Source organism: Pinus tabuliformis, chromosome 6 (assembly GCF_031772625.1).
Source record: "Pinus tabuliformis cultivar Carrire ecotype Pingquan chromosome 6, CPIR1, whole genome shotgun sequence".
NCBI lineage: Eukaryota > Viridiplantae > Streptophyta > Pinopsida > Pinales > Pinaceae > Pinus > Pinus tabuliformis.
Genome location: NC_142292.1, coordinates 105,215,263 through 105,287,351, shown reverse-complemented (window position 1 = coordinate 105,287,351; position 72,089 = coordinate 105,215,263). Strand labels below are relative to the sequence as shown.

The window sequence follows — 72,089 nt, the reverse complement described above, 5'->3', positions numbered from 1 at the left end:
TGGAAGTAATGCTTCCATGTCATGTGTAGTTGTCATTGTGAGTCCCTAGGCGTCATTCTAGAAGTTGTTGATTCTTATGTAATGAGTTGGAGTCATTATCTAGAGGTGTCGAAGCCAGTGTATAGTTTCATATATATGTAATTGTTGAAATGAATAATATACAGTGTGAGATTTGTGTTGTGCAAAATAACTCTCTGCTCTCTCTTCTAGTTTTCTATCGTGGTATTAGAGCAGGTTCTGGCCTAACTCCCCCACGGCAGAGCCAAGAAAATGAAAGAACTGCAAATTATCAATGATGTTGTAGATTAGGATAGGATAAGTGTAGGAGAGGGATTTGTTACTATGTGACATTTTTTTTAGTATGTGCGATTTTAGTGTACTTTGTATTTTTGAAATCGATAGAGGAGTATGTGTGGAGCTTTGGTGATCCTGGATACTTAGTAAATTTTCCTGCAATCCCCAAAATATTTCACTTGCTATAGATCTCACCATGTTGTGTCCCTACAAGAAGATCGATGAATCTATAAAGATTTTACAAGAACAATGTTGTGCATGTGGAGTAGTGATCTATGATTTTCTGCTGCGAAGCATTTGATCCATTCGTCTGAGTCAGGGGTATTATTGCGCAGTGGGAGATTTTTTATATGTGAAAAAATTTCTGACGGTGATTCACTAGAATCTCAGTATGCGATTCCATCATCTTGAAAAGTGAAAGTCACAGGTTAGACATTCAGATTTGATAGAATCCAAATTTTTGTGCTCAGGCAATTTCTTGAAGTTTGTGATTTCGCTGGGCATTGAGGTTGTTGTGTGATATCTATCTATTGAGGCATGCTCTGCTCGTAGACAAAAACCTACAGCAAACCAGGCCATCCACAATGCCAACATGGAACAGGACATCACCGTTCCACTTGGAACAATAGTCAAACAAGATCTGCTGCAGTTTAGAAATTTTGTATACCATTTAAGGAAGTTCATGGAGCCGTTTGTGGTTCGTATTGTGGTGACTCTGATTTGCAGTTGGAGATTGTTACAATGGAAACAATGCCAGAGATGGATGGAGATCTCTCAAAAGTACTTTGATCTACTAATAAAAAAAAATTGTTGAACCTTTTGATCGCTGAGATCGATTATGGAGGTGAGAGCAAGATCTGTTAGGAATGATAATATGATGTTGTTGATGTACTTTATATAGCTAGTGTTGTTGCTTTGTTAGAGATCTGCATATATCAAAAGCATTAGTTTTTCCTCAGTTCGTTTTTTGTTTTGTCTCACTATGTTATGGCGTGTTTTGGCGTTTGGTTGTTATTTATAAAACTATTTTTTGTATTAAATAAAAAAAATAGGAGGAGAGAAATTGTATTGGTTAGAGTGGTTGATGTTTGTGTTTTTATTGGCTATAAAAAGGGTTGGTGGTTCTTAAATTGGAAGCTTCGATGCTCGAAAAATCAATTCTTGTGTGTTTTTATTAGTTATAAAAAGGTTTGGTGGTTCTTAAACTAGAAGCCCCGGTCTTCAAAACATCAATTATTATGTGTTAGTAAAGTCAAGTTGTTTGATCAAATTTTAAACACATTCATTCTCAAGACCTCCATCCTAGCAACTGACGGAGCTGAAAGCGAAATATTCGACATATGGTGGTTGGTCCATAGGATGGTTCATTATTTGATATCTCTTATTGCAGAAGCCTCGACGAACCAAGGTGACAATATTGCTGATCTTGCAAAGTTCTTTAACAATGGTCAGAGGCGGTTACATTTTAAATGGAGGTCAAGTGACAACTCAAAGATGTGGTTGTCAAAGAGCGGTGTTTGCAAGATTCCAGAGTGGATGTGAGTGTTGATGAAGACCAGTCAGACAAATATTTATTTGTTGTTGTAATATGTGTTTTTCATGTAAACATTAAGGGAGGGTGTTGGAAGTAATGCTTCCATGTCATGTGTAGTTGTCATTTGTAGTCCCTAGACATCATTCTAGAAGCTGTTGATTCTTATGTAATGAGTTACAATCATTATCTAGAGGTGTTGAAGCTAGTATATAATTTCCTATATATGTAATTATTGAAATGAATAATATACAATGTGACATTTATGTTATACAAAATCACTCTTTGCTCTCTCTTTTAGTTTTTTTATCAATTTTCTTTTTACAAATTCAACTTTTTAATTATATATTTTGAATTTAGATTACTTACAGATTTTTCACTGAGAAATTTGCCAGATTTTTTGACCTTTTTTTACTATAAAATTTACCATGGCCTTTTCGCTGGTGGCGTGGAGCTTTTTTGGAAGGTTTAATATTCCTATCCCAAATTTTCTTTGAATATTGATTATTTTGGTCCTAAGTTGGTTGAATATCTGATACCTAGACATTGGTTTCTGTTTTCAGTTTTTTTTTCTAGAAATGAATTAATTCTAAATTCATCTCCATAGTTTGCATTTATATTAATATGAAGAAATAAAATTGTCTAGTTATTCAACTTTAAAAAACAATTATTATTATTATTATTAAATATTTTTTTAATTACCAAAACAAATTCAACACTTTAAAACACTCAAATAATACACACTCTAACATTCATGTCCACATGCACTAGATATTTGATGACACGGATATGGCCTTCATTTTTTCTTATTCTAGTAACTTGAATGGTTCCCAGAGGGCGCGATATTTCAAAATTTATGGCTATTAATACAACACTCTAAAGTATTTACTCATTATCTCTAACAAATGGCCTTTCAACGGTAGTTTGACTGTGTTCGATTTTCAATTGCAGCGTATGGACTCTTTGCGTCAAGAAAAGAGTAACAAATTTTTATTTTTTTAAATGATCGAGTTACTAGCACGCAAAGGCATTGTTGCCAAATTCCAGTTTAGTTTTAAGAACATAGTGCAATTAGTAAAGCCAAATAATAATTTAAGTGAAAGAAATATTCTATTAACCTAATCAGTGATTTTAATATAAAATCATAAATAAATTAATATATTAATTCTAAAGGAAACTCACACATCCATATTAAACACATATGCAAATTAACACACAATAATATCAAACCAACAACACACAAAAGACAAACTGGTGGAAAAGGCAGAGAGCCATCATGTGGTCTCTCATGCTCATGTAATTCTCTCTTATTCAAATAATTTAATAATACATTTAAATACATGAGCAAGTGGTCTTAAGATAGTGTGTCTATCTTAGACTCACTTGGTTGAGACAATTTCTCAACTTACACACTAATTTAGGAGAGCTAGTTGGAGAGAATCTCTCATCCAAAACTAGACTCCTTAGTTTGAGGAGTTCTCATGATTTTATTAATTTAATTTAATATTTGGATTTATTAATTGATTATTAAGAGAGTGAGGCTAACATTCCCCCCCTCAATGATAAATCCAAAAAGAACAAGGAACCATCTTCCAAGTTCTCAAGTTGCTCCTCAAAAATCATTTTCCTGAAAAAACCGCCAAATCTGGACGCTGAAGAAACTGCAATATGAAGAGACTATGAGTCAGTTGCATCATTGATTCATCTATGAACGAAGCTTGACAACTCCATCACATGCCAAGATGCAAAAGGATCCAACTGTCCTTTGATTGAAAACAACATCCAGTGTCCACTGACACAATTTGATGAACGCCAATTGGCGTATTTGTTGATGATGATTGCCCACTGGCTAAAGATGTCAAAAAACAACTCAATGTTGCTTTTGCTATGATGAAAGTTGCTCATTGATGCTTTTGTTGTCTGTCACCCACTGGCGAATTTGCTGATGAAAAATGCCCACTGGCTGATGAAGATGCCCATTGGCTACTTCACTGATGTTGTCGAGACTTTCAGTCTGGCAGCCACTTGTAGATTTCATTGACATTTTCCCCCCTTTGTCAGCTGAAAGGAGAGACAATCTTCTCCAAATTATATCTGAACTCCCCCCCGTAGGTGTAGGAGTATTTCACAGGTGTACTCCCCCGTTCAACTGCACGAGAGTACCATCATTATGTTGGCTACAATATGTGTGAGTGAATGCGATTGTAAAACTTATACAATCTTCTGGCTGTGGATGACCATTCCCAGGGATCAATCCATGAATAATTTATCTTCAATCTGGCAGGTTGGTCGTGTTTGCAACATTTCTCTAATGAATGATTCGACTTGCCGCAATGGCTACAAGGATGGAGATCAAAACACTGATCTTCCAGATGACCGGTTCTTTGACAATGAGAACATTTCGGTTTGTCTGCAACTTGAGTTGGTGTGCATTTCTGTTTGTCTGCAACTTCATGTTGTGTGCATTGATGTCTGTTTGCAACTTGTTGAGGTGATTTGTTCAAGTAATCTGGCATTGACGAACTGAATGGGCTTTGAATAATCAGGGATATGTAAGTTGTCGTTATCTTTGAGATATCCTAAGCCGCGTCGATTTTGATTACTTTGAATTTCTTCCCATGGCTTGATGATGGGTTTGGAAGAAAGTTGCACTGGAACAACTTCAACACTTGAAGCTGGTTGGATGAATGAGTTTGAATGAACAATTGTATTTGGATTGGTCAAAGACTTAAAAGCAACATGCTTCTCTTGCAACTCTGTTCTCTGTAGTTGCGACTCTAGTTGAAGGAACTCAATCGTTTCATGTGCATGTTGAAGATGCACTAGAATGTCAGCAAGAATGGTTTCGCTGATGTGCACCATGTCGCCAGCTGATGATAACATCAAATTGTGAAGAATTTGAGACAACTGAATGTGTGTCGCCATGTTGCCTTGCTTACTTTGAAGTCAGGCTCGCTTATTGAAGAATTCGGGCTTGAAAAATTGTTGAATTGATCACTGAAATGACAGGCTCGCTTGTACTGTGGCTGATACTTTGCTTGAACTGTTGATTTCAGCTCGCTTGATGATGATCTCTTTGAATGAAACGTTATGAGTGCTTTAATGAACTTTATACAAGATCGCTTGGTGTGCGTTGAACTGTCGCACTTGATTTGATTACTTGACACGCTCGCTTGATCTTAGTGTGCTTGTTGTAGACACATGCTTGTTTTGATGCTCACTTGAAGAATAGAATACTAGATTTCACATTCATTTGATGATGATTGCTTGCTAGATGGCTTGCTTGAACTTGCTTGATTGATTACTAACACTTTGTGCTTTCTTGAATGTACTCACTGAATGTGTTGATTTTAAAAAAGGAAGGGTGTCGAACACTATCGAAAATGCACCCAAGAGACAAATGACAAGTTCAATCTTGATGACTCAGTTGAAGACTTACTTGACTTAATGTATTCACCTTAAAAATTCAAATTAGGGTGTCGGTTACAATCGAAAATGCACCTAGACAATTCAACTCAATTTTTCTTTGATTACAATCCAACTTACAAATGATGATTTGCAAGTTACAGTTTTGTATTGAGCTTATTAAAAAAATGGTGCAAGTGCAATTGCCAAAAAATTGTTGTTGATGTAGATGACAACTTGATTGGATGTTGATGTAGAATCGTCTTTGACAACTTGATTATGTAGCGTCCTTAACTTGATTGCTTTGATTACATGATGTGAAATGTTGTTGCAGAATATTACTTTTATCAAGTCGATGATGTGATGCTTTGTGCTTATGAACTTAATTGATTATGGGAGCTTTGATTTTAGGAGCTTCATCGATGACTTGTATATGTAAACTTTCTTATGTGCGTGTAGTTGGTTTGTTTAAGAATAATAAAAAGAGCGTTCTACAAACTCGACACAAGTCATGCAAACACATCCACAACACAGTGTGTACCTATGATCCCCTTATTCAATTTCGGGCGGATCTAGGACACGATCACCACAAAAAGATATGTTTTTATTAACCTTCAAGATACATCATCATGACAATGCCTTCAGTGAGGCGTCTTAAGCACAGACTGAGAACTCCTTGGCGTCAAATTGGCTTCAAAAAATGGCTCTAAAACAATGATAATGCCAAGATCGCAACCCTTTGAAGCAATTTGTCTTCAAAATATGGATGTTCATGGACTAAATCTCTCAAAATAAAACATTGCTTTGAATTACAATAATGACTTTCACTTATCGCTCCAAATACTGAATATGCATATTATAACTTCACAAAATCACTTATGACTCCAAAAAATTAGAAATACTCCTTATCCCTCCAAAATGTACAAAAAGAATTTCATTACGCCATTTGTTTTCTAGGCCTTGAAAAAAATCCTATCAAGGGCAAAGAATAATGACCAATGAACTAAGTTCGTACCCCCTCTGGTGAACTTGATTTTATAGCTGCAGCGACGAAGTGTTCTTTATCACAAAATCACTGCTACGAAAATGTTGGCAAAACACCGAGATAGCATGAGGACTTGGAGAAGCCAAGTGGAAGAGTCATCTATACAGTAGTGCTTGAAGGCTTGTGCAGATTCAGCGTGCAAGAAATGAATACAAAGGGCTCTTATAACACTGCACGGGTTTCACGTCTTTGCAATTTTTAGAGCAGAGGCACATTTAATTACGACACCCTTGTTTACCATTATCAACTCACCAACCATGAAGAATTTTACAGTGCTGGAGAGCGTTTGAAATCGAATTCCAATCACTTCTCTCAGATTAAAGGAATCCAGAACAAACAATGGGATCTGGCACAAATAAAACTACCGATGCACTAAAACCAATAAAAACCCATAACAAAACTTCTGCCTCTGCAATAATTTTCTATAATATCATCGAACGGAATTCTGTATCCTTGCATTACTGAGTAGAATAACAAGTTCCCACACCATAGTTCATTCAAATACGAACAACTAGCTTATCAATTTTCTTGTAACAATGGCTGCTAAATTATAGTGCGGTGTTAGCAACCGCAATGGCATCGGCAACTGTATTTGTGAATCATGCATATGGTGACAATATGTTTCAGTTCCCGTCAGCAGACTCGAAGACACTAGCGTGGGTAGCAACGTTCAGGAATTAGGAATGTTCTCTAGGAAGCAACGTTTTCATCGCTTTCACCTCTACTCAGTTGCGTTCTGTTGTAGTTGCCCAGTTTCAAAAGCAGGAGCAGGTTTGGATATTTCTTCGATTAAGGCAGACTGCGATAACGCCTTTTTGGCATTCAAGAGAGGAAGCCATGATAAATATCTGAGGGCTCATGAAGGAAGCATGTGTACGGAATGATAACTGCGCTCTGTTGCACCGTGTGCAAGGTACGATTAGTACGAAAAGAACAGCTCTTAGCAAGGATCCAAGTGTGAAACAACGTCACATGAAAACTGCAATTGGATCTGCGATCCAATATGGTTTCGGTTAATTCCAATGAGGAGACTTTCAGAGAATCAGGTGGAGCTGCGCTGCAACAAAGGAATGATGTCCCAGCATCAAATTCTGATGATAAATCAAATCATCGCTCTGATACCAATTGAAGATCCCTTTGATACCACATGAAGAAACTTAACACACACATGAAGGAAACTTAATAAAATAAACACTCAGAAACATAGAAACTAGACATGGCGGAAAAAGCAGAGAGCCATCATGTGGTCTCTCATGCTCATATAATTCTCTCTTATTCAAATAATTTAATAATACATTTAAATACATGAGCAAGTGGCCTTAAGATAGTGCATCTATCTTAAACTCACTTGGTTGAGACAATTTCTCAACTTACACACTAATTTAGGAGAGCTAGTTGGAGAGAATCTCTCAACCAAAACTAGACTCCTTAGTTTGAGGAGTTCTCATGATTTTATTAATTTAATTTAATATTTGAACTTATTAATTGATTATTAAGAGAATGAGGCTAACAAATTCCATTATTATTGTTGTCATTGAATGGCCCTGAAAAACGCAGTTAAAACCTTAAAAGTAGGATATATTTAAGATAAAGATTTGGAGTTGGTAAATGATTTAGACGTTATATATTATTTTTATAATAGTCAATTACCATCATATGCCGTTTTTGTAATTATTATAATTACTATAATGGTATATAGTAGTCATCTAAATTATTGTATATATATTTTGTTAAATGGTTAAGGGATACAAAATAATAAATGCTAAATAAATTGTTATGTTATTAATTTTTTTTAAGAGGATATTTGTTTAGAAGGTAATTTTCAATATTATTTATTTTTATTTGGTCGAGAGGAAATTTGAAATTATTTTTAAATTTTTATATTCATTTTATATTTATAGGTAGTTTTAATTAGCCAAGCTTGCCAAATTTAAACAAATATCCCCCTATAAACAATATGGCTATATACATCAAGAAAAAAGATAGTGAGGTTATGATGTGGTCATGTGTTGAAGTGTGTTAAAATAGAGTGTGTGAAAATAGCTAGGATGTATTGTAAGAGATTTTTTATGCTTGAGAGTGTAGGGTTAAAGACTTCACATAGGTTTTGAAAAGGGTTCATTAGATATAAAATAATATATATAATCACATAATATGCAAAACCTATTAAGGTAATTTGAGAAGAATTATGCACCAATGGATAAAAGAAGTGCACCAACTAACCAGAGGTGAATTCGACTAATCTGCACTTATTATTTCATGAGTGAGTTGATAATATATTGAGAGACTTCATATAGAATAACTTATCAAGTTTGTGCCATTAGTATTAAAAGAAATTATTGCTAAACACATTTGGCATACAAAACCTTTTTGTGGATGATGATAGTGGTTTTAAGCACTTAAAATTCTAAATTGAAAATAATATTTGACAACTCAAAAGTTAAGGAGAAGAATCCCTATTCCAACTTGAAGAAAGGTGCATCTAAGATAAAAGAGATCAAGCGATATTCCAAACTTGAAGAAAGGTGCATCTAAGATAAAAGAGATGAAGTGATATTGAGTTGGGAACACGATGAGACAAGCCAATATTTTTGAAAGTAAGCAATGATTTTTGATATATATATATATGAAGAAGATGGCCAACCCTACCCTGGAGGACGTCATCAATGCCCAGTGGTTTTGTTTTAGCGGAAGAAATTCCACTCGTACATGGCTTCTAAGCCAAAGGAAGCCATTATGCCCTGCAACCCCCTCTGGATAGGTTTCTTGAATCTGCCATTAAAAGAAAAAAGCAGAAGCAAACAGAACTGAATTATTTCGAATGAATGGAAGGAAAGAGTGCTACCTTGGAGACACGTTTCAGATTGAGAGCTTGAAGAAAAATAAAATACGAAGCCCTATGGTGACGAGAACATCACTACCCTTGAGAGGAAGATAGTTTCCTAGTTCACCAATTTTGGATTTGAGTACTTCATTATCATGTTTCTTGAAACTTTGAAAAAACAGAAAATCACAGTGAACAAGCAGAAGTTAACTACTACAAATAAATGTAAGGAAAAGATTACCACCTGGAGACATCTTCCAGAGTGATTGCCAAAGGAAAAATGGAAATCCTAGGTCCAATGGTCACAAAAACATGCTTACCCTGGAGTGGAAGAGATCTCACTGGTTCACCGAATTTAGGTTTCAATATTTCATTAACAAGAAGGTGAAGGTTAAGGAAAAATATCCTACTGGTGTATCCATTCCGAAAAAGAGAGAACTTACTGCCAGGGTAATCTCCGCTCTCCCTAATCCAACCCAAAGCTGACAAAATATTTTCAATTACAAATGGGGACAATTAGAGAATAATTGTTGAGAGTGGGATTTGAACCCACGCCCTTTCGGACCAGAACCTTAATCTGGCGCCTTAGACCAACTCGGCCATCTCAACAATTGTGACGACGGTTTATGTACCCGATGAGGAATACTTACTTTCACCTACACTGGCGCCTTGGACCAACTCGGCCATCTGAACAATTGGGACGGCAGGTTTAGTTACCCGACGAGGAATACTTATATTTTTCACCTACACTGGTAAACACTTCCAACCTAAATTTTTGCTGTTCTTGCAGCAAAATTGTTATGAATGTATAATTAATGTAGGGACATTCCGAAAATCGAACTCGGGACCTCTCGCACCCAGAGTGAGAATCATACCACTAGACCAAACACCCTTAAACATTTAATTATAATCATAATTTTGATGTAATATCGTTGGTGATCTCAACTGCCATGATGAAAAACAAAGATCTGTATTTAAAAGTAATAATGTGGTACTACAGTCGACTGCATCGCTGTCCGGATCTTCATGGGAGTGAATAATAAATAAGCAAATCCCGTCTATTGAATTTTAATTGGAAAGGGATTTCACTCATTAAACCCTGGTAAATGCCTACGCGTCATTTTTATCGGCCAACACCTATTCGTCATCATTAATAATCAGCCGGAATTTCATTTCTGGTGGCATTGATAGACACCGCTTTTCAATGAGTCTGAGGATATATGGTATAATTTTAAGCCATATATATTATTCTATATTTCTTTTTAATGAAGACAAATGATATTGTTGGATGTGACTAAAGGTAACACAAATATTATGTTTGGAGATTTATTTAGGCATCTATTTATAATATTTATATTAATTAAATATAATTTTTTTTATATAAAATTAGTAATTTTTTTTTTTTTTTTTATTATATATAGAAGCGGTTAAGTTTTTATTCATAAGAAGAGGTTGGCCGTGGCCAAACAACCTCGATTACAGTCAAATGTGAGATTTCTGACTTTATAGAGTCCTCATATTCTGGCATTAGTGTCAGAGAAGAGCTGCTGCTTTTGACGCTTTTATCATGGCTTAGAGTTCCTTGGTTTGTTGATGGCATCTGAGTGTCCTATCTTGCATTCCGCTTTTCTTCGTTGCTTTGAAACTTTCCTGACTTAAGTTAATTCCGCATATACTTTAAGTTAAAACCCGCATATATTAAACTGTTTTAATATATACCCTGTCCCCACCTCCGAAATCGAGCTTCTCATCCGAACCCAACCCCACAACAAGGTTAAGACCCCACCTTAATCGATGCGCGATAATCGTCAGATCTTCCTCCGCCCAGATTCGACGCTTTTCACGTCCTTCACTGACCGACCATTAATTCCTCAAGGGCGCGCGATATGGGCGGTTTTGACCTGCCACGCGTTAGCCCCTAAGTGGAATCGCGTTCGTTTCATTCAAAACAACCCAACAGCTAGGAGCGGTGCGATGAAAACCACTTACCACTCCCAGCATAATTAACTCCCCTCCACTTGCAGTGCACGATGGTCGTCAGATCAACCCCCGCCCAGATCTTACGCATATCGCGTCCCTCCCTGTCCGGCCCTTAACCTGACCCCACCTCCGATATTCCAAGCCTCCTCCATGCCCGACCCCACATCAAGGTTAAGACCCCTCAATAACCACCGCGCGATAACCGTCAGATCAAGCCCCGCCTAGATCCAACGCTTATCGCGTCCTTCTCTGACCGGCCCTTATCACCTCAGGAGCGCGTGATATGAGTGGTTTTGTCCTGCCACGCGTTAGACCCTAAGGTACATCACGTCCATTTCATGGAATACTGCCTAGGGGCCTGAAGCGGTGCGATGTATACCGCTTACCACTCCTCGCATCGTTAACTCCCCTCCTTTTCAAGCGCGCGATGACCATCGGATCATCTCCTGCCCAGATCCTACACATCACGTCTTTCATAACCTTCCTCCATATGAAATCAGCTCTGCTCCATGCTAAAGAACCCAAAACTGTTGTCCCATGCTGAAAACCAATTACCTGACTACTCTGCACGATGTTAGACCAGCAAGGAGTTTCCCACTCTCTCTTGTCAATGAAGGTCAACCTGTGCCAGCCTATGTTCTGTGAAGTTTTTCCCTTGACCAGCTCTCCTTGTCTGTTAAGGAATTGGTTTCCTTTCAGCTTCTTCATCATTCTTTACCAGCATACCTTGAGCTAGAAGACATCCTTTGTTAGCCATTATATCAGCTTCCTTGTTAAGAGATCTCAGGACATGGTAGTATGAGCAGGATGTGAAGTTTTGAATAACCTTTCTTACTATTTCAAGGGTCTTGTTTAGAGTCGAATTGTTAAGTTGGTCGCCCGTGTTGAGAGTTTTAATCAGGATTTCAAAATCCCCAATGATTTGAAGATTTTCCCCTCTGTTCCTTTGAGCTAGCTAACATGCTTTGAGCATTCCGAGGATCTGTGTTTGCTTGTTGGTGCTTTGACCTAGGCCCCAACTGAAGTTGTCCTGTTTTTGTCCATCTGTGGAGTAAATTATTCCTCCTGCCCCTGATATCCCTGAGTTTCCTTTGGAGGCTTCGTTGAAGAAAATCGTGACTTTTCCACCATTTTTTAAAGTCCGCCTCAGAGATCTACAAGTGCCACTCTGGATTGTGGCTGGGCAAGGAAATTTTCTTTTTTATGCTTGCCCGTCTCTGGGAATCCCCTAGCCAGTTGAGCTCTTCAGGGAGAAGGGTATTGTCTGAGTTGTGAGGTCTATTTTCAAAAGTTTCCAGCAGCAGAGCTTTGGCCTTGGCAGTCACTGTGTTGGAGGATTGTAGTCTGTTGTTGAAGATGGCTTCATTCCTAGCCAACCAGATTCCCCAGCAGATATATTTTGGGATTGCATTCCAGATTTTAATCCATATTGATTTTCTATTCAAAGAGTGAGGATAGCGTTCTTTCCAAGTTGCGAAAAGACTGACAACTGAAGTTTGCTGAGGGATTTGGGCATTGAGTCCCATAATTGCTTGCATCCAGACCTCTTGAGAAAAGGGGCAGTCTATGAACAAATGATCGATTGTTTCCTGGTCCTTGCAGCAAAGAGGGCATCTGTGTGGTCCAATGATTCCTCTTTTCTCTAAGTTTTCCCTTGTGAGGGTCCTTCTGTGCATTAGAATCCAACAAAAGAAGTTGATTTTTGGGAGTCCAAATGGGTCCCAAACATGCTGCCAAAGCTTTGTAGTATGGATCTGTTGTTGTTGTTCTTGAAGAGTTGCAAAGCCCAGTCGAGCTGAGTAAGCTCCGGTCTTCCCCCAGCCCCACTTGTCCCTCGAATGGAGATGCACTGGTGCAAGACCAGTGAGTTTAGCTAATAATTGATGGAGTTGAGGGAGCATCCAATCAGGGGGGCGATGGAGGGCCCAATTACTCCAGTTCCCTTCTGAGTCCCATGTGCATATGTCAGCAAGTTTGTGGATACCTTTCTGGATGAGCCAATTTCACAAGTCTGCTATTTCCGGAGCAAGATTTAGGGGATGAAGACCCATGATCTTGTCCTCCCACAGTCTAATTCTTTTCCCATTTCCTGGAATTCTGTAGAGCTGATCTTTGAAGAAATTCCAGCCTTGGCTGCACAACTTCCACAATGTGGTTCCTTTGTGGGAGACTCCTTCTTCCATATTCTTTATTGTGAGTCTATGCATATATTTTTTAATTAGAACTTGACTTACAGGGTGTCTTTGGTTTGAGAAGATTTTCTAAAGGATACTCCCTCCCATTACCAAATTGGCCAGCATAGGATCTCTTACCTGAAGTCCACCTTCAGATATTGGTCTTTTCACTATGTCCCAGCTTACTATATGATATTTTTTTTGGTTCCCCTTTCCTCCTTGCCATACAAAATTTCAAATCAACTTTGCGAACTGTTCGGTGATCATTTTTGGAGATAAAAGGAATGAAGCCTGGTAGATAGGAAGGGATGAGAGAACTGACTTGACCAGAGTGAGATTTCCAGCTGTTGTAAGCCACCGGCTGCCCCAAGTAGTCATTTTTTCCTTGATTTCGCTGATGATTTCCATCCAATGAGGGGCCTTTGTGGTACCCAAGGTTAAAGGTAGGCCAAGATACTTGAATTTATCCCATGAGACATGATCGGTGAAACCCAGGGCTTGGGAAATCCTGAGTATAGATTGCTGGTTTGCCGACCAGCCGTACACTGCACTTTTTTTCTTGTTGACCATAGCTTCGGAGACTCTGTAGAAGCTTTGGATAACTTCATTGAAGGCTCTTGCAATTTTAATAGAGGCTCCTCCCATAAGAATAGAGTCATCGGCGAATAAGGCATGATTGATTGGGTTTGTTCTGGGTATCACCCTAATGCTAGGAAGTGTCCCATTGAGCTTCTCATCTGAGAGCTTTCGGCTTAGAGAGTTTTCCATCAAAATATACAGGAAGGGGGACAGAGGGCAGCCTTGCCTGATTCCCCTCGAAGCTTTGAAGTAGTTTGTCGGCCTACCATTTACTAGAGGGGCAATCCAGGGTTCTCTAATGCATGCCTTAATCAATTTTACAAATTCAGAACTGAAACCAAATGCAAAAAGTACATGGAGGAGGAAGGAGTGGCTTACTCTATCAAAGGCATTCGCCATATCTAGTTTGATGAGCATACCTTGCTCTTTGCGTTGATGGCTGGAATGGATGATTTCCTGCACCAGTATCACATTGTCCAGGATATGCCTGCCTTTGACAAACCCTCCTTGATTGGGAGAGATGAGTTTGTCCAGTAGAGGCTTTATTCTGTTAGCAAGTAACTTGGAGAGTATTTTGTAGGACGCATTGCAAAGCGAGATTGGTCTGAATCTGTCAAGAGTCTCTAGGTTGGCTTCTTTGGGAATTAGGGCTAGGAAGGTGGAGTTTATGCTTCCTCCCACTTTGGCTTTTCGAAGGAAACCTTTGATCATTTAGAACAAGTCAGCCTTGATGATGTCCCAACAGAGTCTATAGAAGTGTATTGAGAATCCATCAGGTCCTAGGGCTTTGTCTGGTTCCATCTTCCATATGACATTGCTAATTTCTTCTTCAGTGAATGGCATCAGGAGTGTTGAATTGTCCTCCTCGTTGACCATCCTTGGAACGTGCTTGAGGAAGTCATGTGCTTCCTCATCATCCTCCTCACCTTCTTCTTTGAACATCTGTTGAAAATGAGAGGTTGCAGCCTCTTTTATTAGAGATGAGCCTTTAAGAACAGTTCCATCAGGCAAGGTGATTTCAGCTATGTGGTTTCTAGAAAGGCGGGTTCAAATTTTCTTGTGGAAGAAGGTTGTATTTTTGTCTCCAGACACAAGCCAGAGGTTGCGTGACTTGAGCCTCAAATATTCTTCCTCTTCTCTAAAAGTCTGGAGGGTACTGATTTGGTGTTCTTGCTCACTATGAATTTCTGCTCTGGTTATGTCTTGTATCTCCAGGCCCATTTGGAGATCCAACAGCTACTTTGTGCTTTGTTTTTGTAGGGAAGTGGGAGAGGTTGTGGGATTTTTTATCCATTGCTTCAGGGCTGTTTTGGTGGCTTTTATCTTTTGCTCCCAAACATAGTTGGGTGATCCAAGAACATGGTTGGACCAAGCTTTATTCACTGTTTCCAAAAACCCTTCTCTGTTTTCCCAAAGTGGGCTGAACCAGAAGGGGATTGGTCCCAGGTTTTCTTCTTCTTCTAGCAGAAGGAGGATGGGTTTATGGTCAGAGTTCCACTTAGGCAGAATTTTTGTGGAGATAATGATCTTCTCGAAGAGGAATGAACTCTGAAGAAGGAATCTATCTAGCCTGGCTGAAATATGCTCCTCCCCTATTCTGTTGTTTGTCCATGTGTATAGCCCTTTTTTTGGCTTGAAATCCATTAAATCCCATTGTTGAATCAGATTTTCCACTAAGGGGAGGAAGTGATCCCTGCTGCTAGTTCCTCCTCTTTTTTCCTTTGGTTCTAGGATTAGGTTGAAGTCTCCAGCAATGATTATGTTATTGAGGGAGTATGCTTCCAAAAAATCAGTCAGAGTTTTCTAACATTGTTCCTTTTCTGCATAGAGGACAGGTACATAGAGATTAAAGAGTGCAATGTTTATCTTACTTGGTAGGTGTCAGAGTTCCGTGTAAATCCAGTGTTGTGTCTGAAAGGAGCTCTCCAGCTGGAATTTATCAGCCTCCCAAAGAGTGGCTAATCCGCCGCATGTACCTCTAGCACTAACAACTTTTCTAGTTTTTGTTTTCCATTTTGCTTTGCTGAGTTCTAGAAGGGCTTCGCCTTCTATTTTAGTCTCTTGGAGCATGAGGATCTCAGGCAGTTCTGATTTTATTAGGCTCTTGATTGCTTCAGCTTTTGACAGGTTCCCCAGTCCTCTGCAATTCCAAGAGATTAATCACATTATTTACTGGTGGGGGTTGGGGCAGCACCTCCCTTAGGAGGCCTGGTTCTAGTATTTTTGCCAATAGACATCTCTATAGTGGCCTGGTTGCCCTGCATTTTTTGTCTCTCTACTTCTTCTTCTCTGGCCTCTCTATGAGATTTCCTCCCCACTCTTTTCAAGGGCCTCTCAGATGATTCATCTTCTGAGGATCTCGATATCTTAGGGGTCTTCTTTCTTGTCATTTCTGCATAGGAAGGGGAGCTAGAGCCACCTTTTGGGGTTTGGAGAGGGACTGATTCCTCTTGCCTTTTGACTTCTTCCATGTTTTTAGCTTGTTGTTCAGCCTCGTTATCTGCTGGATCTTGGAGTTTTTCTGGTGTGCTGAGAACTTCAAAGGGATTTGTTGATATGTCTGCTATTGGTGGGACTGAACTTCCTTCTGCTTGGGTTTCGGGGGGAGGAACCTTCCCAGTGGAGACGACTTTCCCTTTGTTCCTGTTGCTCTGCTTAGTTGGTCCTGATTCCATTGATCTCCTTTCTCCTTCTCCATTCCACCCTCTGATTTCTTTTTACAATGCTTAGCAAAATGCCCATAGCCATGGTAGTGACAGGATTTAAATGGGAGTTGCTCATAGTCTAGCACTTGTATGTGTGTCCAGTCAGCCACTGTGAGTTTAATGGCTTCAGGGAGGCCTTCCTCCAGGTCTACTTCTACACAAATTCTCACACATGAGGACTGGTCTCTTCTTTCTGCTTGATTGATGTATTTGCCTAGCTTGTTGCCTATGGTTTCTAAGGATTTAGGGTTCCAATAGTGCAAAGGTAGATGGGGCAGTTGCACCCAGACCGGAACAACCAAGGGCACATCTTGAGTCAGGTCAAAATCTGGAGTCCATTGATTCAAATAGAGACCCTGAGGCCCCATGAAATACAGGCCATTTCTGAAAATGAGATTCCTGTCTTCTGCTGCTTCAAATACGAATACGAAGAAGCCTTTGCCGACGAAATGGTTTTTTATTCCTTCTTTGACCAAGGATTGCCAGTTCCTTTGCACCCAGGCTTCTACTACTTTAGGCGAGGGCCATAAGCCTGTGAACTGGCCAATAAGCCCTTGTTCAGCTAGGTTTAGTTCCGCTTTGCAGGGTTCTTCAATTGGCAGATCAACTGCGGGGATGGATTCCATTTTTTTAACAAATGTCTGTTGGTTTTTGGTCGCTGGTTGTTTGTTGCATGTTGCAACCAAGTCACGAAATGCAACTAGCTCAGGTTGCAAAGATGTTTCCTTTTCACGACCCTCTCCTAGGGCCATGGCTCTGGAGGTGTGCGCAGCCTCGAGGTGGTTGTGGCTCTTTACGTGCTCCCCGGGCTTCCTCCTACCGGCCTCGGAGGTTGCACCAGGCTCCAGCTATCTAGATCCTCTCGCGCAGGTTACACCAGGCTCCGAAGCATCCTTCTTAATTGCGGAGTTCTGATCTTAATATTAGTAAAATTTAATATAGTAACATTTTACACAATTTTAATATTGGTTAATTTTATATATTGGTTATAGTTAGAAAAGTGAAAGAATTTTATAATTTAATATTGAAATATATATATATAAATATATATATATATATATATATATATATATATATATATATAATTATGATGATGATTAATATTCACTAATATCAATATGGTTTACCGGACTTTAAGAAATGAGTGATTTATTGAGATTATTTAATATTTAATTTATGTGAACAAAAAAAAGGGGAAAGAACCATTTCAATGCCATTGTAGTTTTGTTGAATTAATGAGTCAAGAAGGTTGGTAGCGTGGCAAATGTTTTGAAAATGGGAATGGATGTAAGGGTTGGGCAATCCAAGAGAAATTGTTTTTTATATTTGACTCTCTTAGTATTGCAGAGGAGGCGGATTTTTCGTCCCAAGGTGTTTTGGAAATATACCTCGAAGCTCTTGGAAATTAGTTCTTATCTTTGCAATGATTATTTTCTTCTTAGCACTGGTCAAGACAAAGAGGTAATTCTAGTTAGCAAGAGTAGGGTTGATCACCTCCTTATAATACCTTAACTTCCTTTTCCCCTTTAACTCCTTATCACTCCACAATTATTCTTAAATTTGGAAGTAATGGTGTTTTTAATACTATCCTTATTTTCCAAAATTATCTCCTCCTTTATTCCCCAATAGTCGAGCCAAGACTTGGCATCCTTATGCCAACCTCGCTTGAGCCAAAAGATGGGGGTTTTGACTAAAGTTAGAAGAAATTTTGGGGAGCCTCTTGACTTCCACGTTAGACAACTTCTTCTTATACATTAGATACCTAAACATAGTCATGCTTTTAATGGGGAAAATGCTAGCTTCAATTAAGAGAATAGGGTAAGGAGTATTACCTTTAATCTTGAGGTTGTAGGTTATAAATTGCATTTGGATAATTTCAATATTTATCCATGAATCTCTAGATATATTGTAACCCCACACCTCACATCCATATAAAATAACAGGGGTGATGAGAGTCTCGAAGAGGAACTATTTTTTACTCCAAACCCAAAAATCAGTCGAATTATAATTGTTTTCAAGCTCATAATAAGTTTTCCAAACTTCTATAATCCTTTTATCAATGCTATAGTTCCATTTGAGCTAATGGTGAAAGTCAATACCTAAATATTTGTATGAAGAAACCTTCTCCAAGTGATTGTTATCATAAATGAAAATATCATAGTTGACCTTTTTTTATTTAATTATTGTGACTTTAGTCTTGTCAGTATTAACAATCATACTTATCTTGGAGCAGTAATCATGAAGGGTTCTAAGTTTCTTGTCAAGATCATTAGGGCTTCTGGCAAGAAGAACAATATCGTTGACATAAAGGAGAAGGGTAATGACTATACCAACAAGCTTGGGTCCATCACAACCAACAACTTTTAAACACTCTTCAAGCTTGTCAATGTAAATGCCAAAAAGGGAAGGGGATAGGGGACATCATTTCTTAACACCGATGTTGCATTTAATCTCTTTAGACCAACCCTTAGTGGTTTTAAGCTTGGCAATAAAATTATCGTATAACCTAATAACAACAACCCTCAGCTCAAGAGGAACCATTATCTCATCTAGTCTTTGCCATAACTTCTATCGAGAAATTGCGTCAAAAGATTTTCTAAAGTTAAAAAAAAACATAAGAGATCAATTTTGTTGTTGGGACATTCCTCGGCAACGGTCCTAAGAGTGACAAGGTGGTCAGTAGTTGAGTGATGCCTTCTAAAATCAGTTTTCCTTTGGCTCTTTTACCATGGATTTTAAGTTAGGTGCTAATCTTATTTTACAAAATGAACCCATATAATTTGGCTAAAATGTGGTTAATCACGATACTCCTATAGTTAGAGGGAATGTTTTTATCCCCACTTTTAAAGATAGGCACAATAAGGCTTTGCGTCCAAAACTTAGGGAAGTCGTGCTTTACTACAAAATTGAGGAGTTTGAGTAGATGCGGGATGAGGATGGACCTTCCCATTTCGAGAATCTCAACTTGTTAACCTTCAATATCCCTAGCTTTCCCATTAACAAGCTTCTTAATCTCGAACTCCACGTCTTCCAAAATAGGAGTGTTTTTGATGTTGCCATGGTGTCCAAGGAGTCATAAAGTTTCTTAAGGTAGATATCCCATCCCTTTAAAGAGATCAAATTAATTTCTTTCGATTTATGAGTAAGAATAATCCTCCAAAACTTTATAGGCTCAACTTCAAAGAGATTAAGAAGATGATCTTGCCTCTTAGTTATATAGTACATTTTCCTCTTTTTTTATAAGAGGAAAATGCACCTATTCTTGAATCCGTATCTTGATGTTATGCATTACTTTTACTCTGTTTATTTACTGCACACAATTGATGAATACTTGTATGAATGCTTATATATGAAAATAATCTAAGTAATCAGCTAACAGAGCCTAATTAAGGAAGACTTGGGTAAATAACACGGGTCACGTTGTGGCTAGAACTACGCGAAGACAGTATCGCATGGCGTGGGGTGTCTGCTGGTGCGCGTATCGCAGTAAGTGCGAAGGTTGGACCGCATACAAATCAGCTCATATCAGACATCCCCAGGGTGTAGAAACTTGGTTCTAGCACCCTCCCATACTACTTTGGGTGAGACCTCAGTGCGCACTCCACGAACTGTTTCCGAAAGGGCCAGTAGTATCGGGATTTGCTTGGCTAAATCACTTCTGAACCTGGGTCAGGCCCCACTAAGCCAACAAATGGTTCTGTTGCCAGGACCGGGATCTGCATAAGGGATGTCTGATGTCGTGCCACTGGAACCCAACAAAGAAGGAAATTGAAGAGTGTTTGGACAAGACGATTCACAAGTTTGCGACACAGGAAAACAGAACTCCGCAAGTATCTAAGGAAAAGTGGTTGAATCACTACGTGTATACGGTAATCCACGAGATTTTCTTTGCGTCTTTTCCATCTGAGCTGTATGAGTGGATCACGAAGTTAGCCAACAACCAGGGAAGGTGTAGGCTTGACAAACCAATAGTGTGGACTCCAAAATTAGTGCAGACTAGAAGCATCAGAAGATAAGATCATGCGAGCTGTGGACCATTGGCTCGACCAGATAATAAGGGGATTTATCACTGAGTTTGCGGTAGACACGATTGTGAGCTACAGCGAGGCAGAATGACGCTTTCTCAAAGGACCGTGAGGTAAGTATATTAAATCTTTGAATACTTGGATTAAGATGCTATTGTGTGAAAAAAGGGTCATGCAAATACATTAATGTTTGGGACTACGCGGAGCGAAAAGATCTACAAAAGTAGCGAGGAAATAGAAAACAGTGCCTTAATTTCACCCTTGCGAGAGTGAGGAAGAGTTCGCTAAGGTCTCTCCAAGAAGCACGGTCAATTTGATAAGGCAGCGCATTCCGCAGTTACCACCTCCACCCACATCGCCACCCACTTCACCTCCCTCACCTCCATCTCCACCCACTCCACCTCCACCACCTCCACAATTCAGTATGGTGAGCGTGATCAAACTACCAGTATTCAGAGGAGTAGGGAATGAAGATCCAGACCAATTCTGGTTCATGGTAAGAGCAATATGGGAAGCACAAGGTGTCACAGACAACAATATTAAGAAGGCAAAATTTGTGAGTGTGCTGCAGGATCGCACCTTAACATGGTATATCAAGCACTCTAATGACCACCCAAACGAAGGGATAGCCGAGATCTAGAATGTGCTGAACACGAAATTTAGCAGGCCAAAGTCAGAAACACAATCAATCATTGGGTTTAAAGAAATCGCGATGCTCTTGGGCGAGACTCCCTGGGATCTGGATCAATGGCTAAAGAGTAAGATTCGCGAAGCCAATATGATGTTGATAGATGGACAGCATTGCACATGGTTTTTAGCATCTCTGACACTGCACTTGAGGACAGCGCTGTCACAGCAAAAACTTTCCACCAAGGTCGAAGCATTGGAAATGGCGATGAGATTACATGAGAACTCGATACAAGACCCTGGGTTGGGAGTTCAACAAATCCATGCATAACTACAAAATCTGTGTTTGGAAGTGCAAAGTTTGAAGCAGGATAGGGCACTACAGCCAGAGGCGCTTGAAGAAGTATGGTGCATAAAATGCAAAGGCCAGGGCCATGACAAGCATCACTGTCCAGTGTTCGCAAACTACTTGGCAGGAGGAGGGCCAATGCCATTGAGAATGGAGGCACAGGCAGGGCCAAGTGCGGCACCCGCTTTATGGTGTGCGATCTATCAGATAGGAGGGAAACACACGACGGATAATTGTCATTTGTTGCAGAAGTATACACAGACACCCCAACAATTGTTTTGTAATTTCTGTAGGTCGGTAGGCCACGATGAGCACACTTGTCGCAGTTATGAGCTAATGATGGATCAGACCCCTGCCTATAGGATGCAGACCGAAACACGAACCCTCGACCCAGATGTGGGGATGGCACGCACTGGATTTTAGGGGCGAGGTCGAGGACGAGGTGGAATGGGACCAGGGAGGGGTCGCGGACAATTAATTTGTAAAAATTGCGAAGGACCAGGGCACTATGCCCGCAATTGTACCAAGACGGTGAGGATATACGGTTCGTATTGTGCTTAGTTTGATCATGAAACAATAGATTGTCCTACGTTGATCATGAGGATGCGCAAAAAAGGGTTATTCCAGCCTCCCCCGACTCAAAATATACAAATGAAGAGGTCTGAGCCGCGCAAAGAGGACCTGAATGTAAACATGATGCTCAGAAGTGGTACGACCATAGGAGAGGATACGGGGAAGCAACCAGAAGAAAGTACATGGGTTCGCAAGGCTCCTGCAAAGGAACCCAAGTTTGACTTAGAACGGGAAAAGGAGACATTCATGGAAGCTAAGAAGAGCTTCGCGGAGGCCTCCACTTCAGGTAGTAAGGATCAACCAGAGCCAGGAATGGATCCTTCAATGATCACTACCTTTCTAGATACATGCATGAAACTGCTGCGCGACAGCAAGGTAGCTAAAGGACTACAGGAGTTGATCACTAGGTGCACAGGTTCAGGAGAACCGTGCGTAGTTCGGAAATTAGGGAAGCATGCATTGCACACTGGAAGGGAAATGAGGTTAACTGCACAGATTGGTGAGTATGAAATGGATCAGATAATCCTAGATCTGGGTTTGGACACGAATGTATTATTGAAGCAAACATGGGAATGCATGGGCAAGCCCACGTTACAATGGTCCCCCATTCAATTAAGAATGGCGAACCAACAGAATATTTTTCCCATGGGAAGGTTGCAATGGGTGACAGTTGATATTGAAGGCGCGAGCGCGCAGGTGGATTTTGAAGTAATAGAGATTTTCGATGACAACAATCCCTATCTCACATTGTTAAGAATAGACTAGGCCACCAATATGAACGGAGTCATCAACCTGAAGAAGCGCAAATTGATCTTCGAGAAAAGGTCACTACGCATAGTAGTCCCACTGGACACAGCCGAAGGAGCGCGCTACACTGAAACAGTGCCCAAGGATGATAGCGACGATGATCTAGATTGTATTTACAAGATAGCTACATGAGACCAAGATTGGGTAAATTCGACTGTAGATGGGAGGATCTCATGGGAGCGCGAAAGCTCCTGCACTTCGGATTCAGACGAAGAAGTAGAGCGATGGCAGAATTAGTTGCACGAAGTGGCGACACTGAATTGAAACATGATGGTTAGATCATTGCGTTGCGTGACAAAAAAGGCAAGATAGTTGCTGACATATGATGGATTGACAGCGGTGGATGAATTCCTGAGAAAATTTGAAAGGGAAGTACGGAACAACAACGGTTTGATGCATTGAAGTGGGCACTGCGCGCAACACCTGCATGATGGTGGGGTACACATCAAGGAAATTTTGAGGACTGGCGTGGATGCAGAAGGATGATGCGCCTACAATTTGGGAAACCAAAAATATGGTTGGAAGACAAATACGATGGACGAGATGACCCACGCACACAGCTCACGAAATGGACTAAGGTCTGCAGGGAAGAACCACAACCTGAATGGGTACACTTATTCTACCATACCCTGGACATAATACCCATGAACTGGTATATTGAGACATAACTCCGACATGGTACGGGCGAATGGGATGTCTTGCGCGAGGGATTTTTGTTAACATTCACATTTGAAGACCGGTGGTTGGACACTGTTGACAATGCGCTGCAAGCAGTAAAAGCAACCATCTTCAAGATACCATAGGAGCCACTGGAAATGCTTCAACCAGTATGGCCAACCCAGTTAAGCAGAGCCCTAGAATGTTATAACATGCAGGTGGAGGAGGATGATGATGACCCCCGAAATATTAATATTCCAGAAACCGAAGGATGTCGCGAGGTACGAGGACCATCAACTGAAGATCCTGACTTCACCGTGCTGCTAAAAACAAAGCATGTAAACATTGGCACATAAGCGGAGCCGAAGTATGCAACACTTGGGGACTATTGGGATGATGCTACAGTAGATAAGGTCGCTGAGTTACTCTACGAATACCAAGACTTGTTCCCGACAAAAATCATGGACTTAAAAGGGATCATTGGCGACTTAAGGATGATAAAGATCACTCTGAAACCAGACATGAAGCCAGTTAAGCAGCGACCTTACCACTTGAACCCAAAGTATAAAGAAAAGGTCCGTGACGAATTAGAAAAAATGCTCGCAGCCAGAATTATTGAACCAGTGGAAGAATCCGACTGCATGAGTCCTATGGTAGTGCAGGAGAAAAATAGAAAGGTGAAATAAGAATATGCGTGGACCTCAGGGAGCTCAACGACGCATGTGTTCACGATCCATTCCTGACACCATTCACAGACGAAGTATTGGGGAATGTTGGCGGTCAGGAAGCTTACTCATTTACAGATGGCTTCTCAGGGTACCATCAGATCAAGATCGCGCCGGAAGATAGGAGCAAAACAACCTTCACAACAGAATGGGGTTGCTTTTAGTACACCCTTATTCCCTTTGGACTGAAGAACGCGCCAACAATATTTTCGCGCATAGTGGTGGTGGCGTTCAAAGAATACAACCACAAGTTCTTAGAGATCTATCTGGATGATTGGAATGCCTTTGGATTAGTTAAGCACCATGTAGCGAGCTTATGTTTGATGTTGGATACTTGCCGCCGACACCAGATTGCGCTGAACCTTAAAAAGTGCACCTTCCTCGTTCCCTTTGGAAACCTGCTAGGCCATGTGGTCTGCAAACAAGGCCTAATGGTGGACCCTGCGAAGATTGCTGTTATTTTGAATTTGGAAGGACTGCACAGTGTCAAACAATTACGTGCTACTTTGGGGCACACTGGCTACTATAGGAAGTTTATCAAGAGTTATGGCCAAATAACCGCGTTGATGGAAAAGCTATTGAAAAAAGATGTGACATATTGCTAGAATGATGATTGCATGAAGAGTTTGGATGTCCTAAAGGGGAAACTGGCCTTCACGCCAATTTTGGTCTTCCCGAAATGGGACATGTAATTTCATGTACATGTTGATGCGTCATGTATCGTGTTGGGAGTCGTACTCACACAAGAGGGTACGGAGGGTGTGGATCCCCCGATCGTGTTTGTGAGTCGAAGATTGTCCAAAGCAGAAAAGAACTACTCTACCACCGAACGCGAGGGGTTGACAATGATGTACGCGCTCCAAAAATACCGACACTATTTACTTGGCGGACATTTCAAGATGTATACTGACCATTCCACGTTGAAATACTTGGTGAACAAGCCTTTGTTGGGGGAGCGCATATGCAGATGACTTTTATTGTTTCAAGGATATGATTTTGAGGTCATAGTCAAGCTAGGATGCTTAAACGCAGGACCAAACCACTTGTCACGAATTGAGACAGGCAAGGAGCCAACAAATTTGGAGAAGGGACTACCTGATGCACAACTCTTTGCAGTACGCGTCGTGGACGGACACTTCGAAGATATAATCCATTTTCTAACGACAAGGACTGTGCCAAAGGAGTACTCAATCCAACAGAAGAAGGAATTGGTGGTGCGTGCAGCAAACTTTTCTGTCATTACGGAGCACCTCTACAAGATGGGCAATGATGAGATATTGCGAAGATACGTGCCTGAATTTGAACAAGGTCAGATCCTCACGGAAGCACATGGGGGTGCTACAGGAGGACACTATGCAGGATGCGCGACTAGACAAAATATTCTTCGCGCAGGGTTATGGTGGCCGACCCTGCACCAAGATTCGAAAGCACATTGTAAGGCCTGTGATATATGTCAAAGGATAGGAAAATGATCACGAAGGGACAAGATGCCACTAAATCCCCAAATGACACTGCAAACCATTTGAGAAATGGGCAATCTACTTTGTGGGCCCAATCAAACCTCAGGGAAATACGGGTGCATGCTACATCATCACCACGACAGAGTACCTGACACGATGGGCAGAAGCACAACCAGTCAAGGACTGCACGATTGCCACGACTACAAATTTTTTGTTCGAAAACGTGTTGACACGATTTGGCTGCCCGAAAATCTTAATGAGTGATCACGGAACACATTTCTTGAATGAAACCATTAGCATGCTCACAGAAGAGTTCCAGGTTTATCACCAAAAAAGTACACCATACCACCCACAAGCCAATGGAACAGTAGAAGCATTCAATAAAATACTGGAAATTGCGCTGACCAAAGTATGTAACGTGCAGCGGGACAACTGGGACCTGCGCGTACCCGCTGTGTTATGGGCGTATAGGACAACATGCAAGAAATTGACGAGGCAGACACCATTTCGGTTGGTCTATCATATGGAAGTAGTCATGCCAATGGAATACATTGTCTCTAGTTTGTGAATAGTAGTGCTCACAAGCATGACGAACCACGAAGCTCTAGAAGAAAGGCTCGCGCAATTAGAAGAACTCGAGGAAGAATGATTTCTGGCCGGATTTCACCAACAGGTACAAAATCAGCATGAAAAAGCCTGACACGACCACCATATCAAGTTGCGCACCTTCGAGGTAAATGATTTAGTGCTATTGTATGACAACAAGGTCAAAAAATTTCCCGGAAAATTCAGAATACACTGGTTGGGACCATATGTGGTAAAAGAGGTCACAGATGGAGGTGCAGTCCAGCTAGTCAAAGTTAATGGAAAACCCTTCCCAGGATAAGTAAACGGCAGTCGCCTGAAGCCCTACAGAGGTGGGTTGGCTATCTGACTAACCGATCGAAGCATCGTCTTCACGACCCGAGGAGCCAAACAAGGGCACGAGACTATAAACACAAGCACCAGAAGCCGGTACCAAAGGAGAGACACGAGTTAGACGCAGATGATTCAGAAGCAGGAATGGATTAGATCCAACAGATGAAAGAACAATGCGCTGCAGACCTTCGTGCAACACAGGCACAGTTGGAGGGGCTACGTGCCAAGATCGCCACACCAGCAGAGTGACTCGGGACGAGTCACGATGATTGTGTTGGGGGCCTGTTGGGCATGGGATCCCTTGCAGCATGTTTTTTGGGCTCAAATCCCAAGTTTTGGTCAATTAGATTGTAAGACTCCGCGAATTACGAGCATGGAGCACAAAGTCTAGGATGAGTCATAGGGTTGTTCGCCCTAAAATATTGTAATTTAATGTAAAGTTATGTCAGCCTACCCATGGTCCATGGACCATGGGATTGTATAAATAGAGCGAGGCTCTAAGTGTAAAGAGAGGGAAGGAAGAATAGATAGAACAGTGAAGGCATGGTTCAGGGTTAGAGTTGAATCTGAAGTGTACTGGGTCAGAGTTGTAGGAAGGGGCTCTGCAGCTGAGTGCACAGAGGCCTAGAAGAGTCCGCAGCTGAGTGCGCGGACCCCTGCAGCTGAGTGCGCAGGGCAGAGTCTGGTTTGTAATTGAGATTGAAAGTTAATAAAGAGAAGTTTACTCTGTGCACCTATTCTTGAATCCGTATCTTAATGTTATGCATTACTTTACTCTGTTTATTTACTGTGTGCAATTGATGAATACTTGTATGAATGCTTATATATGAAAATAATTTAAGTAATTAGCTAACAAAGCCTAATTAAGGAAGACTTGGGTAAATAACATGGGTCGCGCTGCGGCTAGAACCACGTGAACACAGTATCGTTGGGCGTGGGGTGCCCACTGGTGCGCGTATCGCAGTAAGTGCGAAGGTTGGACCGCGTACAAATCACCTCATATCAGATATCCCCATGGTGTGGAAACCTGGTTCTAGTACCCTCCCATACTACTTCACGTGAGACCTCAGTTCATGCTCCATAGACTGTTGTCGAAAGGGCCAGTAATACTGGGATTTTCTTGGCTAAATCACTTCTAAACTTGGGTCAGGCCCCACTAAGCCAACGCTAGATCCATCTTAACTCTGACCTATCAAGTTGTGAGGGGGATCAAATCTCTAGAGGTGCAAACCTTTCTTCAAGTTTTGCACTCCCAAAAGAGGTTTTCACTTCGAGAGATTTGATCCCTCTCTTCCCTTGATAGATCTAGAGTTAGGATGGATCTAGGCTGGCTATATGTGGAAGGAAATAATTTTATGTGTATGTGTAATGTAAGAAAGTGTTGACGGTGTTGGACCTACCAACATTTATGGGATCTCCCTAGTATGAAGTCCCAACTAGACCTCACAACATTTGGTGTAGGAGTCCCACCCGTATGATGTCGGGTTTCCATTATCTTAACGGTTTGCCTTAGCTCTTGCTTGTCAGCACATGAGAGTGGTCTTCTTTGTCTTCGAACAACGAGGTTCGCGTGCCTGGTGATTGCTTATTGTTACCTGTGTCAAGGTTCTTTCAACGCAGTGAGAGAGGGTGGAAGTGAGTCTCAAGTCAAAAGGGAATAGTCCCAACTCTATCAGAGACACAAAAAACAACATGACATGTGCAAATTCTAGCGGAGTAGTCCACACAGATGTGGTAGTCACAAACACACAGTGAATGGATGTCACGTACAACACCTAGTGGAGTAATCCACACGAGTGTGACAGTTGTTATAACAAGTTTTTGGGAATGATTTTGTTGAGTGTCCGGCGGGTTAGTCCACATGGGCGAGACAACGTTAACAACTTATACAACACATTTTCGTAAGCATATGTATTAGAACAACTGAAATAGTTCAACTATTTTAACACAGGTTAAAGCAACATGCGTTACAAGTGTCCAAAGAATAGTCTTACAAACAAATACAATACATGTGTGAAAACATGTTGGCCTGTTACCAGGCTTCTAAATTAAGCGCAAGTTTCAAGACACATAGGTACACCATACATCAATAACCCCGATAGCGGGGTGTTGGAGCCACTGCTCGCTCCTCAAAGAAAATACTACAAAGTCTCAAGGCTATGTGGGAGGAGCCAATGTGAAAAGTCTTTTGCATGTAAAAATGAGGGGTATTTATAGCCAAGGGTAAAAATGGCCCTTGTGACTGTTCGACTTCCCTCATGACTGTTTGACTTTCATGACTTTTCAACTTTACATGACCCTTCAAATTTACATGTGGGTCTCTTGGACTTCCACATTATATTACATTGATTAAAACATTATGGCCAACAATAGTGATGTGGCCGAGATGACTCATGACACAACTCAACATGGCAGTGCTGGTATGTTAATACTGTTGGTGGTCTCCATGTCGAGCTATAGTGTTGTTGATTGATAGATGTGCTCTTGGTGTATCATAGATTCACCTCCACATGGAAAGGTGTGCGGAGTATTCGATGGTATTGGTGTTCACTTGATGTTGTGTGTGCACGTTGCTCCTTCGCTTTTACTTTGGCATGATCCATGTGTTTGTTTGTTCATGAACAAATCTCCTCGTATGCATTCCTTGTTCATTTGTTCGCGAAACAATATCCTCGCATGCACTCCTTGTTCATTTGTTCGCGAAACAATCTCCTCGCATGCACTCCTTGTTCATTTGTTCGCGAAACAATCTCCTCGCATGCACTCCTTGTTCATCCTGTTCGTCGTAGCGTCATGTCTCATCCATGTACCTGTATCTACAATCACTCATGACGAGATGACATCAAATCCAGAAATCTCCCAGTCTACCATGATGCATTGTCGTTTGCTTTCAGATGCTCATGATTGGGAGAGAGGACAAGGCCCTGCAATCGTGCAAGGCAGATTTCAAGCCGGGATGTGGGCTCCAGGGCACTGTCCATGAAAACTATGCAGAGGTCACTGGGAGACTAAGATGGGCAATTGAGATCAAGAGTGACTGTCTGCAGGATCTGGCTTGGTTGCAAGGTATATCTGCATAATTTTTTCAGGGAGACAGTGCAGGAAGCAAGGGGAGAACAACAGAAAAAATTGCGTAATTTCTCTGGGGGGCTGGCAGTGGGCTGCTAGCAAAAATTGCGCAGAGCTAGGAGGCTAACCTGCTGGAAAAATTGCACAATTTCTCTTGGGGGCTGGTAGTGGGCTGCGGGAGTCTGCTGGAAAAAACTGTGCAATGTTGGGAGGCTGGCTTGTTGGACATATTTGCGCGGTTTTTGAGCTAAGAAGGATGTTGGGCAGCTAGGGGACTGCTCATGAAAATTGCATGGTTTTCTAGGCGAGCAGCAGGCCGACTGACTGGGTGACTAGCTGGAAAAACTGCGCAATTTTTTAGGGAAGTGCAGTGACAGGCACTAGGTGTGTGTCCTTTATGTCTGCGCAGTTTCCTCAGTCAGTGGAAGCGGGCATGCTTGGCAGCTTAGCACAATCTTTTGGAGGAGTGAGGCCTGGGGTCAATGTTTGGTTAAACTCTTTAGTTGACCAGCTGAAGGCTCAGTTGATGTGCTTGCGGGCAGTGCAGATTGAAATGTCTTGCTGGAAAACTTTTGCGTTGTTCTGTGTGACAGTCAATCGAGTCGATTCCAGGATTGCGCAGTGCATACTGCGTGGGAGGCAACCTCAAGCTCTGCGTAATTTTGGGTAGTAGTACATGATCATTGAGAGATGAAATTGTGTAATGCAGCTCAGTGGATGTCCATATGTTGGAGGATTGTCCGGTCGATAAAGTTTCAACAAAATTATCAAGTGTGTGAATGAGTGACTTCGTACATTCATGACCTTGCGAGTACACACTCAACATGACTTGATGACAAGACACCTCAAGCCATCAAGACAACATACACTCAGTGTGACTGACCAACGGTGCAAGCAACAAGTGTGACACTTGTGATAGATTTTTGAACGACCATGATGACACTTGAACGATAGTGCATACAACTTTTTGTGTGCGTGCGACAAGTGTTTGCATAGCAAATAAAACTTGTACACACGAAGAGGGACCTTGTGCATAGCCAGAACATGGCTTAAGCATGACATTTTGACCAACATGCAAAAATATTTCCGATGAATGGTCAAGCGAGGAGGGTGCAAAGACTCAACACGAGCTCAAGGGATGAGCTCGAGTGTTTGCAAACATTAAGGAAAAACCCAAGGAAGGCTCTGAAATTGGATGCAGGCCAAAATTTTGGAGGGTGTTGCACCCGCTACAACAGAAATTTTATTAACACACATATATATAAATGAAACAAAATTAAATTTTGGCTTTGTATGTTTTAATTAATATCAAATTAAAACATATCAAATGTAAAATGTAAAACATAAATGAAATTCAAATAACCTTACTTGAAAATTATCTATATTGGTCATTAATTAATAAAAGAAAATTTAACAAAACATAAATTAATAAATTGGATAAATATAAAGTACAAAACCATGGGAAAAAACTAATGGATTCAATAAATATAAATTACAAAACCATCGGCTATAACCAAACCATGGGTGATAATAATTTTCTTCAAATCTACTTTAACGCAATCACATCTAGTGACTAAATTGATCTTAAAAGCTACTTTAATACATTCAAATCTAGTGACTAAAAATGAATGATTGAGTAAGTTATAGATTCAAGTGGTATAAAGGAGATCATGAAGATTGAGGAGGCTATGGCTCGCCTCTATAACCCAAGGGATGTTGATTATATGTCTCAAACACACATTCATTTGATTAAGGAGTTGGAATCAAGAAATATACAAAATTTAAGGTTACAAGAAGAGGCATTATGACTTAAAAGTCACACTATATGGATTAAGTGTGGGGACAAGAATATTAGATTTTTCCAAAAATATGCTTCCTATCATTGTTGTATTAGCACGATTTGGGAAATTAAATCATAACAGGATAAAAACATACTCACTTGGGGGATATTCATAGGGAGGTGATTAAATACTTTTTAGGGCTTTTTCATGAGCGGGAGGTCGTGGACATTGTTAATCAATTGGAATATATTGATACATACCCTTTGATGTTCACAGAGGTGAATAATATGGAAATTGACAGGCCGATCTCGATGGAGGAGGTTTCATCTGCCCTTAGATCTTTTCCAGGGACAAGTTCCCTGGTTTGGAGGGGTGGACAGTGGATATCATGGGTTGTGACATGCTAAACATGGTCGATGAATCAAGATGTACTCATAAAGTTATGGGGGCAGATGCCATTACAAAATTGAAGGATTATGGTAGATCAATATTAAAATATATCAATATATTTGGGTTGGATCTACTGACAAAGGGATTCTAGAGAGCCATTACCAAAGGTGGTATTTCGCAGGAAATTCTAAAGGAAAAATATATGAACAATATATCTTTCATGGAATGGTTTAGGCTTAGATGGTTTCCAAAACTTAACATCTCATATATTTGGAAAAGTTTTATGAAATAAAAATAGTGGATATTCGGAAATATCCATTGGGAGATTGGGACTGGAACAAAGATTTTAGTGGGGATTGATCCCATCCACGGAATGCAAGCCACATCTTGCCATTTTTGATTACCAAACTATTACATGACAAGGGCATTTTTGTTCATATATTAGATATGAGACAACTATGATATGTTGCATTTATATCCCATTTGGAAATATGTCGGTGTTATGGGTTTTTTTGGTGCATATGTTGTGATTTGAGAGCAATATATAATGATATTACAAATGGCAGGGATTTTTCATACAGATGGTGATGATAAGCTTAGCTAGAATGACATCCTTCGCCAGGGTTAATTAGTGGTCTCAGATGTATATAATCATATCACTCCCTCTCTTCAGGCGTGGAAAGATCTAAGCTAGTTCAAGTATGTATGGTCTTGGAATATGCATTTAAAGATTAAAATTTTTGGATGGCTTGTTTGGAGAAACAAGATACTCACCTGGGAAAACTTGTGCAAGAGAGAGTTTGAAGGTCCTGGGAGGTGCTATGTATGTAAAGGTGCATTTGAAAATGTTTTACATTTATGCTTCAAATGTCCCTTCAACATTTCCTATTGGATCTTTGTTTTACTGTGTCTAAATTTAAAAGTGCACTAATTTTTTATTTCTATGGAGAAGTGTCACAAATGGTGGATGTCACAGTGCAGAGAACAAAAGACTCCTCCCTTTTCATTTTGGGGGGCATATGGAAAGGTAGGAGTACTATGATTTTTAAGGAATATCCTTTTTGATTTGGTCATATTTGTGTTGAAATGTGGCAACAATAATATTCCAATTTAATTTGTCCTTGAATTAAATTGTGAATTAAAATCGAATTTAGTCTTAACAACTACTTGGAAATGATTAATTAAGTTATTTTTACTTAATTAGTTGGATAAATTCAAGTTAGAAGTATTTCTAAAGTCATGCAAGAGTTATCCCTTAAATTAAGGAGATAATCCTTAAATTAAGGAGATAAGATTGAGTTATATTTGAGTTGTAATTAGTTAACTCAGTTTACTAAGTTAAGTCCAATTAAATTAGTTCCAAACTGTTTGAGGAACTAATAGAGAGTTAACAGTCAGTTGATGCATGCATGCACTCAACTAGTGTACTCTAGTTAACTAAAGATTCCCTCATCAGAAACTCAAGCATGCCTATTCTGAGAAAGACCCAGTTGAGATTAAAGTCAAGGACAGTGTACTATCAGTTGCATGTGTTTTCTTATAAAGAAAACTCATGCATGCAACAAGGAATCATTCCTTGAGGATTGTGCAGTTCTAACAGTGTGTGAGAGTGATCATCCATTGGGTAGAAGAGGTTTTCCACTTGGTTGAAGGAGAATCATCCCAGAGGAACAACGCAATGAAATAGGAGCTTGGAGGGTAGAGAGGAAGGCTTGAGAGAAGCTAGGATTGCTTGTGAACATCTGTGAGGATTGTACTGAGAGCTGGCTAGTTGTGAGAGCTAAGGCTTTGTATAATTCCTATGTATTTCCACCTTGTATGATAATACAGATAGTGGGGTTTTTAGCTGAGGCTTTCCCCAAAATATTTTCATGTGTATTGTGCATTGATTCTTCTTCTTCTTGTTATATTGTTCAACTTGATCTTTAAGCTTCTGCAAATTGATAGTAGAAGTAGGTTATAGTATTCTGCTTTGATTTATATTGCATTATCGGGTTAACCTACATACAGATTTTCTACATGGTATCAAAGCCAGGTTTATCAGAGCTGTGAACAGTATACTGAGAAGAGAATTCAAAGTTTGAAGTTCGGGGTTGCAGGTGGAAATAAAATTCTTATCATACTTCAAGGTTGGCTAATGGCATTCTATGGCTTGAGACTCGAGTATGCCTTGGAAGGTAGCTCGAATTACATAGCATGGAAAGATAGAATGGAGGTTGTATTAAAAGACAATGGCTTGAAGGAATTCATTGATCAAGAAGTACAAAAGCCAGCTTCAACTAATGCACAAGAGTTGGCTGAGTGGAAGAAGAGTGTGGAAAAGGCAAGACAGGTCATCCTTGAGGGAGTTTGAGACCATATTGTCTCGAGTCTCCATGGGAAGGATACTCCATTTTCAATGTGGAAGACATTGAAGGACCTCTACCAAAACAGTAGCGACCAGAGGAAATTGGTGCTCAAGGATAAGCTTTGAAGAATTAAGATGGAGAAGGGCGATACTATTTCCACATATGTAAACAAGCTCACCACCTACAAAGGTGAGCTTGGTAGTGTGGGAATAACTACTGTCGATGATGATATGGCGAGCCTCGCTCTCCTTGGTCTTCCAAAGAGTTGGAATAGCTACCAGGACTCTGTGAATGGAAGGGAGAAACTGCCGAATTGGGAACAACTTTGGTTGGATCTCATGCAGGAGGAGATTAGGAGGAACACACGAGATGGTTCTTCATCCAAGAATGATGATGAAGAAAATATGGCCTTAGCAACTAAGGCAAGGAAAGGGAAGGGGAAGGCTTCTCATTCCAAATCAAATTCTTCTCATGGAGGGAAGAAGGGTGACAAGTCTAAAGTGAGATGCTTTAATTATCATGAGATGGGACATTATGCGACTAATTACCCATCGAAGAAGTCCAAGAAGGGATCCTCGGAAGGATCGGAAGGTGAGGCATTAGTCTCTTAGTTCGAAATGGAATTTACCCTCATCGCATGCATGGTGTCATCGATGATGGGTTGTGTCTGGTATATTGATAATGGAGCCCCATTCCACATGACCAGTGATAAAAGTTCATTCAATGACTTGGAGAAGAAAGACCTCAAGATGCGCATAGAGATGGGTGATGACAGAAGGTATAGTGTTTTAGGAGTGGGCATGGTTGCTTTTCATAGGGAGCATGGAGCTCCTATCACCTTGACAGATGTGAAGTATGTGCCTGGATTGAAGAAGAACTTGGTATCGGTCGTGATGTTGGAGGACAAAGGCTACAATGTTGTCTTCAGTAAAGGAAAGGCGTTCCTAAGACACATAGCCACGAGTCAGACGAAGAGGATAGGGATTCAGGTGAAGAATATCTATAAACTAGAGGTAGATGATTGTGCAGCATTGAGTACGAAAGTCGAATTGGTGCAAAGCCAAGACATTGGTGAGTTGTGGCATAGGTAGTTGGGCCATTTGCATCATGGGGCTTTGAAGATAATGTAACAGATATCTACAGGACTTCCCAAAGGTAAACTTGAGCAAATTGACACATGTAAAGGTTGTACCTTGGGAAAGTACATCAAGTCTTCCTTTCATGATTGAGACAGTCGAGCGAAGGCTATCTTAGAGTGAGTTCATACTGATGTGTGTGGATCATTCTCGACGGCATCCACTGTGAAGCAAAGGTGTTTTGTGATTTTCATTGATGATTATTCTCATAAATGTTGGATTTGTTTCATGCAGAAGAAGGACCAAACTTTCACAAAGTTTTGTGAGTTCAAAGCTTTGGTCGAGAAAGAATCAGGGAAGAAGATCAAGGCCTTGAGAAGAGACAACGGTGGAGAATATGTCTCTCAAGAGTTTAAGGACTTCTGTGCAGTTGAAGGAATTAAATGAGAGTTGATGGCACCTCATAACCCACAGTAGAATGGGGTGGTCGAGAGGAAGAACAGAACTATTGTAGGGGCAGCACGGGCACTGCTGCATGACCAAGGCCTACCACTTCACTTGTGGGTTAAGGCATGCAACACAACAGTCTATTTGTAGAATAGAAGCCTGCATCGCATACTTGGGATGAAGAAACTAGAGGAAGCTTTCTCTGGTAAGAGACCAAATGTGGTTCACTTCAGGATCTTTGGCTCATCGGTATATTTCCTTGTGACAAAGGATGCACCGAAGAAGCTTGAGCCGACAACAGAGTTGGGGATACTTGTGGGGTACACTGATACACCTCACAACTATCAGGTGTACTTGCCTACTAGTCAAAGGACAATGGTTCGCATAGATCTCAAGTTTGATGAGCAGAAGGCCATGTGAGTTTCCCTTGAGAGGGAGCTCTAACTACAGGCTGTGGAGGAATTGTTGGTTCCTAAGGAGGAGGAGCCTCAGACTGATGCGAAGCGGCCACATGTAGAGGTTTGAGGAGTGGAGACATCCACTCAAGCAGAGTCTTCCAGAGATGGATGTAAGCGCATAAGAGAATCTGACAAATTGTTGGAGGATGCGAGAGAGAATGTGGGAGCACCACTTTCTCAGCGCAGACAGAGGAGGTCACCTGAGAGGTACACTGGATACATGGCCCTTGCTGGGGAATGTGTTGAGACTGAGCCATCTTCCTTTGAGGAAGTAGTGCAGCAGTCGATTTGGGTTGATGCTATTGTGGAGGAGTATGACTCCATAGTTCGTAACAGTGTTTGGGACTTGGTTCTGAGACTGGAGAGCAAGTCAATTGTGAGTTTCTGTTGGCTTTACAAGGTAAAGCAAGTTGCTGATGATGGGAGGATCATGTCGTTGCAGTATATTTCGACAGAGGAGCAAGATGCTGACATTTGACAAAGGCATTATCAAAGTGTAAATTCAAGTTCCATAGAGACAGGATCGGGGTGGCAAATATCCCTTTCTTGTTGAGAGGGAGTGTTAAAATGTGGCAACAAGAATATTCCAATTTAATTTGTCCTTGAATTAAATTGTGAATTAAAAGAATTTAGTCTTAATAGCGACTTGGAAATAATTAATTAAGTTATTTTGACTTAATTAGTTGGAGAAATTCAAGTTAGAAGTCTTTTTGAATTCATGCAAGAGTTATCCCTTAAATTAAGGAGACAAGATTGAGTTATATTTGAGTTGTAATTAGTTAACTTAGTTCACTGAGTTAAGTCCAGTTAAATTAGTTCCAAACTATTTGAGGAACTAATAGAGAGTTAACAGTCAGTTGATGCATGCATGCACTCAATTAATGTACTCTAGTTAACTGAAGCTTCCCTCATCAGAAACTCATGCATGCCTATTCTAAGAAAGACCCAGTTGAGATTAAAGTCAAGGACAATGTACTATCAGTTGCATTTTTTTTCTTATAAAGAAAACTCATGCATGCAGCAAGGAACCATTCCTTGAGGATTGCGTAGTTCTGACAGTGTGTGAGAGTGATCATCCATTGGGTAGAAGAGGCTTTCCACTTGGTTGAAGGAGAATCATCCCAGAGGAACAACGCAAGGAAATAGGAGCTTGGAGGGCAGAGAGGAAGGTTTGAGAGAAGCCAGGATTGCCTGTGAGCATCTGTGAGGATTGTACTAAGAGCTGGCTAGCTGTGAGAGCTAAGGCTTTGTATAATTCCTATGTATTTCCACCTTGTATGATAATACAGATAGTGGGGTTTTTAGCTGAGGCTTTCCCCAAAGTATTTTCATGTGTATTGTGCATTGATTCTTCTTCTTCTGGTTATATTGTTCAGCTCGATCTTTAAGCTTCCACAAATTGATAGTAGAAGTAGGTTATAGTATTCCGCTTTGATTTATATTGCATTATCGGGTTAACCTACATACAAATTTTCTACAATTTGCGATAAGATCTATTCATTATATAAAGAACAAGGATGGAAAAACCACAAGGAAAAACCTCATGTATCCCTGGCTGGCATTCCGAATGATCTATTTTTGAGAGATTTTTTTGATGTGGATTCCCTAGATGGATGATGTGGATGTGGTGTTATTGTTGAGGTCTCACAGTTTCCAATACGATTTCTTTTGGAGTTGTGGTTTTGGTACGAACACAAGGACGGAGATGGTTGTCTTGTGGGGGATTTTATATTGTGTTGCGAGACTTAATGTTGATCCTATTCATATCTTTGGTGATTCTCAGATTGTCATTGATTGGATAAATGGAAGGTCTTCCCTCGTCTTCCCTTTTTTGTCTAAATGGATGTGCCAAATTCAATTTATGAAGGAATCTTTTCATAGTTTAAATTCTGAACATGTTTACAGGGAAAATAACTTGTGTGCAGATACCTTGTCTAAAAAGGGCCTCATGTATATACCTGGTAGAATCCAATACAACGTTTTATGCCATGGTGTGTTGTGGAAGCATGGTTCGTTTCCATCAATATGATTTTTCTATGTCTTTCCCTGGCTCATGTGTTGTTGGTCTATTCTTGGATTGAATTGCTTACCAAGCATATATGTTTTCTATCTGCACTTTTTTGTATGTGTTTATGTCAGATTGATAAATAGTATGAATTAAGTATATTGTATAATATAAATGATTGTTTTGTATCATTTTGATGGATATATAATGATGGACCAACTATCAATGAAGGCTATGCTTATATATATCTTTTATTTTGGACATGTTGGGATGATATGTGTTCTTATGAATTTGTGTAATTCGATATCTATATATATATATCTATATCTATATATATATATATAGATATATTGTGTTGCGAGACTTAATGTTGATCCTATTCATATCTTTGGTGATTCTCAGATTGTCATTGATTGGATAAATGGAAGGTCTTCCCTCGTCTTCCCTTTTTTGTCTAAATGGATGTGCCAAATTCAATTTATGAAGGAATCTTTTCATAGTTTAAATTCTGAACATGTTTACAGGGAAAATAACTTGTGTGCAGATACCTTGTCTAAAAAGGGCCTCATGTATATACCTGGTAGAATCCAATACAACGTTTTATGCCATGGTGTGTTGTGGAAGCATGGTTCGTTTCCATCAATATGATTTTTCTATGTCTTTCCCTGGCTCATGTGTTGTTGGTCTATTCTTGGATTGAATTGCTTACCAAGCATATATGTTTTCTATCTGCACTTTTTTGTATGTGTTTATGTCAGATTGATAAATAGTATGAATTAAGTATATTGTATAATATAAATGATTGTTTTGTATCATTTTGATGGATATATAATGATGGACCAACTATCAATGAAGGCTATGCTTATATATATCTTTTATTTTGGACATGTTGGGATGATATGTGTTCTTATGAATTTGTGTAATTCGATATCTATATATCTATATCTATATCTATATATATATATATATATATATATATATATATATATATATATATATATATATATATGAAAAACACACAATTTAATAATATTTTTAAAGTCAATTAAGATTAATAAAAAATAACTAGTATTACTGTAGGGTAGTTAAATTTGACCATCGAAATTTAACATAGTAACAAATTTATTATTATGTCCCTGGTCCATTAGAATTATATATATATATATATATATATATAATATATGCAATTATCTATATATGATGACCTATTAAACACTTTAACCATAATTATAGTACATAATATATATGAAAATGTTCATCTCAATTTATAAGTGAAATTCATAAATTATAAATAAATAAATCTAGAAATATACACTTTAATTTATAAAAGGATTAATAATTAAAGTATGATATTTTTTATCAAGATTATGAATTAAGTAGTTAGATTAATAGATGAAATGGTTTTATTCGAAGCATCTCTTTTAGTCAACTTTATTCAAAATCTAGTACAAATATTTAAAAATCATACTTTTAAGTTGTTTAATTTGTAAAGATCAAGTGGCATAGGAAAATCTATTTATGCATTCAAAAATGTATTTTAAACAACAAGAATCACAATATTCCTAGAAATTGTATTGCTAAATTCTCACCAAAAAGCTATTTCTTTTAATAAATAAAGTTACATAAAATAAATTTAAAATAACAATTAAATTTCAGTCATTTACAAATTTAAATTTCAACAATTAATAATTAAAAATAATAATAATAAATAAATATTTATTATATTTTTTCAAAATATTCAACCTAAATAACTATTAATATATTATAATTTATATTAATTAATAAAAATATATTTAGCAAATAAAAAATATACTTCTATATTTGAAACATGGAATAAAAATTATAAATTATATTATTTTTTAACCTAGGTTAGAATTTCCTAAAATAAATATAGATATGATAGACACTTTCAAAACTCAGGGAAATCTATGTGAAGCTGATAATATTTAATAAGAAAATTGAAAATGACTAACATCATATCATATTTTTGACCCTTTACGATTGGTTCAAGTAGATCTAAGATACAAAAGTTATTTTATAAGGACACGTTTTATAGTATTTTAATTTTGAAATTGTTTAAAACAAATCTAATAGAGAAAGGAAATTTTCAAAATGATGTACATTGAAATATGCACAATGAACATCGTGAATTATATTTTTAAAATTTAAAGAAAAGTTTGGTTAAATTTGAACCTATTAAGTATTTGGAAGGATTAAATTTCTCAAAATTACTTTGATAAATTTAAAATTAAAATAAATCTAAATTAATTTAAAAAACAAAAATCATAATATTATAAATATGACAACTTATATGGACAAACAAAATCCAACAAAATAGAAAACAACTCTACACAATATTCCAGAAGTTTATTTAAATGTAGAAAGTATGTTTGAGGCTTAAATATTAAAGTGTAATCAATATGTTTATTTAAAAGTGATTTATAATTTTCACATCAACTAAGATGAAAGAAAGTAGAGGTGGAATAGAAATTCTACATTAATTCATAAGAGAAAATTTTGTAGAAATTAAATAAATGTAATTGTAATTATAAATAACTCATAAACATATAACCATTAAACAATGATTTGAGAAAACTATTTCAAGGAAAAAATCCATACTTTAAAGCAAATTCAATGTGTTACTCAACAACTAAATGGCTACAATATATTATAGAGTCTTCATACTCTCAACAATAACATTCAATAATAGATAAGGATTTTGAAGAAATTTTGACAACATAACAAAAGTTAAAACTCACACATAACCCTAACACTTAATAAATAGGGATAGGGATAATAAAAGTCATAAATCATTTATGGCTTCTAAATGTACATGCTTGAAACCACCAACGATTAATTGGCCAATTGTTGCATCTTAGCATTTATTCCAGACTAGTTATCTACCTTTATTTCTTGCCACTACTTAGTAGTTACTCGTCATTTCTCTACATTTATTCTTTGGTCCACTATAGGAATAAAAGGTCTATAACACAACCATCCCAACATTCTCTTATTTGTCATATACGTAGAGAGGGTATAATGTAAAATGCATCAATCTATGAGCTATTTGTTAGGGGCCATAAGGTCCATACACACATAACACCACTTGAATTTTGTTGTGCTTATCGATTCCATCATTGCATCTACAACATTTTGTAAAGTATCAAGTTTCTTTAATATCACCTTTCCATGCTTTACCATGTCCCTAACAAAATGGTACTGGATAAATACATGCTTTATCTTTGCATAAAAGGTTAGGTTCTTAGCCATACAAATTGTATAGTTACTATCACATTGAACTATGATAGTTCTCTAACTTAGTCCTACTTCTGAACACAATTTCATAAGTGAAATGTACTTCTTAAAAGAATGAGTAGATGTCATATACCTACTTTTGCAAAGGACAAAGTGACCATAACTTGTTTTTTCTCATATAACTTACTACTGCGAAGTTGGCCTATGAATTGAAAACAAATAAAGTATTCACCCTTGTTGTCTTGATCTCAATATTAATATGGAGGATTTTAGTCATCCCCTTCTCTTCCTTATGATGAAATCTATTCAAGTTCACCTCCTTCTACATTGTAGTGTAAACAAACAATCTTTTCATCAAAATTTTAGTTACTCTCTACTAGGTTGTTTGAATTCATTGCTACCAAGTTCTTATTCTTCGCATCCTTCTTACAGTTCTTTGGATTTACTTCTGGATGTAGCTTCCAACACTTAGCTTTGGTGTGACCATCAATATTACAATGTTTCCAATTATTGTTTAGATCCTTGTACTAATGTGTCGTGGTTGTCATCTTCTTGTCCTTTTCTTTCCACTTATTCTTCCCCTTATTGGAAGCATTTTGGTGGATTTTCTATTTGGTACCACTTGGTTGTACTTTCTTATTGCCTATATTCTCTAGGTATTGTGCTTATATGTAGGCCTCATGTGTTGTCATACCTTTAAACAACATCACTTTCTTCAATAAGTGATCATGTAGACTCCCTAGATACTAAAGGAGTCTATTTGGGTTCCTGGGAGATAAAAGTAACCCAATTACCATTTTTATGAACTTGATGGTGTACTTTTATACATTTGATCCTTGCATTTTCTTGAAATGATACCAATGGATCCACTAATCCTCTACATACCCAATAGGGTATAATTAGGACTTGATGACAGTGTTAAATGCCTTTCACTTAGTTATTGGTGGATCACCCTCCAGCTTAAGTGTCTTTGTATGTCTTCCCACCAAGTTAGGCCATGGTACTCTAGTTTCAGTTCGGTAAATGAAATATTTTGCTCTTTTTATATGTTATGGATGTTAAAATAAATTCTACTATTGCAACCCATGGGTCAAATTAATAGCATTAACCTCACCTTGGTAGGATTGGATGCTCACTTTCTCTTCCATTTTAAATAAGATATTGTAAAAAAGTGATGATACTAGAACTTGGTGCTTCATCTCGAGCTCTTTTTTTTGCTCCTTTTCTAATTCTTCATAAGATTTTTCCCATTTCTTATTTAAACCATCTTCTAAGTTAAAGCCTCTAACCTTATTAATAGATCTAAACTTATTAGAGCCACCATGAGGGCCATGTTGCGATATATATCCACAAATTGTTATTCCATATTTGAAAATTTTTCCCATACCATCCCAAGAGTCATTACAATTGGATTCATCCATCATGGCTAAGGTTCTAAGACTTTCTTCTTAATCTAATTTTTAAATCTTGTAAATTTCCACAAAAATGACAAAGTGATTTGTAAATTCTCATGGATGTTCCACTGGAACAATTTACCACAACAAATCTTACAATGTAGTTTTGCAATCATTTATTATGTAGTGTATTACCTTAGATATTAGAATTTTTTTTGTTACTGAAAACATGTTTAAAATTGCGGAAATAAGTAAAACTAAAATGAACATACTACCTACTCAGCTGAATAAAATATGTAACTTGAAAAACCCAATGTAAGAGAAAACCTACCTAGAAGGTGAGGCTTATGTTTTGCTTTCTTTTCCTCAATGATGAAATGCAATTACGAAGAAAGGGAAACTCACTATAGGGGTTGACATGGACACTTTGGCCTAAATGGATGCCACAAAATATTTTGTCTCCTCTATTATGCTTGAATATCCAACTCCTAAATTCCCTACTAAATTGTGGAATAGTAACAATACCAAAAGAACAAAACTCATTTTATTCCTAGCAATCGAGCATAACATAACTTGATAATCATCTAGGTTTAGGGTTTTTGCATCCTTGAACCCTCAGTTAGTTTTAGGTTTTAGATCCTCTAGAATCTTCTTGAAAGCACTTGTGAATAACCCCACTTGTGTGAGTAATGTAGGTTGACATGGCATCCACTTTGTACCATCGTGGTCAATAAGGTATGTCAACTTGTGCGAGACATAAAATCTACATACACACTCCAATTGAGACGATTTTTTCATCATTGTAAATACTTACAACGTGTAGAGCAACATTGAGGGAGTGGAGCTAAGATCACAAAGTTTTGACCCCAAAGGGTGTTGTTTGATGCCTCAAACTAAATATGGATGTTTCTAGACCATAAATCACCAAATTGGGACCTACTCCTAAAATGGCCTTACAAGCCAATTCTTAAGATTTTTTCTCGTAAAAATACCAAGACAAATGGAAATTATATAATTGACTTGATGTCTATGTAAAGCGCAGCCTAATTGATAAACAAAATAGTCTTCTCCCCCGAAATTTGGTGATACAATTTCGGGCGAGATTGTGATTTCTTGTTATTTCAAATGTATTTTTGAATGTATAAATGGATTCAACATCTTAAGACACTTGAACTTTACAAATTAAATAACTTAAACTTATGATTCTTAAAAATATCTACCAAGCATCCTTAATAACCAACAAAAGCCTTATGTTTAAAGCTAACCAAATCCAAAGGAAAATCACAATGAGAAAAGCAATAAATCAAAAAACAACAGTTACAAATCAACAAAGGACACAACACTGCAGCAACAGCCAGGAAAACATGGGAAAGCAAAGGAAAAAGCATGAAACTCCAGGCTCTCACACGAGCAACAGTAGGAATGAAGGCATGGATCCAAGTCACAAGAACTACATTGCAATCTATCTCATCGAAGGCAGGTTTCGGGCTGAGATAAAGCACAATAAGAATAGAGGGTACATTCATAAAAATTGCAGCAACAATCTCAGCGAGGAAATCCCCATTTTTCATGTTATTATAGTGATTCTTTGGTCTCCAAGATCCCCCCTGTCCTATCTAATTGCCAGCAGTGTTTCCTCTTCATAGCGTGCAGACTTCATCTTAAGCCCCCACCCTTCTATTTACCCATGCCTCATCCGGATTTCAAAAAATCTTTCATTTGCATCTATTAATACTGTCGGGCCCGCACTCCAAAACCTTTTCCGTAGTGCTGCTCCCCCCTTTCCGATCAAATCAGGACTATTGATCGGGAGCTCGATCCGACGGTCATTGTTTAGCCTGACCATCCAAATCTGCGCAAACCACCCACACCGTTGATCTGTACACATAGGATCAGACGACTCTCACCGATTTCAGGCGGTCATCAAGCACAAAGATTACCCGCCCGAAAAGTGGTATTCTCTCTCTCCTCTAATGCTACGTGTCGCCCGATCAATGGAATTGGGTGACCCCTCCCTTTTACCACTTATGGTTTTTATCCTGCCCGATATACCACCTCCGTGTTTAATCCTGCCCTTCTGCTCGGTTAACTTGTAGACTTGTTCGTGCCCGATGACCGTCGATCTCAGCCATCGACAACTGCGACGGATCATCTAGCCTCCTCTTCCATCAACGCCCCTGGTTTATCCCCTTCACACAGCCTCTAATCCCAACCTCTGCGTTTTAACCTTGGCTGCTAATCTTCTAACAACTTCGTCCGTTGACTCATCCAACGGTCCTTGTTTATGCAAAAAGGAAAGTGGACATCAATGGCAAAAGAAGAAGCATCTCAGGCAACACAAAATCAAAGATATACAGCAAAATCCAGAGCAGAAAGCTGAGACATGGGAAGAACAAGCATACAAATCACATGGTATCCAACCTAATAAAGGAGAGAACTCTTCGAACAACAAAGGAGAGAACTTGGACAATTTTGACAAGAGGAACCAGTCAAATCAGGAGCATTTAGTCTTTAAGCCTTGAACATTTGTCACAGAGCTCATGACTTGTAAATTTTTATTTCTAGTAGGTCAGTTCGTTAGACAGTGCACTAGAATCCACATAAAAACTCATGAAGTCTTGAATACAAGCCTAGGAGAAGAGACTGCGTTCCTATCTCATGGCTTAGAGGTTTTTCATGATATAGTGTTTGTAATAGGAGCTTGCTCCATCAAAGCTTTTGGTAATATATAAACTACCCGACCTTGTTAATATATATATACCAAGCAGTGTTAATAGTGTCAATAAATTGACAGTAATTGACACTAATGATAAAGATTTTCTATTAACTCTGGGCTTAGTCGCAACAGAATAATCAAGATAATTACATATTTTGTAGAGATACAAAAATATCAAAAAAGTTTTGTAGAGATACAAAAATATCAAGAAAGTCTAAAAAGAGAATGCCAAAATTTTCTTCCTAATTTTTACTTTTCTTTTTAAAGTTATAACTCTATAATATTGAGTGCAAAGCAAAATACATTTTCATGGAGCTATTATAGAGTACTAAGGTGGGTCTATTGACATCTTGTCCATAAGATTGTTTAGGGTGTTGCTAGTAGTGCTTCTAAGATTGTTTAGGGTGTTGCTGGTAGTGCTTCTAGTATCCTAGTTGTTAGAGTGGCCTTGCAAATCAAGTAGTTGTCACCTCACCCAATCAATAGCTTCTTCAAGTTGTCTTATTAAAGTTGGTAATTTCAATTTAATAATGGCAAAATTGGTTTACCCTGTTGAATTACCTGCGGAGATCTTCAATTTCTCTTTGATTGTCCAATGGGGATGTGGACATTGATTGCATGGAGGAGGGTCGTCAAAGATCATTGAGAGATTTGGGATTGATAGCGAAAAGGACGCCGAAAGAAACCAGGTTTTGCCTCGAAGAGACACTGAGTTGGATCAGAGAGTTCGCAGAGAATCCTCTATATTATGCAACTGCTTAATGTTACTACGCGAATATTATGCAACTGCTTAATGTTACTACGCGAATAATGTTAAGAGAAACGCTATAATATGTAAAACTGCTTGACGAACTTGTCAGGATTTTACTATGCGAATGTTAAGAGAAACGCTATAATATGTAAAACTGCTTGACGAACTTGTCAGGATTTTACTATGCAAATGGGAAGGACGAGAGTTCCCTACACATTTACGTTAAGGATGCTGAACTTAAATGGGGTCGTGGGCAGAGAATCCTCTATATTATGCAACTGCTTAATGTTACTACGCGAATATTATGCAACTGCTTAATGTTACTACGCGAATAATGTTAAGAGAAACGCTATAATATGTAAAACTGCTTGACGAACTTGTCAGGATTTTACTATGCGAATGTTAAGAGAAACGCTATAATATGTAAAACTGCTTGACGAACTTGTCAGGATTTTACTATGCAAATGGGAAGGACGAGAGTTCCCTACACATTTACGTTAAGGATGCTGAACTTAAATGGGGTCGTGGGGCATTCCGAGAATCGAACTCGGGACCTCTCGCACCCAAAGCGAGAATCATACCACTAGACCAAATGCCCAGTTGATATTAATCCAAGAACATATCTTGATAATATCTAAGAACATGTCTTTTACAGTTAGCACATAAACAAAATGTCTTAATAATATTTATTCCTTTTTTATTTTAATTATTCGACATGTAAATGGTTGTTTTTAGCGGGATTTTTTGGAAGTTTTTCTAATGGTTTTTTTGACTTAATTTTTTTAAAATCTGACATAAATTTATTGAAATTACAAATTTGATGGTTAATCCCTATATAATTGAGCTCCTAAAATTTTTTAGAGCATTGAATACATATATACAATTTTTCACTTCAAAATTTACCGCAAAATTCCGACACCAAAAAATCCAAAAAAATCAAATTAAAAACAACTAAATTTCATCGAATTTGAAGCAGTTATATTATTAAGACATAACAAATAATTTGCAGTTATATGATTAAGAGAACAAATAATTTGTTCGTGAAAGGTCAGAAGGGGTGGGATTTGAACCCACGCCCTCTGCTATACCTATTTTCAAAAGTAAAAGATTATTTTGAAATGAATATGATTAAGAGAACAAATAATTGACTTATTCATTTGATGTCAGAAGTGGGATTTGAACCTTAAGCAATTATATGATTAAGAGATAACAAATAATTTGTTCGTGAAATGTCAGAAGTGGTGGGATTTGAACCCACGCCCTCCGCTATACCTATTTTGAAAAGTAAAAGATTATTTTGAAATGAATATGATTAAGAGAACAAATAATTAACTTGTTCATTTGATGTCAGAAGTGGGATTTGAACCTTAAGCAATTATATGATTAAGAGATAACAAATAATTTGTTCGTGAAATGTCAGAAGTGGTGGGATTTGAACCCACGCCCTCCGCTATACCTATTTTGAAAAGTAAAAGATTATTTTGAAATGAACCGCTATACCTATTTTGAAAAGTAAAAGATTATTTTGAAATGAATATGATTAAGAGAACAAATAATTAACTTGTTCGTTTGATGTCAGAAGTGGGATTTGAACCCACGCCCTCGATCGAGGACCAGAACTTGAGTCTGGCGCCTTAGACCACTCGGCCATCCTGACGACTTGTATTTGCGTTTGCAATTGATTTAATAATGTGGTTACTTTTAGCGCCTTCTCACCTTCCGTTTTCGCAGACAGTAAAAGAAAGTAGTTGTACAAAATGTACCAATCTCATTGCAATCATTCATTTTTCTTTCTATATCTCCATCAGACCACGCAGGCACGGAAATCCCATCCAACTTTAATTGAATTTCGATTTGAAAACCTACGCGTCATTAATTACCCCCAACACTAATTAATCAGTTAATGAAGATATACGTTAACAGTCATATTTAAGATTCCCCGCTCGACGGAAATAACCAATGAAGAAGAGAAGGCAACTTATCTATAATTCCGTTACCAATTTTAAATCACAATGAATGATTTGGTTGACCTACTTATTTTGGGTGGGAAATGGTATGTACCGAACAGAAAATTGATCCACAATGACTGAGGTGCAACCCAAAAAAATGTTGATGTTTCATTAATGCTCTGATTGTGTATTTGCTTAACATTAACATTTAAAAAATTAAAATTGAACGCAGTATTTGCTCTCTTTTAAATGGGTGAAACTTATTAGTTGCATCATGGTAAGTAGAAACTAGTAAAATAAAAAGCTTAGCTAAGTATGATTGGAATGAGTATGCATTAGATGCAGCATTCTATCTACTAGTTATGGCTATGCATAATGCAACACTTAGAGCAAAGAAAGGAGAAATACTTATTAATGGATAAGAGGACGAATACTAAGAAATACTACCATAGGCTAGTGTTTCAATTGTTTCTACACCTTGAACCAGAGCACACAATCATTACAAAAGAAGGGGAAAAATATTGTAATCATTAGGTCGTCTCACGTCACGAGAAACTTAACAACCATTTTCAAACCAACCATTAGATAGTGCTAACTTCGTTGAAATAACGAACTTGGAATTTGTAAAGCACACCTGATAACAATCTATCTTAAACACATTTATCTACATGACTCGTAATTGTTGGACACATGAGAGACTCAAAGGAAGGGGATTCATAGGCTATGAGATTCAAAGTTGTAAAAGAAAGGGAAGGATGGTCGAATATAAAATAAACTAGCCATAAAGAAAGTAACTCCAACCTTCAAATATATAGACAAATGTTGAAAAATGTGGCAAGAAATTATCAATTTGATTTTGCCTTGATTAAATTGAGAAAATTTGAATTTCCACATCAATAGACAACTTGGATGTTGTTAACTCGTGTGACATGGCATGTGTCACCCAATTTACTCAGTAAATATGTGCTGGAGGAGTTAGAGTTTAGTTAAGCACGTGTGATTATTGATTTGTAGCAATGAAGGTCAGTTATCTCAACTTGTTTTCAATTAAACTAGTTCTAATTGTTGGAGGAACTAGTGGAGAGTAAGTTGTGCAGTGGGACTTCAATCAATGATCCGGATTTAAACAGGAATGCAACAAATTACAGAGATAACCATAAACACAAAGATGCAACGGAAATAATACTTCATTTCATTAATGTAAAATACTGAGATATGCCTACAAACAGAAAATGGAAATAAATAGCTAGGGTGATAGAGCTTATCTCTGAAAAGAAATGTGGTGGCTACCTGCCTCTGAACTGTGTTACAATGAGGCTCGAAGGCCCATTTATTGTTGAGAAACAATGGAAAACCCTAAACATCCAAAAACCTAACCCTAGAAGATGAAACGCCAAATTGTGGGCACCATTGGGGTAAATTGGTACATCAATTTCCCGGGGTCATAACTTTGGCATACGATCTCCATTTGAAGCGTACAATAGCTCGTTAGAAAGATCTATCCAAGCACTACAACTTTGGGAAGGGCAACATTTGTCCATGGACCCATGTTGCCCCCAGATTTCCCAGAAAACGTTGTTTAGGGCCTCAAAATGGCTCCGGAAGTTCAGGACCCAAAAAACTGCTAAAAATAGTAAATTGTGCTATAATTTAGGAAACTGAAAAAAAACTGAAAGAGACAATTGTGGGGTCCAAATGAGATAGGTGGGTGGCCACCAACATCCATCTGGATCATTCCTCCCCCTTAGGAAGCAATGGTCCCCATTGCGTTGAGTTCCTCCCTGAGATGAGGAAGCTTCTACTGAGCTGGGTCTCTGGTGAGCTGTTCTGCAATCTCTGATGTGTCCAGAAATGGTGGGAAGCATGGTCGACGATGGTACACAATGAACACTTGGTGGAGGCAAAGGAATGGAGGAATGTTGTGCTCCAAAGCATTATTTCCCACAGCCTTGGTAATGGTGTAAGGACCATGTTAGTGTGGTCGGAGCTTCTGATGGGATTTTGTAAGGCGTTCTTTCTGCAGATGTAACCAGAATTTATTGCCCACCTGAAGCTTGTGTGGTACCCCTGTAGGTGAGGAGAAGTTGTTCCTATGTTCTTTCATGACCGTATCCCTCTATTGCTGCTACTGCGTGGAGGAACCCTTCACGGGGGTCATGGATGTAGCAACGATATTCCCCTTACTTTGGGAGTGAACCAGACAGAAAATAAATTTCCTAGTCTGTGAGATGAGCTTGCTGCCTTTCTTAGCAGTGATCAAAGAGGTGGCGATAGGTGGGGCTACCTCCGGTATCCTGTATAATGAATCACCCAAAGAAATAATGACAGCGCGAAGCCTTGACTCATACACAGCATGTCGCCTCCACAAGTATGGCTAGCCTAATAGTACATCACAAATATCCAAAGGTGTAACATCACACAATACCTCGTTTGTGAAGGGCTTAATGTTGTAGGGAAGGCGACACTGCTAGCGAACTTTGAGATCTCGTCCTTCATGAAGCCACCCGATATTGTACGGGTGTGGGTGTGGTGTAGTCAGTAGGCCCAACTGCTTCACGACCTCTGCTGAAACGAGGTTCTTTTGGCTGCCACTATCGACAATGAATTGCAGCGGCGAACCCTTCACCCACATCTGTGAGTGGAAAAGACGCTCCCCCTCCTCTGGGTCTTCGGGCTCATTCTTCTATATCTTGGCGGTGGCAACAGTGACGTTGGGCTTCGCACCAATGATCTTCTTCCCTTTGCCATTCCCCTTGTCAGGTTCTGGCTCAGGGTCAAAACATGCATCTGATTCGGAAGCCTTCAACTCAGCCACCAGCGACTGCTTGGTTTGACACTCACTTGTGTTATGAGTGGGGCTCTTGTGGAACTCACACCACTTTCCTGTGTCCTTCTTTGGCTTCATGGTGTTGTTCTTTTCTTGCAGCTTTGGCGGGTTGTCTTGGGTCACCCCACCTTGGCTTTGTCCTTTGGGCTTTGGATTTGCAGATCCAAAGTCTCGCTTCTTCTGTTTGAACTTTTGCTCGATTTTGGCGGCATATTGATATGCTGTGCCGAGCAAGGAGATGTTCAGGAACTCCATCTCTTCCTGGATGTATCTGTGTATGCAGCCGCGGTATTTGAGTACCAGATGCAGATCAGAATCTTTGATACCCAACTGTGTGCGAAGGGTATGAAAATGTTGGTGAACTCTGGCACATCTTGGTCCCTTCCCTGCTGCAGCGTGATCCACTTTATGTATTTGTCCTCGTAGCTTTTGACAGGGTAGTACTGCTCCTTGATGGCATCCCAGAATGAATCCCAAGTGGGTGCTGCTGAAAATAGTGAGCCTATGCTTTCATCCTTCTGCTCGCAGTAGGTTTCCCACTAATCCTTGACGTGGGGGGTTGCTTTGAGAAGAGCAAAAACAATCTTTTCCTGACTCGAAAATTCATGAACAGAAAAATATCCTTCTAGCAGATTTAACCATTTATCTATGACATCTGCATCTATTTGACCCTCAAATATGGGGATTTCAAAATTAAATTGTACCTTAAACGGTGTGGCATTTCCAGAGTAGCTGTGGGAAGCTGATGCGTTGCCCCTGGGTAACCGCTGAAGGATCTAGGCAAAGTTGTCCATCATCACATATTGTCACTCGAGGGCTTCTTCGAGCAAGATTTTCATAGGATCTCCTGACCCCTCATCTTTCTTCTCATCCGCCATGGGAGGCCGTCAGGATTTGCGAGGCTGGTCTTGCAAAGGTTCGACCAGTTCAAGCCCTAACTCCTTATATCCCGACCTCGTTGGGGACATGCAAAGAAAAATAGAGAAGAAAAGCAGACCGCTCTGATACCACTGATCTGGAGTTAAACAGGAACGCAACAAATTACAGAGTTAACTATAAACACAAAGATGCAGCGGAAATAATACTTCATTTCATTAATGTAAAATACTGAGATATGCTTACAAACAGAAAATGGAAATAAACAGCTAGGGCGATGGTAGCTTATCTTTGAGAAGAGATGTGGTGGCTACCTGCCTCTGAACTGTGTTACAATGAGGCTCGAAGGCCTATTTATTGTTGAGAAACAATGGAAAACCCTAAACATAAAAAAACCTAACCCTAGAAGATGAAACGCCAAATTTTGGGCCCCGTTTGGGTAAATTGGTACATCAATTTCCCAGGGTCGTAACTTTGGCATACGATCTCCATTTGATGGGTACAATAGCTCATTAGAAAGATCTATCTGAGCACTACCACTTTGGGAAGGGCAACATCGGTCCATGGACCCATGTTGCCCCCCGATTTCCCAAAAAACATTGTTTAGGGCCTCAAAATGACTCCGGAAGTTCAGGACCCGAAAAACTGCTAAAAATAGTACATTGTGCTACAATTTAGGAAACTGAAAAAAACTGAAAGAGACAGTTGTGGGGGTCCAAATGGGACAGGTGGGTGGCCACCAAAATCCATCTAGATCAGTCAAACTCAGTGATCATCTAGTAAACTGATCAATTGGCCCAAAATAGCTATTGCATGCAGAGAATTCGAGTTCCCCAGGCATGGTGGAGATTCCAAGGCATTGTAACATCAGTTGTAGACTAGTCTTGAGTGTATAGATGTTGCATGTAGTCAGATGACTAGTCTAAGGAATTGCGCAATCCATTTTTGAGAAATTCCTAAATAATAGTGGCCTAATTTATTAAGGAACAACGCAAGGAAATAAGAGCTCAAGCAGAGGAAAACTTTGACTAAGTTTGGGTAAGAGCTTCTAAGTGAGAAAAGAGATAGGTTATGCACTTGCAGGTTGTGCTCAGTTTAGTAAAGAAATTGTAATACATCTCTATTCATCATATTAATGCAAGCAGGCATTGGGGATTTTAGCAAATTGTTTTCCCCGGGAAAGTACTATTTGCATGTGTGTGATTTCTCATTGCATGTCTGAGATTTTTGTTCTAAATTGTGAATTGATGTGCACAAAGCAGTAGAGTAGGTTTGTGTCGTGTAATTTTGATTAAAAATTCATAAGTAGTTGCAAATTTACCTCGTAATTTCTACATCGTATCAGAGCGGGATTCACACTAGAGTAGGAATTTCGAAGTTGGTTCTCAAGAGGTTCAAATTTGGAGTTCAATGTAGTGGGATTTCTTTAGAGCTAACAAGATGACCTTCAACGAGCTGAAGCTATAGTATGCCTTGGAAGGCACCTCTAATTTCATCGCATGGAAGGATCACATGGAGGCAGTATTGGATGACAATGGATTGCTAGAATACATCAAGACTGATGTTACAAAACCACTGGAATATGATGCCCAGAACCTTGCTCAGTGGAAGAAAGATGTAGCCAAGGCAAGGAGAATAATCTTGGAGGGAGTATAGGATCACATTGTCTCAAATCTCCACGGAAAAGAAACTTTGTTCATAATGTGGAAAGCACTGAAAAAATTGTTCAAGAATAATAATGACCACAGGAAGCTGGCGCTCAAGGATAATAGTGACCACAGGAAGCTGGCGCTCAAGGATAATAGTGACCACAGGAAGCCGGCGCTCAAGGATAAACTTTGAACTATCAAGATGAAGAAGAATGACACTATTCCATAGTATCTCAGCAAGTTCACACAATGTTGTGATGAACTTGGCGGGGTCAGCATTAATGTCCCTGAAGATGACTTGGTAAGCCTAGCCCTTCTGGGCCTTCCCAAGATCTAGCATAGTTATCAAGATTTGGTGAATGGGAGGGAGAACCTACATAATTGGGAGTGCTTATGGTCTGATTTGGTCGGGAGGAAATAAGGCATAATACCAGAGATGGGACTTCATCCAAGGGCAAGGATGAAGAAAAATTTGCATTGGCTAGAAAGGCAAAGAAGGGAAAAGGGAAGAAATCTCAATCCAAACCAGAATCCAATCAAGGGGGAAAGAAGAGAGATTTGTCCAAAATTAAATCCCTTCATTGTCATGAATTTGGGCACTATGCCACGAAGTTTCCACACAAAAGGGAAAGCAAGAATAAATTAGGAGGAGAAGCAGGTGAAGCCTTGGCTTCACTATTCGAGGTTGACTTTACACTCATTGCATGCATGGCCAACACAATGATGGGGAGCATGAGGTAATTGGACTCAGATGCATCGTTCCACAAGACAAGGTGTAGATATTTTTTCAATGACCTGGAAGAAAAACACTTACAGATGCACATCGATATGGGTGACGATGGAAGGTATAACGTGATCGAGATTAATACAGTCACCTTTCAGAGGGAGTTAGGATGGATGTACCAATAGATGGATGTACTCATCCATTAGATCAATTCTTGCTCTGGCTACACAGATGGGGTGGAAGATCCACCAGATGGATGTAAAAGCAACATTCCTCAATGGATTTATTGAGAAGGAGTTGTACATCAAGCAACCAGAAAGCTTTGAGACTTTTCATCAGGAGTCTCATGTGTGCAAACTCAAGCGAGCATTGTACGGTCTCAAACAAGCACCTCATGCTTGGTACACCAGGATCGATAACTATCTCATCGGTTTGGGCATCACCAAAAGTGAGGCGGGTGAAAATCTCTATCATATCTTGGTAGAAGGTAATTTTTTCATTATTGTCTTATATGTTGATGGTTTAATTTTAACTGGTGATGAACAACTAATCAGATCTTACAAGAAGGACCTTGCAAGATAATTTGAAATGAAGGACATGGGTCTCATGCACTACTTCCTCGAATTAGAAGTATGGCAAGGAGATGGGAAATTGTTTGTCTCTCAAGGAAAGTATGTAAATGAGATATTACAAAGATTCTGCATAGAGAGTTGCAAACCCATGGGGACACCTCTAGTGACCACCTGGAAGAAGGAAGATGCCACTTCAGGTGAGGAAGTAGATGCTACCATTTATCAGTAGGTAGTGGGTTCACTGGTGTACCTTATGAACACATGACCAAATATGTGCTATGAAATCAACCAGTTGAGCCAAGCCATGGTTAGGCCAACCAAATTATTTTCGAAGGTAGCTAAGCATGTTTTACGGTACCTCAGAGGCTATACCCAATTTGGACTATGGTACAAACGAACATAGGGAGTGAAGTTGTGTGGTTTCACATATGCAGATCATGCAGGGAGTTCATCAGATTGGAAGAGTACATTAGGTGTAACTTTTAGTGTTGGGTCGGTAGTTGTTTCCTGGTACAATAGTGGTGCTCAACTCAACAGAAGCTAATACATGGATACAATTCAAGAAAAATGTGAGGGGATCTGAATGAGAAATATACTCGTTGGATTTTTTGGTCAGATGATGGATCCAACTGTGATCAATGTGATAATCATAACTACATTAAGCTCTCTGAAAATCATATTTTTCACAATCAATCCAAGCATATTGATATCTGGTATCACCATTTGCGGGACTGTGTGCAAAGGCATATAATGTTGTTGCAGTACATTCTGAAAGAGGAACAAGATGCTAACATTTTGACCAAGGCCTTGTCAAGAGGAAAGTTTGAGTTCCACAGGTGCAGGATAGGGGTGGTTGATAAACCCTTTCTTATCTGAATACAGGTTTATGTGATCCATATTATGAATGATGAGAAATCTTTCAGTAAAAATCACATAAAGAAACTATAAGTCAACGTGTTTCGAACCATCGAGTGTGGTTCATCTTCAGGATAAGATGAAGAACCCGAACATGGAATTAGATTAAATAGATGAAGAGAGATGTTGTCTAGCTATTAGAATATAACAACTAGTTTTGACTAAAGAATTATCATTAATTAATAAACAATTTTTTTAATAATCCCTATCTTGCTAAGAGGGAGTGTTGAAAAATGCGGCAATAAATTCTCAATTTGATTTTGCCTTGATTAAATTGAGAAAATTTGAATTTCTACATCAACAGACAACTTGGATGCAATTAACTTGTGTGACCTAGTTTACTCAGTAAATTCGATTTAGAGGAATTAGAGTTTAGTTAAGCATGTTTGATTGCTAATCTGCATGATCTGAACTTAAACATAAACGCAAAAAATTATAGATATAACCATAAATACAGAGATGCAGTAGAAATAACACTTTATTTCATTAATATTAAAATACTAAAATATGCTTACAAACATAATGGAAATAAACTAGATCGGGCGATTGTAGCTTATTTTTTAGAAGAGATGTGCCAACTACATGCCTCTAAACTATTTTACAATGAGGCTCAAGGGCCTATTTATTATTGAATAGCAATGGAAAATCCTAAACAACCAAAACCATAACCCCAGGAGATGGAACACCAAGAGTTTGTGGGCCTCATTGGGGTTAGTTGGGCATCCAACTTGCCGGGGTCGTAACTTGGTCATATTATCTTTGTTTGGCGCATATGATACCTTGTTGGAAATTTTTTTTATAGTACTACAATATTTGTGGTAGGCTTAGCCTATGGATATGGGCTTACTGCAAACCTCAAAAGAACATAGTTTAGGGGGTCAAAACTGCTTCGAAAGTTCAGGACCCGAAAAATTGCTAAAAATACTAAATGCTGAAATAAACAAGGAAACAAATGAAATTGACTAGAGGTTTAGGTGGAATAGGTGGGTAGCCACCAATATCCACCTGGATCAGTCCTCCCTCCTTAGTAAGAAATGGTCCCCATTGTGTGCAAAGCCTCCATAAGGTGAGGAAATTTATGTTGAACCTAGTCCCTAGTGAACCACTTGCCCTAGTGAAAGAGTTGGCCTGCTTTTAAAACCCGATATAGAGGGATGTTATATTGGCGAGTGTTCTTGATCTTTATATCCACGATCTGATCAGCTGTGGCATGTTCCATGCAATCTAGGTTCAGATCTATTAGTGTGAGTTGTTCTGCAATGTTGGATGTGTTTAGCAATGGTGGAAAGTATGGCCAAAGGTGGTCTACATTTAACACTCGGTGCAAACTAAGGAATGGTGGAATTCTGAGATCGAAGGCATTGTCCTCCACAACCTTAGTGATGGTGTATGGCCCATATCAGAGTAGGAAAATCTTACGGTGGAGTGAAGTGAGGCGCTCATTTTGCAAATGTAGGCAAATGTTTTCAATCACCTGGAAATTGTGCAGAACCCGATGTTGATTATGATGTTGCTTGTACTTAGCATTGACTCTATCCAATATATCATGGACCTGCTGGTGGATGTGTTGACTGTGCTCAATGAAGTTGTTATCCATGTCGGCTTCAAACTAGATGTGAGATTAATCTGCCTTAGTAGTTGCAAATCATATTGCCACATCAATGGGACATAATGGCTGAAATCCCAGCCCTACCTGAAAGGGGTTGTGGCCCGTTGAGCTTTGTAGAGCTTTGTTGGAGTTTTGCTAGACATTGGGGAGGCTTTCATTCCATGTGTGTGGATGCTTCAAGTTTTACATGCGCAGAATGTGTATGATCATCTTGTTGTCGACCTCTGTTTGGCCATCAGTTTGGGGTTGGAAAGTCATGGACTTAGTAGGTTTGGTATCTAGCATTGACTAGAGACTTGACCAAAATTCATTCATGAGTATGCTATCCCAATCTGAGACAATGGACTGTTGGATCATAAAGTGTACCCACACTCGCTCAAAGAAGAGTTTACTAGTGGCCTCTACTATTATACTCTTCTTGTAGGGAACAATAATGGTCATCTTAGAGAATATATCGACAACCACGAAAAAATATTCGTTGTTTTTCTTAGAAGAAGGAAGGCCCAACATGTAATCCATGGAGATGGATTCCCATGGTACACTAGGAGTAGGAAGAGGAGTATGTAGGCCTTGCTTCTTGATGGTTGGTTTGGCAATGACGCAGGCAGTGCAAGATTTAATGTACCTCCGAACATCTTGACGAAGGTTTGGCCAATAAAAATACTTATGTAGTACTGCCACTATTTTCTCTACCCAAAAATGTCCAACGACCTGACTGTAGTGCGCCTCCCAAAACATCTTGGCACGCTCGCTTGAAGAAACACATATGTGTCCCAGGTGGAATAACAGTGCATCCTAGAGGTGAACATTTGGAACTTGTTTACCTTCCAGGAGTGCCTTGTATGTGCGGTCTAATTATGGATTGCACTTGTAGAGATGTGGCCACCCCAAAGTCTCGTACCCACAGGAGGCAAGCATAGTGATCAACACCATGAATGGTGGCCAGCTGAGGTAGTTTGCAAAATTATTGGTCCTGCCCTTATTGTACTTAATGTTCAAATTGAATTGTTGCAAGTATGTGGACCATTTCTCATGGCGACCATTCTGCTACTTCCCTTGTGTTTGTATGAACTATAGGGGTCAGTGTTCTATGTGGATGGCTGTTTCCTTCCCTAGAATGTAATGCTTCCATTGACTGAAGGCCTACACAATGGAATACATTTCTTTGTAATAAGTGGGATACTTTCAGACTATGTATGAAAATGTTTCAATGTGGTAAGCCACTAGATGCCCCTACTCAGTAAGAACTACACCAATAACATAGTCAGAGGTGTTTGTCTCAATCTCAAATGGTTGTTGCATGTATAGTAATGTGAGCATTGGTGCAGAGCAGAGACAATGCTTCAACTCGGCAAACACCTTTTGTTGGGTTCCAAACCAAAAGAACTTTGCTTTCATTTTGCCCTTGGTGACTTGAATTAAAAGCCAAGCGATATGAGAGAACCCCAATACGAACCTACTGTTGAAATTGGCAAGACCTAGAAAGTTTCGGAGCTCTGTTAGAGTGGTTGGGGTTGGCCAATCCCAAATGACTTGTATCTTGTCCGGGTCCACATGCACACCCTTCTCATCAATGATGTACCTCGTATATTGAACCTGGGTCATGCCAAAAGTGCATTTCTCCAAATTGGCACACAACTTGTGTTGTTGTAGGGTTTGAAGGACCTGTCGAATATGGTGGAGGTGCTCTTCCCAGCTGTGGTTGAAGATTAAGATGTCATCTAAATACACCATCATGAATTCATTAGTGAAGGGTCACAAAATGTCATCCATCAATCTCATGAAGTTTATGGGGGCATTCGTCGACCCAAAAGGCATGACCAACCATTATAAAAGGCCCTCCTTGGATTTGAAGGCAGTCTTCCACACATCAGAGGGTATGATAGGCACCTGGTGATAACTAGACTTCAAGTCAATCTTGCTAAAATATTTTTCCCCTTTGAGCTGGTCTAGAAGGTCGTCAATCTGTGTGATTGGGTACCTATTCCATACAGTGATCTTGTTCAACACCCGATATTCAATACAGAGTCTCTAGGTCATGTCCTTCTTCTATACCAATATTATCAGGCTCTCGCAGGGTGATGAGCTTGGCCTTATGTGCCCTTTCCGCAACAACTCTTGAATTTGCCTCTTGATCTCATTGTTCTCCACAACAGAGCATTGATAGATCGGTCCATTGGGTAGCGGTGCGCCTGGGGTCAAATCGATGGAGTGCTCGACCTGACAATGCAGAGGTACCCATGTAGGTGAGGTGGAAATGTTCTTGTACTCTTCCATGACCTTGTACATATGCTACTGCTCTGAGGAGAAGCCTTGTCTGGAAGTCGTGGCCACAACCTTCTTCTTACCCTGAGGGTGAATCATAAGGAAAAAAAATCCTGGCATGGGAAAGTATCTTACTGCATTTCTTTGCATTGATCAAAGAGATGATGGTAGGCGGAGCTACCTCTGGTATCCTGTACAACTTATTCCCAAAGTAATAATCATAGAGCGAGGTCTAGACGCATATACAACATGCCACTTCCACAAGTATGGTTGTCCTAATAATACATCACAAACTTCAAGAGGAGAAACATCACACATTACCTCATTCGTGAAGGGCTTGATGTTGTAGGTAAGGCAACATTGTTGGCTGAAACAAAGATCTCATCCTTGATGAAGTCATTCTATGGTGTACAACTATGGATGTGTTCTCGTCAGTAGGCACAACCGCTTCATGACCTATGTTGAAATGAGGTTCTTTGGCTCCCGCTGTCGACAATGAACTGCAGTGGAGATCCCTTCACCCACATCTATGAGTGGAAGAGGCATTCCTCCTCCTCTGGATCATCAGGCCCATTCTTCTAGATATTGGTTGTGGCCATGGTGGTATTGGGCTCCAAGTCAATTATCTACTTCCCTTTTGTTATTCCCCTTCTCGGGTTCTAACTTAGAGTCAAAACATGTGTCTGATTCAAAATCCTTTAGCTCAGCCACCATTGACTAGTTGGCCCGACACTCACTTGTGTTATGAGTGGAACTCTTATGGAATTCACACCATTTTCCCATGTCCTTCTTTGTCTTCAGGGTGTTGTTCTTTTCTTGTATCTTTGGCGGGTTGTCCTAGGTCGCACTGCCTTGGCTTTGGCCTTTGCTCTGTGGTTTGGAGGCGCATTTTCCTTACCTTGGATTCACAGATCCAAAGTCTCCCTTCTTCTATTTAAACTTATGTTCATTCTTGACTGCATATCGGTACGTTGTGCCAAGAGAGGAGATATCCAGGAACTGCATTTTGTCCTAGATGTACTCTTTCATGAGGTCACAGTACTTGAGTACCAAATGTCACTCAGAATCCTTGATACCCAATTTTGTGCAGATGGTAAGGAAAACATTTGTGAACTTCGGCACATCTTGGTCCCCTCCCTGGCTAGCGTGGTCCACTTTATGTATTTATCTTCATAGCTCCTGACAGGGTAATACTGTTCATTGATGGCATCTCTGAAAGAATCCCAAGTGGGTGTGGTTGAAAATAGTGAGGATTCCCTCTCATCCTTTTATTCTCAGTAGGTTTCCCACCAGTCCTTGGTGTGTGGGGCAGCTTTGAGAAGTGCAAAAGCAGTCTTTTCCCGATTGGAAAAGTCATGAACTAAAAAATACCCTTCAAAAAATTTCAACCATTTATCTATGACCTCTACATCTATCTAGGCCTCAATTATGGGACTGTCAAATTTAACTTGTACCTTAAAAGGAGTGGTGCCTCCAGAGTGGTTTTTGGAAGAAGATGCATCGCCTGTGGGTAGCCATCGAAGGATCTAGATAAAGTTATCCATCATCACATTCCTTTCTCGCTAGAGGGCTTCCTCGAGCAATATTTTGATAGGATCTCCTACCCCCTTGTCTTTCTTTTCTTCTGCCATACGAGGTCTTCGATGCTTGCGAGGCTAGTCTTGCAAAGGTTCAACCAAATCGAGCCCTAATTCCTTATACCCTAATCTCGTTGGGGACATGCAAAGAAAAAATAGAGAAAGAGAAGACCTCTTTGATACCATTGATTTGAACTTAAACCATAACGCAACAAATTACAGATATAACCATAAATACATATATGCAGCAAAAATAACACTTCATTTCATTAATATCAGAATACTGAAATATGTGTACAAACAGAATGGAAATAAACTAGCTTATGCAATGGTAGCTTATCTTTGAGAAGAGATGTGCTAGCTACATGCCTCTGAACTATGTTACAATGAGGCTCAAGGGCCTATTTATTATTGAACAACAATGGAAAATGCTAAACAACCAAAACCCTAACCCTAGGAGATGGAACGCCAAGCGTTTGTGGGCCCTGTTGGGGTTAGTTAGGCAGCCAACTTCCCAGGGTCATAACTTTGTCATATTATCTTCATTTGGTGTGTACAATACCCTATTGCAAAGGTCTCTCCATGTACTACAATATTTGTGATAGGCCTAGCATACGATGGTGGGATGCTAGAGACCTCAAAAAAATGTCGTTTAGGGGGTCAAAACTGCTCTAGAAGTTCAAGACCTGAAAAATTGCTAAAAATAGTAAATGCTAAAATAAACAAGGAAACAAATGAGACTGACTAGAGGTCTAGGTTGAATAGGCGAGTGGCCACCAATATCCACCTGGATCACTGTAGCAATCAAGGTCAGTTATCTCAGGTTATTCTCAGTGAAACTAGTTCTAACTGTTGGAGGAACTAGTGGAGGGTCAATTATGCAGTGGGACTTCAGTCAAACTCAGTGATCATCTAGTTAACTAATCAATCAGCCCAAAATAGCTAGTGCATGTAGATAATTTGAGTTACCTAGGCTTGGTGGAGATTCCAGGGAAGTATAACATCAATTGTAGGCTATTCTTGAGTGTAGATGTGTTGTATGCAGTCAGATGATCAACCTAAGGAATTGCGCAATCCATTTTGGAGAAATTGCTAAATAATAGGGGCCTAATTTCTCAAGGAAAAATGCAAGAAAATAAGAGCTCAAGCAAAAGAAAAATTTGACTAAGTTTGGGTCATAGCTTCTCAGTGAGCAGAAAGATAGGTTATGCACTTGTAGGTTGTGCTCAATTGTGCAAATGAATTGTAATACATTTCTATTCATCAGATTAATGCAAACAAGCATTGAGGTTTTTAGCAGATTGCTTTCCTCGAGAAAAATACTATTTGCATGTGTGTGATTTCTTATTGCATGTATGAAATTTTTGTTTGAAATTGTGATTTGATGTGTGCAGATCAGTAGAGTAGATTTTTGTCTTGTTATTTTGATTAAAACTTCATAAGGAGTTGCAAATATACATTGTAATTTCTATAACAAATTGATCATATATGCATTAGAATGTAAGACCATCGCCTCAAACCATCTAAATTCATAAGAAAAATTAGTGGATTTTCAAGTTAATGAATATGTTGTATTTTTCACAAGTATCAATTATAAATCTTGATGTAGTTTTGTGACCTCCTTACTTTTTGAGCAGTTAGGGTTGATTGATGTTGTTGTTGAAAATAGTAACAAGAAATGTTAAAAGTAGAATCCAAAAATTTCAATTTAATTTGTCCTTGAATTAAATTGTGAATTAAAATTGTAATTCTTTTCCCATAGCAACCTTTTCATCTTGGTGGATGAATCCTTCAGTGAGGCCTTGGACTACAATCATCGCATGGGACTTATTACTGGGATCAAATTTGGAAATGGAGTCAAGAACATAAACCATTCCCAATTTGCTAACGATACACTGTCAATGGAAGGAGCCTCCAACATCATAGATTGCCGATTCAAATCCCTCCTAGATAAATATATGAGCTACTCTGGAGGTTTGGTCAACTACCTCAAGAGATGCATCTATGGCTGGAACACTTCTGCTCAAACTCTGCACAGCATTGCCAACACTTTTGGAGTCCCTTGCAAGTTGGATTAGGGGCACTTTTCCTACCTGGGCATGCCAGTGAGTTTTGGCAATCTGAAAGCTGCAGTCTAGGACACTATTATTGACAAAATGAAAAGGAAAGTGCAACAATGGGACACCTCTTGGCTTAACCCAGCAGGGCGCCTAATTCTTCTAAAATCAGGTCTCTCCTCCTTACCCTTATATCAATTCTCGCTCCTGCAAGCCCCAACTAGTTTTCATCACAAAGTGGAGGCCATCCTCCGTCACTTTCTTTGGCAAGGGGGGACAAATGAAAGAAATAAATATAACCTTATAAATTGGAAACAGGTTATTCAATCTCAGGAGCAAGGAGGGCTTGTAATTAGATCACCAAAACTCCTAAATCTGGCGTTTGGTGGCAAAATTGTGTGGAGGCTCATTAATGGCAAGCCTGCTTGGTGGAAAAAAGTGTTAGAAACCAAATATCTCAATTCCCCAAGGCAACAACTCTTGGATCCTGAGATCCCTAGCAGATCTTGTTCTAAAATCTGGGGGCTATGTAAGAAAGCAACCCCTCTCCTTGAACAAAACATTTCCAAGTTTCCCAAGGGTGGCAGTAATATTAGAATTGGAGTAGACAAGATAATAGGCCAGCAAACCATTAGCAGCAGACCTGGTACTCAGCAGATCTTATCCTTTCTTAATAGCATGGGGATTCATAATTTGGATCAGATATCTCAGTGGGACGCCCAGTCTCAGATTTGGAAAGGATGGACCTTCCCAAATATACCCATTGAAATGGAAGCAAGCCTCACCAATCTTCAAACCCATCTTCATGGCATTGCCCCCACTAAACGCAACAGTGATGATGGCTTTCGTTGGGACCCCTCAGGCTCCAACTACATAGTCAAAGCTGCTTACCAACAGATCTACAACAATGAACACCCCATGCCCATTTGGATGCAGTGGAAAATAGCTTGGAAAACGGAGACCCTCCCAAAAATAAAATTCTTTATTTGGGTCCTCCTAAAAGGGAAAGTCCTCACCTCTGAGAATCTAAAAAAACGTGGGGTAATTGGCCCATCCCGCTGTCCAAATTGTCAAGCAGCTGAAGAAACCATTCAACATCTATTCATAGATTGCCCCTTTTCCATAGCCTGTTGGAGAGAAGCTTTCCGGAACATCAACCTACCTTGGGGTACCAACAGCTCTGTTGCTGAAGCCCTGCAACTATGGAAAAGAAACTACCCTTGGCAGCATAAGAAAAACAATGTTGCACATAGAGTATGGAATTCTTTACCATGCTCTCTCTTGTGGAACATATGGCTAGCTCGAAATCGCATGGTCTTCAAGGACAAAGAAACCAGCATCAGGAAGTTATACAATAAGGCATGGAGTCTCACATTGGAAGCAATGTCTGCTAAAAGTCAAGGGAAACTTGACACAACTGATCTCTATGTGGAAGAAAGGAACTTCATAGGGTATTTTCTGGACAAAAATAACAATGCCCACAGCAAGAGTAACACCAACAACAACAATATCTCTAGCTACAGTTGGAAAATTAGAATAAAAGATGAGGAGTTTTCTTTATGGCTTAGAAACTGCAACACCCATTATCTTTTCTTTGATGGTGCCTCTAAATCTAACCCAGGAATGGCCGGGGCTGGAGGAATCATCTGTAACGCCAATGGAGACATCATAACTGCCTATGAATGGGGACTAGGCAATCTATCCAATAACAGGGCCGAAGTTCTTGCCCTCTACCAAGGTCTCCTCCAGCTTCAAAAACTTGGCATACACACAGCAACGATCATTGGAGACTCGACTATTATCATCAGCCTGATGGTACACAACCGAAGCACCTCCAATGTGATCCTACAACAATCAATCAGTAGATGCCAAGCACTTGCCCATCAGATGAAAGAAGCTCGATTCTATCATGTACTCCGCACTCTCAACAAGGAGGCAGATACACGTGCAAATAGAGCTTGCTTCCACCCTATTGGAATTCTTCGTTGTAACACCTCTGAGTCACAATGTTTTCTGCCATAATCAGATATAAATCACCTCACAGATTATCTGCAGAGGTGTCCAATTCCATTGGATCCCTCCTCACTGACATTTGTATTATTCTCATGATTGATTTAGCTCACGGGACACCTAAAATCTCCTTCGAATCTATTGCAAAGGATATCAATGTCATAAAATCTCTGAATTCAACCCAAATACTCAGCCTCCATCTTTTCTCACAAGCGCTCCTGTTGTCTTCATACCATTCCCGTGAACTATCTCTCAATTTTCATGTGAATGCATTTCCATACCTCCTCAATTCTTTGGCCAAGCACTTGTATTTAATCATGGTCCCCTCGATTTGAATCACTCCTCCCTCTTCCCTCTTCCACTCTTGCATTCCCCTTCTATGCATTTGCATCTCCCTCATCATTCTTCATCTCGATCTTCCGTCCCTTTGCTTTTCAAAGCCCTGTACTACCTCTCTATCCTAGATCTATGCCCATTGGAGCTGCACTTTTACAGGCTTGTACTACACTTAGGTTCAACAAATTGCTCTCAAAGCATGGCAAGAAGAGAAGATTGTTTCCACTGTGCTGATCTCTAGGCAAAGCTGGAGCAAATCCGCGCACAACAAAAGATCTTGGATACCAAAATTGACACTCAGGCTCAAATTAATAAGGAGAAACATGAGGCCGACCTCAATCTCTTCTATCACAGAGTGTCTTCACTCTAGGGACAGTTCAATGACCTCTCAAATAGGTGCAACCATGTCAAAGAGTCCGTGGATATTATGAAGTATATTTTGGAAAAAAATAATGCTCCAAGTACTAGCTTAGCAAATGCAAGAAATAGAGATGCTGAAGGCAACCCTGAAGAATCCATAGCATGTCAAATCCACCACATAAGCATTGATTAAGCATGAATTGCAAATACTATCTTTTGTTATTTCAGTTTGTTCGAGTCTACACTAGCTCAGTTTTTCATACAGTTAAGAATGATGGAAGCAAAAGGGATTTTGTTCTCAATGTTGTCCTCCCCAACTCTGCTTCTCATCTACACTACCCTGTAACAATGGAGCTTAGTCTCCCCTATCTTTTTTGAATATAAACAACAACCGACTTTGCAAAAAAAATAATAATAAATTATTTTTTAAAATGTTGGTTAAATATTAAATTGGTAGATGTGATCTTTTTATTTATAAGGGATTTATCTTTTGACAATAATTTGATTACTAAAATTTACAGAAAAACATGGAATCTATTTTCTTTAATTTTGAACATGTAATTTATTAGAAGAAAATACATGATTTTTAACCATTAAATCCACTAAAAAAATATAATTTTTTAATTTGAAATATATATAGATACATTCAAAGAATCATATTGAAGAGATTAAATGCACTTTAAAAGTTAATCTCATGTCAACCTAGAAAAATCTCATTCATCTTGATCTAAAATCATAAAATCATGTGCCATTGATTATGCTAGAGAGAATTTGTAAAATCAATGATCTCATTGCAATCACCATCTTGATCCCTAGCCTGTTGTTCTACTACTGCTATCCCCTGATGAATTTTTTCTTCAAGCAAGTCAAAAGCAGAGGTAGGTCTACACACTCCAGGGAGATGAAATTCTAGTGTTCCACCTCTTCCCCTTTGTCTTGCTGGTCAAGATGATGCACCGTCCCTTGGCCGTGGGGACCTGCCCCTCTCTAGTCCCATCCTTGCTGGAAATCGATGAGATCGCCACTTATACCCTTGCTTGGCCCACACCACAACTTCCACCCAATATCTTGGCTGCCAGGACATAAGAGTTTCCCTCATGCCCAAAAACCCTCACATGTTGGCTCGTCCTTGCATCACTCAATCAACCCACTATCAATATTTCCACCAAACCCACGACATCCACCACACAATGGCCCAAAAGTAGAAAACCACCAACCGTAAGCGGCAACGTCAACCCACTAACAAAACCACCACCCTACCACATGCCTATAGGCTCTTCGTCCCTACGTATAACTTCCAGCTACAACCACAAGGAGAAACATGCTTCCTATTGCTAACTCTTCGCCACTTCGACGATCCGAAGATAGGAAATCACCAAAAGATAAAGCACACACCACCCTGGGGTTTTTAACATTCACATTGGCCCCCTGAGACTGACCCTGAGACGCCCCACACTCCACTCTAGGAACACTAAAAATAAAAACCAGATCATAGTAACAAATATACAAGAAATTGAGACTTGTCGCAATAAGGGAATATAAGAGACCTTTGATGACGTTGAAATTATACTATCGATGGTGTGGTCCTCACGTTGTGCCCCCGAGGATTCACCATTGTCGTAGCCTCTAACACTGAATCGGGGTCCCAAAAACTGAACATCGGGCCACAACAGAGAGAAATCTCAATTGGAAATGAAGCCACTTTATCCCCAAGCACAACCCCAACACATTCATGTTACATACAAAGAATTAATGAGACCCAACTACCTGAAGCCCCCACCTTGGGTTTCTTGTTTGACCACTGAATATAAATTTTGTTTATTTATATTTTGATACATCATTCTTGTTGTTAAGTTGAGTGGTATTGTAGCTTTTGAGGGCCCTTTGAAGTATAAAAACAAGCGTGATATGCAGTGTTGTTGCTTAGTACCTGTCTCTTATGCAAAAAGTATTTGATAGCGAAAGTTATTGTAACTAGGACAAAAAAAAGACTATAAAAAAAATTCACCAAAATATACCCCAAACAAACTAGAAAATTAGAAAAATTGAACTAAATAATTGCTAAATTTTAATAGAAATCAAATTTATAATTGCATGAATGTTATTTAAATTTTGTTGTTTTAAATAAAAATATTTATTTTTTATTTTAAAAATTAAAATTAGAATTAAATCATTTTGGTTGCCCCATATCTCAATTTTTTCTTCAAGCAAGTCAAAAGGCAGAGGTAGGTCTACATGCTCGAGGGAGATGACATTCTAGTGTTCCACCTCTTCCCCTTTGTCCTGCTGGTCAAGATGATGCACCGCCCCTTGGCCGCGGGGACCTGCCCCTCTCTAGTCCCATCCTTGCTGGAAATCCATGAGACTGCCGCTTATACCCTTGCTTGGCCCACACCACAACTTCCAGCCAATATCTTGCCCACCAAGACATAAGAGTTTCCCTCACGCCCAAAAACCCTCACAAGTTGGCTCGTCCTTGCATCACTTAATCGACCCACTGTCAATACTTCCCCCAAACCCACGACATCCACCACACAATGGTCCAAAAGTAGAAAACCACCAACCCTAAGCGGCAACGTCAACCCACCAACAAAACCACCACCCTACCACATGCCTATAGGCTCTCCATCCCTACGTATAACTTCCAGCTACAACCATAAGGAGAAATATGCTTCTTATTGCTAACTCTTCGCCACTTTGACAATTCGAAGATATGAAACCACCAAAAGACAAAGCACACACCACCCTGGGGTTTTTAACATTCACATTGGCCCCGCGAGACTGACCCTGAGACATCCCACACTCCACTCCAGGAACACTAAAAATAAAAAACGAGATCATAGTAACAAATATACAAGAAATTGAGACTTGTCGCAATAAGGGAGTATAAGAGACCTTTGATGACGTAGAAATTATACTATCGATGGTGTGGTCCTCACGTTGCGTCCTCGAGGATTCACCATTGTCGTAGCCTCTAAGACTGAATTGGGGTCCCAAAAACCGAACATCGGGCCACAACAGAGAGAAGTCTGAATTGGAAATGAAGCCACTTTATCCCCAAGCACAAACACAACACATTCATGTTACATACAAAGAATTAACGAGACCCAACTACTCGAAGCCCCCACCTTGGGTTGCTTGTTCGACCACTGAATATAAATTTTGTTTATTTACATTTTGATACATCATTCTTGTTGTTAAGTTGAGGTGTATTGTAGCTTTTGAAGGCCCTCTAAAGTATAAAAACAAGCGTGATATGCAGTGTTGTTGATTAGTACCTGTCTCTTATGCAAAAAGTATTTGATAGCGAAAGTTATTGTAACTAGGACAAAAATAAGACTATAAAAAAAATTCACCAAAATATACCCCAAACAAACCAGAAAATTAGAAAAATTGAACTAAATAATTGCTAAATTTTAATAGAAATCAAATTTATAATTGCATAAATGTTATTTAAATTTTGTTGTTTTAAATAAAAATATTTTATATTTTATTTTAAACATTAAAATTAAAATTAAAATTAAATCAGTTTGGTTTATTAAAGGAAAATAAAGTATATATATATTTTTTTTTTCAAAAGGTGGAAAAACCTATCAAACTCAGTTTGTCAAACCAACAGTGAGGACAGCCATCTCTGGCTGCTATCCGCGAATGTTAGTTGACACATCACTGTTATCAAGGAAAACCACGCCACCTGAAATAACCCGCTGGTGGTCCGTAAGGGAGCAGGCTTTCACTCCTGCCAGATGCCTCTGGGTCTTGGGCCGTTAACCTGTTTCCTTACGTCCGAGGAAGACGAGCTCTTAGCCAAGCAGAAGCAGTTTTAGGGCATACTCCAGGCCCAGAAAATAAAGTATATTATTAATAATAAATTAACTATTTGATAAATATCCATATATTTTATGTTAAAAAAAATGTATTTATAAATTTAAACTGTAAATTTCTAAAATATTAATTAAAAAAAAATATAACATAAATAACTTATCACATAAAATATTTTAATGTTGTAATAATAGCTTTGTCTCTGTAATAATTCACACATGATTATCATAGTGTTTTTGTTTAGTGTTTAGTGTTTTGTCTTTGTTAATTAAATTATCTTATTTGAAATTTGGTCATTAAGAAAATCTGTAATTTCAAAGTGATCATTTGTTTGGCATTGTCGATATTTTCAATGGCCATAATGAATACGTGCATAAAAAATCACTACGTACTTTTAATGATGGTATGAGTGGACATTGGCAGAGCTGATGCTTAATACTGAAGCTCAAAAGATAGTTCGAGCAGAGCCGGGCCAAAATTAGGGAGTATGACATATTCCAAAGTTGATGTATCTTTAAGCAGTGGTGAAAGACTTTACACATGAGTCCACCTGGTCCACTCTTTTCATAGGCCCTCTTTCAATGGATGATGTGGACATGATGGATTCTGCGTTACAACAAGTACACTCCATAATATCATCAATACTATAGACATGTTGCAACACTGGTACTATGAATGTGTTGCAACTTCAATACTCTTGAATGTGATGTAGCGTCAGTAGTGTGTTGCAGCAACGACGCGTTGGAGCTCTTGCAACAACAATGTGTTGGAGGCTTTGCAACAATGCAATCTGGGGCGTTGCAATAACATGAGGTGGTAGTGTTGTAGAAATGTAAAGGTGTTGCAATAACACAAAGGTGTTTCATCTAGTGAACTTCTCCAACAACAAAAAAGTTGTCACCTAAGGGTTGTTGTTTGATTGAGTCTCTCTAGAGTATTTCTCATGCGATGAGAAAGATATGACTCTAGTGATGTGAGAGAATCACTATTTGAATTTGACCTTGCAATGGTTGCAGAGCAAGTGAGTGGTTAGGGTTTGGTGCAAAGGCATATTTAAGTTGGAGTAATTATGTTAATGTTGTTAAAATATTCTTGGCCGTGGTGATTCGCAGAGGGCTGCAATGGTTGCAGAACAAGTGAGTGGTTAGGGTTTGGTGCAAAGGCATATTTAAGTTGGAGTAATTATGTTAATGTTGTTAAAATATTCTTGGCCGTGGTGATTCGCAGAGGGCTGTTAATAATAGGAAATTTAATTTCAGTTGAATTGAATGGATGAGATTTTGGATGATAAAGTTAGGTTACGGAAATTGGAGAGAAGGGACAAATTTATATATATGTAGGGGAGGGATTCCTATTCTTGTGCAGGGACCAGTAGTTGATATAATACTGGTCCCACCAAACCACCAGTGATTAAGACTTGTGAAACCAAATTTTAAACAGAAATAAATAACATTATGTATAAATAAGTTTTAAATTATGTCCAAAAATCACCCATACATTGACTGGGCCCACAACTGTCCATAAATAGTATTTTACTACTTAATATTGCAAAACATATTGACCCAAGTAGAAAACAGCTAGAGCCATAAAGGCTTCCAAACTGGTCTATTCCAGAAGTACAAAACAGCAGTCACTTCAACCCCCACTCATGAGAACTCCAACTTTGCATCCCAAATAAATATGCCTACCTGCACATAACAAAAGGAATGTATGTCAGCCATAACTGCTGTGTTGTTCAACAACTAAGCACCCTATGTTCAATAAATGACACCCAACCCAATAACAATTAAATCCAATTTGTTCAATAAATGACACCCAACCCAATAACAATTAAATCCACTTTGTTCAATAAATGACACCCAGACCCAATAACTGCAATAAATGACACCCAACTCATTGTATTTCTCATTAAAACAAATCAAAGCACATGGATCAACAAATAAACAATTCCCAACCATTAGATCACAGCAAATTAAATCCATACCACACATTCAAAATGAAGCCATTGCAATCCATGTGCATCCATGTCCACCAATTAAAATCAAGTCCCCAAAACTATAAAACAAATCCACCCACTGTTGAAGTTGCATCTTATGCTTTCAAACTATTCAGCAAACTTGAAGACAACATCACAAAACAGTGGCCAATATATTCAAGTTAGTTATATCTTCTT

General features: G+C 39.2%; 3 non-coding genes across 3 annotated transcripts; all 3 read right to left on the bottom strand.

Moving 5' to 3' along the window:
• Nucleotides 1–9,627: 9,627 nt before the first annotated feature.
• Nucleotides 9,628–9,708, bottom strand: TRNAL-AAG (transfer RNA leucine (anticodon AAG)). The gene has a single exon. It is a non-coding gene; the product is annotated as a tRNA-Leu (tRNA).
• Nucleotides 9,709–46,894: 37,186 nt separating this feature from the next.
• Nucleotides 46,895–46,966, bottom strand: TRNAP-UGG (transfer RNA proline (anticodon UGG)). Its single transcript has one exon. It is a non-coding gene; the product is annotated as a tRNA-Pro (tRNA).
• A 975-nt stretch (nucleotides 46,967–47,941) lies between these two features.
• On the bottom strand, nucleotides 47,942–48,025 carry TRNAL-CAA (transfer RNA leucine (anticodon CAA)). The gene has a single exon. It is a non-coding gene; the product is annotated as a tRNA-Leu (tRNA).
• Nucleotides 48,026–72,089: the final 24,064 nt, after the last annotated feature.